The sequence below is a fragment of the Pinus tabuliformis genome, chromosome 8 (genome assembly GCF_031772625.1).
Source record: "Pinus tabuliformis cultivar Carrire ecotype Pingquan chromosome 8, CPIR1, whole genome shotgun sequence".
In the NCBI taxonomy this organism is placed as follows: Eukaryota; Viridiplantae; Streptophyta; class Pinopsida; order Pinales; family Pinaceae; genus Pinus; species Pinus tabuliformis.
Window position 1 is genome coordinate 1,865,672,137 of NC_142294.1, and position 72,089 is coordinate 1,865,744,225.

The following is a 72,089-nucleotide window of genomic DNA, read 5'->3' on the forward strand; positions in this document are numbered from 1 at the left end:
TATCACCCTTAGAGTGGGATAGGGTCATTCCGTATTGGATACTTTTCCCTACAACAAACTGGCGACTCCATTGGGGATCGTATCTTGTTGGTTTATTTGTGTTTTTGCTATTCATTTCATAAGCTCATAGAGTGCCGAATCGAACTGCATTTGTCTCTATCAAATGCAAAGTAGAGAGCAGCTACTCTTGTCCATGCACTGGGCTTGTTTATGATTTGAAAAGCTGATCCACAAGTGCTCTAATAGCTCTTAGTGATAGATCTTCATCCTCCTTTGAATCATCTTTTAGTTTATACCTGATTGATAGCTTTGATTTGGCCAAAAACTGTTGATTTTTAAGCAATTTGTGACCCAGAACCCAGGAGGGACGAGAGTTTCTCCTTCAGCGCAACTGTTGTGAAGGCAGTCTGCATTTCAACGCAGGTCCCATGAAGGCTACCTGTGCTGAATGTCAAACTCACAGTGTTGAGGTTGCGCTGAACCAGTTTGGCCTTGTGCAGCTGGGGTTCTCTGCTTCCTGTTGCCCTGTTTTGATCCCTGTTTTTGCAGCCTGTTATCAGTCAGTTTTCTTATCTGAAACCATCTTTCTTTGCCTAAATTCTGCCTCCGGTTGTATAAAGAAACTGTATTTGTTCTTTGTGTATTTCTTACATCACTTGCAGTTTCCCATTACGAAAGTAAACTAGTCTTACTGTGACCTTTAGATCTAGACCTGTCATAAGTGTCGTTTTGATCTTAGGAGTGAATTTATTTGCTATTCACAGTTGATTTAGCTTTTACTTCCGTCGTTTGGTTTGAATTTATGTATTTCTAGTGTCGAAACAAGTAAATCATAAGGTGTCTTTTGATTTTGGACTAAAAAACTTGTTTGTATGTTCACTTGAAATCGAATTCAAAGTTATACAACAGCTTTCTTTATATAAACATCAATATTAAGAAAGAGAAAAGAAATACCTGCATTGTGCATTTGCATTTTGACAGCTTGCATGTTGATTTAGGAAAAAGTGCATTAGTGTGTGCTTTATGCTCTGTGTGAAAAGATGATGTCTTTCTTTTCCCTCAGTAGTTAGGATTTTCATATGTTGAAAAGATAGAAAAGCTTGCTTATCATCTTTAGACTGCATTTAGGAGTTGTACCATACATCTCGTGGTGATCCATAAAGGCAAACTTCTAAACAAGATCAACCTAAAATAAATTGAATGAACATAAAAACGCTTTGAAACATAACGCAAACACATAGAGGTCCAGGCTAGAGACGTGTTCCGGCGTCGTTAAACGTGATATCTTACCGTTGAGTGGTTGGGTGATTCCTCCATGGTGAAGCGATAAGTATCAATACGGACTTGTGCTCCCACGTACCATCGTGTATATATTGGGAGACCCCTATAGGAATAAAGCCTTTATCCATAGGAATCCGTGTCGGCCGCCCTACTGATCGCAATGCAGTGAACACAGCATTCACGAAGATCGACCGCCCGTACCTTAAAACGTATTCTGCGGCTTTGCGAAAAGTTTGGCACACCCTCTGCCTAGAACTCCAGAGCAGTTTCTTTTGGCCTTTTTCAGACTCTATAACAGAAAAAGTCCATCCGAGCATTTGTCACTTCGGGCTCGTTAAAACATCGAAGGAGACTAGAGTCATCTTTAGCTTTTTCTCGACTCTTTAAAAGTGAAAAAGCAAGTTGTGTCTAAAAGCGTCTAAAAAATTCATTCAATTCAGAAACACATTTTCCCCTTCTGTATTTTGGTTGGTCGAGTAATCCGCAATCGTGGAAGAAAGTCAATTGAAACCCCGTCGTTCGCGGAGACTTACGAGTCAACCGTCTTTGTCTCCGGAATCGAAAGTAGTACGGACAAAGCGAACTCGTTTAACCGGTTCGAAATCTCCTATCAAAGTTGGAACGAGCGTTCCGACAACATCTGAGATTCCGGTTACTCCAAGCATTTCTGGAAACCCTGCCTCTATTGAAGAAGTTCAACAGTTACAGAGGAACAGTGACACTGATCCTAGTCTGAGAGCAAATACTTGCGTTACTGAACCAATTCCATCTGCGATCGGTTCAGAGAGTCTTTCTCCTCAAACAACTGTCGCTATCGAGTCACCCCCTTCTTCGGCACCAGAAATATTTTACGGACCTGACGGTCTTCCTCTTCCACCTGGTCTGATTGCGATAGAGGAAATTGTAGAAGATCCGCAAGCAAGTACTCCAATCCATTTTGGAGTGGGGGTCACTCTATTTCCTTCGACATCAGAAGTTAGTCTATCACCAGTGGAAGTTCCTGTAGAATCGCTAGGCAATCTATTGGATAGACTCAAAATGTCTGAACAACCGTTGACATCTAGGACTGTGTCGAATGATACAGCGATAGCAGAACTTACTGCCATCACTCCGACAATGTTCGCCGGCATACCATCTGTCCCAACTAGCTCTCAACAGCTGGAAGGAGCTCCTTCAGGGGCCATGACGACAGTATGGTCCGTTCTTGTTTGTTCTTCCGGGATAATACCCGGCAACTCTTATGTTGGAACTCAACAAATTGATCCATTTGGAGGTCAATTTGGGCAATCCAGTTCTCAAGGGTTAACAATCCCTTTCAGTATAGGATCGCCACTGTATGGGGGGCAATATGCCCTTTCATTACCCCCTCCGGGAGGTTACCCATACGGGAGTTCACAACAGTATTCAGGTTATACTGGAGTTACGACAAGTGGTTGGGTACCTATGTTACCCCAGCAACCAAGAGTTGTGTATTCTATGCAACAATGTGTACCTATGTCGAACATCCCTACAACGCCAGCTATTGTAACAGTGTCACAAGTTCAAACGATGCCTGTTGTATGTCAACCTCAGATTTCTCAGGTTGTAATGCAACAGCCCCTTGACCCTGTGACGCAACCACAATCGCCAACTGGTGGGGCGACACAGGTCCAAACGGGTACAATTACCCCACATCTTGGTCCGCCGGTTAGTATAGCACAACAGAACATGGCTTCACAACCGTGGCTGGTGCAATACCAACAACCACAATTCCAGCAAGTGTACCAAGGTTCTGAGCAGCAGATCTTTGCGAATAGTGGACAACCGTATATTCAAAACGGTCAAAATCAACCACTTTATAGTGGTCAAGTCCACCAACCGTATCAGTCATACCAACATCAATTACATTATGCTGGTATGCAAAGGCCAACTGCTCAGGCGATTCCATCGTACCCTGGGTATGCTTCACCTAACTTGAGTCAACAGTTACCATTCGTGGCAACTTTAGAGTTACCCGATTTACACCGGTTGACAAACGATCCGATCGCTTATGCACCTTGGTGGCCAGCGATTCCTCACAAACTCCCATCGGACATTCCTAAATTTAATGGAAATCCAGGTGAAGACCCGTCGAATCATGTGATGACATTTCATCTGTGGTGTTCATCAAACACCCTAAACGACGATTCGATACGGCTTCGCCTTTTTCAGAGGAAGTTAACGGGTCTAGCGGCAAAATGGTATATTGAATTACCTAGAGCCTCTTTCGACAATTTCAGCTCCTTAGCCACGACTTCCTTAACCCATTTTCAATTGCCAATAAGGTATGAAACGGGAACCGAAATATTAACCAACTTCAAACAGACAACAGCCACTCACATATCTGATCATATACATGAGTGGCGTCATCGTCGTAGGATGATGAAAACGTACGTTCCTGATCAGCTATTAGCTGAATGGTTTATAAAGTCTTTACTTTCGGCCATAACGGAAGATGTGGCCAAGGGGGGGGTCGTAACAGAGGAGCAAGTCATCGCTCGTGCTCAATATCTAGACTTAGTATATACTCAGTCTGGCACGCTCTACGACAAGATACCTGACGCCCCTAGACCGGAATTTTCAATTCCTCCTCCTAAATCAACTAATGACTCTCATGCCGACGATGGTGTGATTGGAACGGCAAGCGTGAAATCGACAAAGGCTTCGCCTAAGAAAGCCCGTAAGAATTCGAATCAAAATGTGAAAGAAGAGATTCTTGCTTCGGAAGTAAATGCCATATCAGCAGATAAAGGCAAAGAAACCAATCAAACAGGAAGAAAGAAGAAGCAAAACAAAGGGAAGAAGAAGAAACAGGGTGAGTCATCCCCTGAGAAAACTTCTTCAAACCCTCCTAAGAAAGGGAAACCACCCCCCACAGGGTGTCAGATATGTGATGAGGATCATTGGACGAGAGATTGTCCATACAAAGCTGAGCTTAAAAAGTTCTTTAAAAGTTCTAAAACCTCGGCTGTGTTAACTGATCCGTTTCCCAATCCAGGTCAAAATTTGGTTGATAGTGGAAATGCTTCCCCGTCGCAAGTGCTAATGTTGTCGATATCCAAGCAGCAGAATGATGCTTTGATTTCGACAAGGAACAAAGATTACGGGAATCCGCAACCGTCGAACGACAAAGGTAAAGATCAACCAAGTAGTTCGATGACAACTTCGACAGAAGTTGGACCACCAATAACTCATGAATTAACAATAAAACCGCCCAAGGGAGTAGTACACAAGTCGACATTTAATCCTCGCGCCAGAGCGGTGCAGCATTATAACATAGTGGAAGATTTGGCCCAATCGCCATCCGCTATGTCGACTCTTGAAGTACTGCAAAATTGTCCATCCCAAAGGCAGGCTTTGTTATCAGCTATTGGTGGGGTTGATCCTAAGGATTCCAATCTGGTATCCTTTGACCACAAAGGATACGATCCTCAGTTACCAGCTCAACTAGCTTTCCTTATTCAAGTGAAAGCCCTCAACAAAACTGTTCACCGAACAATTATTGATGAGGGGGCATCGACATGTATCATGTCGATGAGTTGCTGGAAAACCTTAGGATCGCCAACCTTGTCGCGATCTTCGACAACACTCAAAGCATTCGACGGAAGGACGTACACCCCGTACGGTATCCTAAATAACTTGAAGGTTGAACTAGGGGAAAAACAGTAGAAATAGATGTTGAAGTCATCGATGGAAATCTTGACTATAACATCCTACTGGGAAGACCATGGATATATGCCATGGTAGCTGTAGTGTCGACTTACTTTAGGAAGATCGCATTCCCTTTTCAAGGAGGGATTACGGTCGTCGACCAACAGAACTTCCTCCTTAATGGTTCACAAGTTACGGGAAGCATTCCCATGATCCATGAAAGCAACCATTCGCTTCAAGATATCGGAGTAGGCCTACAAAAAGACCCCACATTGATGGGAACTTTCGCGCTTCCACCTCCTATCTATATAGGAAATATAGCGTTAGTAGCAACCTGCAACATGATATCTTCCACGAAGGTCGCAAAAGATAATATCGACATGGATCATACAATGGTTCTGCCCCCAAGCCCAATAGAAATATTGTAGCAATCAATGTTTCGGGCATGGGAAGCGAACCCAAATCAACACTCATCAAGCATTTGGGTAGATAGGTACGGAGAATATGGTACCCCATTAGATCCTTGGTCGAAAGTACATGGGACTGACGAAGGAATCCTACAATCAATGTTGATTGAGGGGACACCATGGAATGATAGCCACCATCGTTCCCTTCTTCCAGAATGTGAAGAAGATACTCAAGGGGACCTTTACCACCCTTCAGTCTTTGAATTCCTATCAAATACTGTAAACACGGTGGATTCAGAGCGAAACCTATCCAATATTGAAGAGACTATAGCCATAAATATCTCGACTAAAACAAATGTTGTTTATTTCTAACTAAGTTTGATGCAGCAATTGAGGATGCAGTACTATCCTTGAAAAGAGAAAAAGCTAGTTATGGTAAAAATCGAAATTTGACCATGTATATACGAGCAGTTTTAACACATAGTTCATGCTCGTTAAAAAATAAACATAAGATTGTGAGCAAGCTTTCCCCTAGAGTTCAAGCTCATCCAGAAAAAATGAACAGGTAAATAACCATTTTGATCGTAAATTCATCAGCCATAAAAGCCTTGGTCGTGTTTGCACCGTCACCTCCACTTTTCATTTGGTCGATCGTTCACCTCCATTTGATTGTTTACCTATTTTGAGGAACAGCTACGAAGAGTGATTTCACCTAGCCATCCTTGTGACACTGCCGTGATTGGAAAATTCCAACCTGTACCTGGAATCTGCTGCTATCCCTATTTATCACTCATTCCTCAAAATACGAGTCTTCTTTGAGCTCTTTTCACTGACTCGTAAAATATGAAAAGTTTGCCGAGTTTTGGCCTTCCAGCTCGTTAAAGCGACCGGAAGAGCTATCCCTCCTCTAGATTTTAATCTTTTTGGACCTGAGGGATTATTGCACAAAAAGATCGAGCGCTTGTTTAGTTCGGCTCGTTAAAACTATCGAAAATTCATCCCTTCTGTATTGTTTTATACTTTTTCGGACTTAAGGGATTAGATGACGAAAAAGGAACTTTGGAGTCGACTTTACGTACCTTTTCAGACTCTCTAAAAATGAAAAGGGCCGAGTTATCCTTGTCGTTAGACTCGTTAAAATCATTAAATAGCGACAAACTTGTCTTTAGACGAGAACGAGTTTCCCTATTGCTAGGCTCGTTAAAACATAGCGATGGGCTTGCCCGAGGGGCAGGTTATAGAACAAGCATATGTTATCCTCCTCAAGCTTGACAAAAATAAAGAGGTACTGGTCAGCAATGACTGGGGAAAAATTGGGAGAAACTCAAGGAAAGATTTGATGGTAGCAAGTCGCTCTTGAACATGACACTTTTCCTCCGTACCACAATCGGGTTGGGTTGTTTCATTCACCGGTCACATCACCATGGTCTCGCCATACCATCCATAATTGGGGTAATGCTACCGATCCATCGCATCAGTGTCGCCATATGTTCAAGAGAAGTCGTTCAGAAAGAGTCAACCGTGTCCCATCCACTGCCATACATTATCCTTCATCCTTTCATGACCGCCACCCTGAATCATACATCACAGATCGTTTTCACCTCCATCAAAATCATTAGCTCCGTTCCGTGTCACTGATGTGGGATTCATTAAGGCCCTCCTTTGACGGATCGCTTCTTGTCGACATCAGCTCATTATCCAAGAAGTTGATCTAGGAACACCCCCCTCAGTACTTTGAAGCTTGCATGCCTCAATGGCAAGTTTCTCACTTCCGGCGACAGGTATACATCAATGACCTTCGACCAGGAGATTTTGCGTGGTGTTCGACGCCAAGTCCTTTATTCACACCACGTGAATTGTACTGCAGTACCTTGAGGGTCATTGTCATTATTGGTGATTCCTCTCGCGCTTGTTAACAGTTTTCATCATTGACCGGTAATCAAGCGATGTCTTTCCATGTTCGGCTTTAGAGCAATTCTCACATGGATCGACTTGTACTTAGAGTGAAGATCGAACGAGTTTGAAGACCCCGGATCTAGTTTCATCCATCCGGGCTGCGATATATATTCAGGAAAAATGAAGACATTTTGACATGTACATCATTGCAGCAGATGATCATCCTACTCAAAGGATGATAATTTCACCAAAATTATCAGTCTACCATCAGACGATCGTCTGTTCTATGTACAAAAAAATGAATTTATAAAGCTGAGCATGGGAATGCCCGCCTCAGCTAGATCATGAAAGCAGTATGAATCATAATGTATTGTATTGTATCTTATTACAGGTCTCCTCCCAGCGATTGGATGAACTTCGGATCCTCCTAGTAAAGCATTTCACCCGATAAACGACCTCATACTTTAGGGGGCAATTGTTATAGACATTTTTGTGCCTTACAGCATTGAGCATGAAATGTCCATAATCTAAGGGATCCAAAGTCCCTAAACATGTTGTTCCTACCCCTAGAGGAACAAGGCCAACTAACCACAGCAATTCACAGAAGTTCTCCACCTGAAACTGCTCAAAAACAAGCCAATTCTGGATCATGTCAACTGCTCCACTGAGCATCTGCGCTGAATGTCAACTGCTCCACTATCTACCTGCGTTGAATGTCAACTGCAACAAAGGCTACCTGCGCTGAGCATAACTGGACAAGTGGCAGGCTCATCCTTCAAGGTGTCAATGCCCAGGAAGCTTCCAAAATGACACTTGCATCAAGGAATTCGACTGGTGATGAGTAAGAGGTTCCAAATCTCCAAGTGGAAGCAAGAACCTCCAAGTGGACTCAAGAACTGAAAGTGGGAGAGGACACTAGTCACACCTCAAGCTGACTCATCCTCTCTCCAAAAATCTATATATGGATCTCTCCTCCATGAGATCCAGGAGGCTGGAATTTGGTATTTGCAAAGAATTGCTGTTGGTTTGAGATTAGAGCTATTGGGTGATTTTCTTTCAAGGAGGTGAAGAGGAGATTCCTTTCTGCTGGGAAGGTGATGCTGGATTGGGCCTCATATGGTTGTATCACTTCCTGAACTTTACTTCTTCATCAATAAAGCCAATTGAGTTTCTTCTATATGCATGTATCTCAATGATGTTTTGTTTTACTTGCATATTTAGTTTATTCTAATCCTTAAACTAGTTATGAATGTATGCTTCTTGTAGTTTCCCCCTCTTGCCATTTTGCAGGAACTTGGTGTAGCTGGGCCAGTGAAGGAGCGAGCAGCGGGGAGCAAGCAGAAGGAGTGAGATTGGATCAACGAACTAGCGGAAGACATTGGTTGGTTACATCCTTCTCCTCTATTTACATTTCATAAGGAAGAATACTTAGATAGTTTTGTCTTCTTTGTTGCTGAGGTACTATCACCCTTAGAGTGCGATAGGGTCATTCCGTATTGGATACTTTTCCCTACAACACATAGCAGCAGACTAACCAGTTCATGGCGATAGTCCTCCAACTTTTCAGTATGATCATACGCACCTTGTCTCGCCATCCTTAGTTTTTCGACGAGAAATTATTCCTTTATTTCGTTTTCTAGCCTCTTGACCTCTACGTCCATTAAAACACTTTTCTCCCTTAGCTGTACCTGGTATTTTTAAGGTTTGCGATGTCTAAAGTTTCCCCATTGAATTTCTTCCTCAAGTTTTATATGTTCTGTTTCATGTAGTTGTGTGATTTCTTCATTTCGGTTTGTGTGGATCGTCGTATCTACAGGTTTTGTTATGCGTGGACTCGGCTTCGCCTGCTCCACAGGGATTTTAGCCCTTGTTTCTTACTTCAGCTTCGGAAGTGCTTGCGCGGTCAGAGTTTTGCACATGGTCCTAGAAGCCCATACAACCGCTGGTATGCACAGGTCCCCGTCGGTACGTCTCCCATGGTGGACCTTGTTCAATACTTCGCACACCATTTCAAAGGCTTCCCCTTATATGGTTTTTGGCATGCTAGGTTTTATCATACTTTGTTGTTCATGCACTTGCCTTGCATGCTTCTGCTTGTTGTTCCTATTCTCTATCATGAGAGTGGTGTGCATTGATGCGGGATGTGTACCATACACCTATACCCATCTAGAAAGGTGGGCAAGCAGGCTGTTTCGTCCATCATGCCAAGCTTCCATCCTCATCTGAGGCTTCCCAAATTGTAGGTGCATCATCTTGCTGCATTCGAAACTCTGCTAGTGTGTACCCCGCCACTTTGTGGGCGTAGCATGTAGTTCTCATTTCAGAGCGTCAAAACGCTATTGTTCTGGCACTTTGCCCTCAAATTTGTTTAGGAATTCACCACCGTTGTCAACCCATCGTACATAGGAAGATCCCTCACCTTTGTTGTCACGTAGGGAAGTGATCTTATCATCATGTTGCAATTGAGCGTGGTTACCTTGTGTAATTGGTTCTGCCACCATTCTATTTCTTCGTCTAAATCCAAAGTCCAAGAGCTTTCATGCTCCCATGAAATTCTTCCATCTACTGTTGGATTCACCCAATCTCGCTCTTGAGCGGTTATCTTGTAGATACAGTTGAGATCTTCATCACTATCATCGTCGCGCACTTGTTTTGTGTAGCACACTCCTTCTGCAGGGTCTAGAGGTACCACTATGCGTAGTGACGTTTTCTCAAAAATAATTTTGCGCTTCTCTAGATTTATCACTCCGTTCATATCAGTGGCCCAATCTATTCCCAGTAGTGCAGGATAGGGATTGATGTCATCGAAAATCTCTATCACTTCAAAATCTACAAGCACGCTTGCACCCTTGATGTCTACTTTTATTCCCTGCAATCTACCCATCGGTAGGGTCTTTGCTGGTTCGCCATTCTCAATTGAATAGGGGACCATTGCAACACAGGCCTGCCCATGCATTCCCATGTCTACTTTGGCAGTATGTTCACATCTGATCCTAGATCCAGAATCACTAGATCCATTTCATATTCCCCGATTTGCGCAGTCAATCTCATTTCCCTTCCTATTCACAATGTGTGCTTTCCAAGCTTCTGGACTACGCACGATTCTCCTAACCCAGCGCACCTAGTGATGAGTTCCTGCAGTCCCTTCACAGCCTTGCTGTTGCACAGCAACTTCATGCATGTCTCTAGAAAGGTAGTGATAATTAAAGGATCCATCCCCAATTCTAGTTGATCCTTACTACCTGAAGTGGAGGCCTCTATGAAGCTCTTCTTATCTTCCATGAATGTTTGCTTTGCATGCTCCAAATCAAATTTAGGTTCCTTTGTAGGAGCCTTGTGAACCCACGCAATTTCTTTAGGCTACTTACCTTTGTCATCTCCTGTCATGATACCACTTTGAAGAACGATGTTTATATTCGGGCCTTCTTCGCTCGGCTCAGACCTCATCATTTGTAGGTTCTGAGTCGGGGGAGGCTTGAGTACTCCCTTATCATGCATCCTCACTATCAGTGTAGGGCAGTCCTTCATCTCATGATCAAATTGGGTGCAATATAAAAATGATGCTCTCGTCGGATTTGTACATTTGTGGGCATAATTCCTTGGCCCTATGCCATTGTAAAAAATCATTTGTCCACGACCCCTTCCTAGTCCCATTCCACCTCGACCTCGTCTGCGCCCCTGAAATCCAGCGTGCGCCATCCCTGCATTTGGATCGAGGGCTCGCATTTTGGTCTGTACTCTATAGGTATGAGTTTGATCCATCATCAGCTCATAATTTCTATAGGTGCGCTCATCATGGCCTACCAACCTGTAGAAATTATAGAACAATTGCTGGTATGTTTGTGTATACTTCTCTAATAGGTGACAGTTATTTGTAGTGTGTTTTCCTCCTATCTGACAAATCACGCACCATAATGTAGTTGTTGTGCTCGGTCCTTCTTCTACCTCTAGTCTTAATGGCATCATCCCTCCTCCCGCCAAGTAGTTCGCGAAGACTAGATAGTGGTCCTTGTCATTCCCCTCGCCTTTTCATTTTATGCACCATACCTCCTCCCTCGCCTCTAGCCGAGTTGTCCTATCTTGTTTCAAACTCTACATTTCCAGAGACAAATTTTGCAGTTGCACATGGATTTGTTGGACTTCCAGGCCGGGATATTGTATTGGGGTCTCATGTAGTCTCATTGCAATCTCCAAAGCTTCAGCCTAGGTGGATAACTTCTGCTGTGACATCGCCATCCTTAAATGCGGCGTTAGTGATGCTATAAACAATGCGCGGTGCTATCCATCTGTCAAGGTCATGTTGGCTTTGCGAATCATACTCTTCAGTCTCTGATCTAGATCCCATGGGGTCTCGCCTGGAAGCATCATGATTTCCTTCAACCTGATAATCAATTGTGTCTCTGATTTTGGCCTGCTAAATTCCCTATTCAGCATGGCTTGGATATCTGCGATCCCCGCGTTTGGATGGTCATTAGAATGCTTGATGTACCATGTTAGTGCACAATCCTGCAATGTGCTTACCAATGTTGCCTTATTTTTATTGTCATCCATGACTCCTTATGCTTCACATACAGCCTTTACTATGAACAAAAATTGGTCCGGATCTTTGTTCCCTACTCCTTTGAACACTGGCAATTTTATCAGACTCTCCATATTGAACTACGGTGGTGGCGGAGGTGATGTGGGCAGTGATGGGGGTGACAATAGTGAAACCGGTGGCAGTGTAGGTGGGGGTGGTATGCGTGGAATTAGCTACCTTATTAGACTGATCGCGCTTCTCGGAGAAACTTTCACGCGCTCTTCCTCAATTTCCCGTCAAGGTGAAATGAAGGGGCTATTTTCTATCTCTGCGCTACCTTCATTTCTATAGATCTTCCCACTTCACGTAGCCCCAAACATCAATTTATTCAAATCACCTACTTTTCACACAATAGCATTTTAATCCAAGTGTTCAACGATTTAATGTACTTACCTCGTGGTCCTTTAAGGAAACGTCGTTCCGCCTCGCTATAGCTGATGGTTGTGTCTACCGCGAACTTGGTGATAAACCCTCCTATAATTTGATCAAGCCAATGGTCTACAATGTGGAGGATCTTATCCTCCGATGCTTCTAGTCTATGCACCACTTCTGGAGTCCACAAAATCGTTTTGTCGAGCCTACACCTTCCCTGACTGTTTGCTAGCTTCGCAATCCACTCATAAAACTCAAGGGGAAATGCAAAGAAAATTTTGTGGATTTCCATATATAAGTAGCGCTCCAACCACTGTTCCTTTGATACTCACGGATTCTTGTTTTCTTGCACTGCGAACTCATGAATATTTTTTTCCAACCACCCTTCAATTTCTTTCTTTGTTGGATTCCAGTGACATGACATCAGACATCCCTTATGCAGATCCTGGTCCCGGAAATAGAACCATTTGTTGGCTTTTTGGGACTTGACTCAGGTTCAGAGGTGATTTAGCTAAACAAATCCTGGTACTACTGGCCCTTTCGGCAACAGCCCGCAGAGCGTGGATTGAGGTCTCAACTGAAGTAGTATGAGAAGGTGTTAGAACTAGGTTTCTGCACCTTGGAGATGTCTGATGGTTTCAAGTGGTCTGTGGTTGTGCATGTAGCTATGCACACTTTCTTGTATCTCGCAGCCTGAGATGTTGCCTTCTCGCAACCCTACTTGGGAGTCGAACAGTGTTATTATCCAAGTCCTTACTAGTAGCCCGATATTAGTTGATTAACTTAGTTTGTTTGTATTCTTTAACAATATTTACAATTCATACACGCATGTAGTAAATAAATAATATAATTGCAAATGATATCAACCATGTAATAACTCAGAACAGATGCATAAAATTGGTAACAAAACCTTTATTTATTAATCTCTTCTCTGGTTATAGACTCAACTCTATCCTGCGCACTTAGCTACGGGGATCCACGCACTCAGCTGTGGACTCTACTAGACCTCTGCACACTCAGCTGTAGAGCCTCTTCCTACTACTAAGACCCAAGAAACCCCTAGTATCTTCTTTTATTCTTCGCTATCTCATTCTATCCATTATATTCTATCTTCATCTGGTCCCTTTACAACTTACAACCTTGCTCTATTTATACAATCCAATGGTATGCGGACAATGGGTAGGCCAACATTACATTCAAACATAGGGCAGACAACCCTATGACTCTAGAATACATTTTACGCTCACAATTCATGGAGCTTTGCAATAATATCACTCAAAACTTGGGTTTTGAGCCCCAAAACATGTTGTGGGGGTATTCCATGCCCAACAATATAGGTCTCCAAAAAGGTAGTAAGCATCAATGGGTCCATTTCTTCAGACTACTTATCTTGACTTTTGTTGGGCATGGAATCCCCCCACAGCATGTTTTGGGGCTCAAAGCCCAAGTTTTGTTCAAGTGTATTGTAAAGGCTTCGTGAATCGCAGGCGCGGAGCACAAAGTATAGGATGAGTCATAGGGTTGTCTATCCTAAAGTATTGTAATGTAATGTAAATTCATGTCAGCCTACCCATGGTCCACGGATCATGGGATTGTATAAATAGAGCAAGGCTCTAAGTTATAAAGAGAGCAAAGAAGGAGGAGAGAAGAATATGAATGGTTTGAGCATAGAGTCAGAGTCTAAGTGTATTGCATAGTAGTAGTAGGAAGAGGCTCTGAATATGAGTGCGCAGAGGCCTAGTAGAGTCCGAAGCTGAGTGCGTAGACCCCTACAGCTGAGTGCGTAGGGCGGTGTCGAGTCTGTAATCTTGATCGAAGAAAAATAAAGAGAAGTTGATTCCTATTTCTGTGTATCTGCTTGTGGATCGCCTTCTTTACATTTATACTATTTTATTTATCACGCGCACTAATATGATTGTTGAATATGATTTAATATTAATTAGCCTTACACAAATAAGTTAAGTAATTGGGTAATAATAGATTTAATAGCAAGGAATGTGGGTATTATACGAGTTGTGCCCTGAGTAGGGCTGTGTGGAAGTAGCAATGCAGGTTGAAAAGGAATAAAAAGTGCACGTAGCGATGTGCACGCAATGTCAAACCGTGAACCTCTAGAAGCTCATGAGACATCTCCAGGGTGTTGAAACCTGGTTCTAGCACCCTCCCATACTACTTAGGGTGAGACCTCAGTCCGCGCTCTGCGGACTATTTCCGAAAGGGCTAGTAGTACCGGGATTTTCTCGGCTAAATCACCTCTGAACCTGGGTCAGGCCTATAAAAGCCAACAAATGGTTCCATTTCTGAGACTGGGATTTGCATAAGGGATGTCTGATGTCGTGCCACTGGAATCAAACAAAGAAAGAAATTGAAGAGTGGTTGGACAAGAAGACTCATGAGTTCGCAACACAGGAAAACAGAACTCCATGAGTATCTAAGGAACAGTGGTTGGAGTGCTACTTGTATATGGAAATCCACAAAATTTTCATTGCGTCCTTTCCTTCTGAGCTATATGAGTGGATCGTGAAGTTAACAGACTGTTAGCCTCCTATACCAATAGGTTTTCATTTCTCATGATTGACAGTGGAAGTGCCAAAAATGTTCACCTTCCATGCTACTAAGGTTCTATTTTTGTGAAAGAAGCAGACAGTTAAAAAATGTAAAGAGGGTATCCCTTTAAAGAAAAATCAAAGGGCAAGAAAATGAATTGGTCAAAGAAAAAATAAAAGAAATGAACCCCAAATAAAGACCATGAAAGTGGCTAGTCCAAATTGCCACTACTACTTTGATGGGTGGTCCAACAACTCAAGCTGGGCCTCACCATGTTTTAAATTGCATGTTGTAGACTAGAGAGGAAGTACCTGTTCAAACAGTTCAAGCTTGACAGATGACTAGGTGGATAGAGAAAGAAAGGAGCCCAACTGCTTAATCTGGGCCCTTGGAAGTCATAAGGGTAGACTTAGATAGGAGGGCAGCAAAAAGAAAAGAGAATTATCAGGGTTTGCAAGGCTAAGTGCACCCATCCAAAGGAAGAAAAAATGTTAGGCATATTAGGCAGGGTAGGCAGTTGAAGGTTGCAGAAAGCAAGATCTAAGCATATGACATGGGAAAAATCACAATGATGTCACCAGCATGAGAAAGGCAAGAACAATGGCCTATTTGGCAAAGTACTAGACCATCACTAACTTCCCTCATCCCCTTCAAAAGTTTCTTACTAACCTCCCCATGAGCACTGCAGGATCTGCCTGATCAGTCCTCCTTACACTCCTCATTTGTAAAAATTTCATGTCAGAAGTGACTTCTCTCTTTGAAAAGGAGCCACATTTCCTCTGTAAAAATTCTTTTCATTTTGATCTACTCCCTAACTAAGTTTGTTTACTAAAAACTTAGTATCTATCACTTCCCATTCACATTCCCCTACAATACTAACTACTAACTCTATCTACACTTAATCCCCTATGTTCCCCTTTCCCTATTACTATAACACCATGGTGTATAAAACCCCATAAAGTGTATAAATATCCCCCCTTTAGCATTATAGCTAAATAGCACTCCTATGGGAGACATTAGTCCACCAGGGACTATAGTCAACCCTTGCTTTGGGATTACTCTAACCTCTGGTTAGATTAATAACCTACTCTAAACGCTCTCCTACCCTCTTTCCCTAAAAATACCTATGAAAACCCCTTCCCCCCTCTCAAACCTAGCATTCAAAGGTTTTTCTAAACCCAACAGATTAGCCCACATATGTTAAAACCCATTTAAAAAACACCCTAACCCAAAGTTCTAAACCCGAAATATTTAAATAAATATTTTATTAGCCGGCGGGTCCCCCCCAAACTTGCACGATGGGTCGGGGCACCCGCCAGCCCTTGATTTCCCGCTGCCCCCAATCCAACGGTGGGCGGTCTTTTTTAGAATTGAACCCGCCGCACTTTAGCATCCGGGGAGCGGGTGGTTTTGCTCCCATACTCTGGATGCGTGGCAGCCGGCGGAGGTGTTCGGAGCCCCCCTCCCCCATACCGCCTTCTCCCAAAAGTGGTGCGGGGAGACCACTTACCACCCTCCCTCAACCCGCCTCCCCTGTCACGTCACCCCCGCATCATCGTGACGTCATACCACCGGCCCCCGCCACCGCGCCTCGTGACCCTCCACATCATCTCGCGGCCCCCACATCCCGCCACCGTGTCCTGCCATGCTGGCCTCCAGCTCAGCATCCACGTCACCATCCGTACCCGGGCCCGCCATGACGTCATGCTGACGTCATCGGCGGAAAAGCGCCAATAACCCACATTTTCCAAAATTGTCGTTAAAAACGCGCAAAAGAGCCGTTTTATGTCATTTTCATTCGAAAAGGACAGAGTCGTTGTTTTTCGTTCGCTCCAAAAATTGCCTCTACGCTGCAAATTCAAAGCTCCGGACGCCATCATTCACCAATTCAACTGTGTTCTGCACCCACTGTTCAACCCGGAGGCTCTCGGCATCATTTATCCAGGTATTCACCGCAATTCACCTATTTTGCCCATGTTCATGCCATTTCTCTGCAAATTCTCCACTAAATACCTGATAACTCCCAAAGTAAAGATTGTCACTTAGTTAATGCTGGACCAAAACAACCTACATTGCCCCCTGCTCCAGAATTCACTGTTGAGAAATCATTTGCAGCCTTAATTCACAATTTATCCTCCAAACTGCCCGACATTGTTCCCTTTTGCCGAGTACTTACTTGAACAACTGCATTTCACCAATTTTTAGTCCTGCCCGCCCTCTGCAATTCATCCTCATTGTTCACAATCCCTGTGAATATAGCAGAGCAGAACAGAAGCAAGCCTGCTCAATCCACCTACTCCCCTTTGAAGAACATATCTATCATTTGCATTCAGTCTGCCACCTGACCTTTGAGAAGCCTTACAAGCTATTGCATTCACCTTGATTGCATTCAGAGACTGCATTTTAAAGACAACACCCAAAATCTACACAATGGCTGCTCCTGCACCCACAGCTCTCAGTGTTGCCCCTATGAATCCACCAAATAAAGAGCTTGAGTCCCTACCTCTTGCTGACAGGGATTACCTCATCCAAGACTTTATGGGTGACAGGAACCATTTGCAGACCTTCCGGGAATTAAGGGATAACTATTTGAACAACAATGATACATATGGGATATGGGAATCTAATCTGCCTTATTACTTCCTCCCATCTGTCAACATTTTTCCAGAAATTATCCGCCTATGTGCTGAGAATTATGATCCATATCACAGAGCTGTCAAGTCTCCATCTGCGAGCATTCCTCTTCCACATTAATGCTGAGTCCATTAACCAGATGCTTAACTTCAAACAAACTCAGCTACTGTATCCCTTCTCCATGAACTATTTGCTGGATACAGGTGCCAAGCTTTCCACTGCTGACATTCAGAAGATCACCAAGACATTTATGAGAGCTGACCGCCAGCCCACAGGGCCACCTCCCTTCTTGTATGTCCATTTTACTGATGTAGGCAAACTACTACTTGACATGATTGCTTATGTGTTGGGCTATAAGACCAGTGAGTATGTTGATGAGACTGTGCTGGTGTTATTAGCTGCTTATAGCCCAGGCCAACCTCCTGCCTACAAATATAACTTTGCTAAATTCATAGCCAACAAGATACATGACCATATTTTCAAAGTAGACAAGGAGGGAATATTCAAATATTCATCTTACATATACCACTTGTTCATGTATTACCAGTCTGAGGCTTTTCAATGCCATATTAAGAAGCTGGATTCTAGAGGAGAAAGAAGATCTGTTATCTTCTGGACATCTGTTTTTCACCAAGTCCAAGATTCACCATACTCATACTGTGAATTTATTGACCAATTTGTATACCCAGTCTCTTGCTTATTGATGAGGTCCCCTCCTCCTAGAGTCTCATTTGAAATCCAGAAAACTCTGCAGCTGTCCAAAAATTATAAAATAGGTGATTGGTACCTATACCAAGATCATACAGTCATCAGAATTTATGGCTGTGAGCTCTGTCCATACAGGCTCCCAAAATATGTACCAATGAGACTGTTTGCCTTCGAGTACTATAGGCAGCTCATTCACTTTGACCTCACCCACTTTCATAGTGCTAAAAAGAAAGCCCATCTCAAGTTTAAGCACCACCTCGTTCCCTTCATCATGAACAAAAAAGAGGGATGGCAAGATGCTGAGCAAATCCTCAAAGACAAGTACAAGCTATCAAAAAGCTTCCGGTGGGTCCCTTATGACCCTGAAGGCTTTATCTGTGCTAGGAGGGTCAAGTACAGGCTGCTAGGCTATGAGCATTGTAAATATCCACATATTGAGCAGTATGCCGATCAGTAAGAATGGTTGCAAGATACATTAATTGAGAAACTAACTAAAGAAGAAATAATGCAAAAGAATGTCAAGGATTTGGAAAAAACTCTTGACTTAGATTCTGTGCAGCAGGTAATCTTCAAGCAACCACATCCAGTGGGAGAAGGGACTTCAGCTACAACAACCACACCAGCCACCTAGGCACCATCTACAACAGCATCAGGCACAGATAAGGGTAAAGGAATAATGGGTGCTGAAGAAGAAACAGTAAAAGAACAGCCTGCCTCCTCAATTGGGCAGCAACAAGAGCAGACCCCTCCACCGCAAACAGAACCACCAACAACACCTATATTGCAGACTCCTGCACATGAGGAGAGGGGCAAGAAAAGAGACAGAGAAGAGTCCACTCCTGCTAGTGGATCCTCCCAGCAACCTGAGGCCAAGAGGCAAAAGGTTGACTCCCCAGTTATAGAAGAAATAAGTGAAGAAGTCCTGGACAGTCCAAGGAAAGAAGGGGGAGACAGTCAGCAAACGGGCACAAGCTCTTTCCAACAAGAGCAAGGATTGCAGCTTGGCTTGGAGGTGTCCTCCTCCACCCAGCAGAGCAAGAAGCCTTCAAGCACCAAGGCTTCCTTCAAACAGATAAAAGCACAGAATGATTTGCTGAGAATAGAAGTATATAAACAATTCCTCAAAGCAACACCAGCCAAGCAAGAGAGATTGATGTCAGTGTATGACATTCAAGAGGAGAAAATGATCCTCAGCCACTTCAAACCCAAGGTGCCGCAGCCTCAATCAGCTGCAGATTTTGTGAGAACAAGGGTGGAAGTCATGGCAAAGGACATTCACCCCATGGACCAGATTGAACTGCACAAACAAACGGGGGAAATGGTCTATGCCACCTTGGTAGACAAGGCCACAATGGCCCATGAATTGAAAGAGTCGCTGAAGAATACCAACATTCAGTTGGATTTTGAGAGAATGTCCTCCATGGCCAAGGACAACAAGATTAAATCACTAGAGGACATCATCATAGACCTAGGACATGATCCTAAGGACCCAAAGGGCGTGAGGGCCCTCATGAAGAAGAAGGAATATGATCTTACTGCATTAAAGAAAAGGCTGAAACTGCTTCCCACTGAGCACCCCCAAACAGCAGAATTGCAGAAGGAAAAGGAGGTTGATGAGCAACTTGATCTAATAATGCAGCTCAATCAAAAGGTCATTTATTTGGAAAAGGAACTAGAAGGGGCACTGCAAGACAAACAGGGAGAATCCACATCCCAAGCTCCTCCAACTACCTCAACCACAGCCACAACTACAGAGGCAGCAGTAGCCCCTGTGACAACTACAGCAACAACAGAAGCAACAGCAACAACAACAGCTCCTGAGTCCAGCTTGAACATGGAAGATTTGACAAAGGCTATCAAAGAGTTGGAGCTCCAAGCTACTGAGATCAAACAGGCCAAGGAAAAATTGGCAGAACTAGAGGCCAAATATGATAAGTCAAATATGACTGTAGCAGAGAAGTCTAGAGAAATTAAGGCCCTCAAAGACAAAATAAAGGCCTTAGAAAAGGAGCTCAAACTAGAAAATGCTCTGGCAGAAATAAAGAGAATTTTGTGGGCCCGGATTGACCAATCCATTACTAGACAATGGAAGTCAATCAAGACTGTGCATGAACAAATGGAATTGATTGGCCAAGCACAAATTGAGATTCAAAAGGCCAGAACAGTACTGGGGAACAGGCCTGAGCAGGCCAATAGAATGATAAATTTTCTGAACAATCAGACTAAGGAGGAACTAGCAGCCATCAACATTGTTAACAGAACAGATGTTGTCCTTACAGCTAAAAAGGTGCTGACTCTCAGGAATTTTGTGCAGACTGTAGAGAGAAAATGCCATGAAATACAGGCTGAGGTAGATGAATACAAGCTCAAAATGGGAGCACTGCAAGGAAAGGGATTGCCCAGCCTATTAACTGGCACAGGAAGACTGCTCCCTCGTGAGCAATATGCCACCAGAATGTCAACTTTTATTGAAAATCAAATCACTGCATCTGCCAGCACTTCTGAGGAAATGGGGCCACCAACAGGGCAGAGCCTATATGATAAACTTGAAAATCTATTTTTCATTGAACATGAGATCAATCACCTTTTTGAGGTTCCTCCAAATTTTTATAGATATACAGAGGCAGATGAAACCTTGGTGAAAATTCGAAGGCACCAGCTGCCCAAAGAGGATTGGTGGCAGGCAATGCTACAACTTTTGCCTCAATAATCTCAGTTGCTTGGTCCTAGTCAGCTTCAACTCGGCCAAAAGCAAAAAGCAGAATATGGACAACATTTTAGGCAGCCGAAAGGGTGACTCAGCATATAGACAGTGACAACAAGCCAAAAGATAAGAAATGCGCAAATTTTGGGCAGCACATCTTCAGCCGACTCCAACGGTCACAAAGTCAACATTCTCTGACCATTTTGGACAGCTAATACACTTAGGAGTTACTACAGCATTTACTTTCTCAGCTACAATGCTCCAGGAGTTGGCACGATATTAATGAACCATTTACTCATTAGCTAGATATTTTCTTATGTAAATTATGTATATATACCTCCCCTGGCAACGTATGAGGGGTTGGTGATTTTCACTCTAAGGCAAATGTATTGTATACTTTCAGATAATCTAATGCAAGAGGCTGGAAAAGCTCAGTGATTTCTTGGATGTTTTTATGTCTTGATGATGCTCTGCGTGCTGTTGCAGAATTCCTGTGTTGTCTAATGGAACAATAAGTTTTCTCAATCTATGTTTTGTCTTCTTATGTTTGTTTGAATCATACACATGCTTCACCAATCTAACAGTAGAGAAAAGGAATAGTACAGGAAATGTTTGATTACACCTTGTGCTCAATCTCTATTGCTGAAAATGTTTTCTTCAGAATTGATCATGAACATGAATTCTTAATTGCTCATGTTTACATTAATTCTATAAATATGAATGTTATATAGGAATTCTTCAGTGCTCCTAAATAATATTCCCACTGTTCTCCATATCAGATTACTGAAAGATCCTTAATTGCCTTTCATGCCCTGATTACATCACACCCAATCACAGATTTAAAGAATTGTTTCTTAGACACTTATCTGGCTCTGCAGCATCACTGTTGTATCAACACAGACATATCAAGCAAATTAAGCATCACTGACTCCATGCCCAATGGCCTAGAGCACCCTGATAAACATATATCTATCTTGACTGAAGTCATCATCCAGCAAAATTCAAAACAAAACCTTGAGCATCATAACTAGCCTAAAATATTATACAAACAAAGTTAAATCATAAAGAGAGAGCCCTCTCTGGTCATAGGTAGGCTAGAACCTGTGACCCAAAGATTGGTTAGTGGTTACCTCGGCCGTATTCCCTTGGGAGTCAAAGGGAACAACCTGAGTGATAACATAATTGGCGACTCCGCTGGGGACAGAGCGTATTTTTCAGTTGCTATCTGTTTTAGACAGTGGTTCCAAAAGCTTGAACAGTCCCTTAAAACAGTTCTAAAAATATCCTCAAAAATACCAAAAACAAGTTCAGAACTGGCTCCGAAAAGGAGAACTAGGCACACCAGGTCAAACCCTGACCCAAATCCCCCACCTATTTTCGAAAATCCAAATTTGATCCATAAAACTCTTAGGAATCAGAAGGAACCCGAATAATCTCCTGAATCTAGCCCTGAGGCAGTTCAGCAAAGTTTTATTCCAACCCCTTCTAAGCCATCAGTTCACCTTCATACAACTCATTCTTCCCCCTCTTCATCATCCACTTCACAAAACATATTGTCTACAACCAACACACAAACTGTTGTTGTTGTCCCTGTTGTCCCAGTTGTTCCCTTTCTACCAGTTGTCCCACTTATTCCCCCAAATATGGCTAATCGTTATGCACCCCTTCAGTTACCTGGCAATCCTGGGGCCATGCCTCAGGACTACCAAAGCAAGATTACTTATTTTGATGGAACCAGTACATACACTACCTTACAGCATACTAAGAAAATGCAAGACTACTTTGAGAACTATGAGATAGATGATGATGATGTAAGGATGAAAATCTTTGTCCAAAGTTTAACAGGTGAAGTAAGAACCTGGTTCAGGGCACTGGCTGCAAATTCTATAGCTGATTCGGGTGCCCTTTATCAGTCCTTCCTAAACAGATGGGAAAAGAAAAAGGACCCTCTACACATTTTATCTGAATATGACACCATAAGAAGAGGCCCACAAGAAACTGTCTTGGACTATTGCACTAGATTCAACACTATTTATAATGCCATTCCTCAAAATCTTAGACCTCCACCTGATTTAGCATTGATTAAATTCCCGGATGGGTTTGATGCTGATATGGCATATCAACTAAGAGAAAGAGCCCCTGCAACTCTAGCAGACATGCAAAACATAGCTGTAAGTGTAGAGGCAAATCTAATTGCCAAGAGAAACCGGGCGAGAACTGAAAGGAGAACTACTTTCAAAGAAGAACCCTCATCATTTGAGCAAAAGCTAGATGCAATCATCAAAGGGATGGATAGACTTGGAGACAGGGTGGAAACCATAGAAAGAAAATCATCATGGGAAGGTCAAACAAGCAATATTAGAAACCCAAACTTCAGAAAGAATCAAAATCCTAATGTTGGAAGGACTGATCCTGACCAGCATGTCAGACCTCCTTTCCAGGAAAACTATGCTGAGGCTTCAACATCTAGTGAACCTAGTGAGGACCCTCACATCAACCTAATGGGTTTGGACAGTGAAAATCAAGTCTTTTTGACACAAGAAGACCAAGAGGTTTACAATGACAATCAATTCCACACTAAGTCAGGAGAATCATTCGATTTTAAAGAAGGGTATGATGCAGCTGTGTATGAGGTGCACAAACAGTACAAACTAAGGAGTAGAACAATAGATGTACCCAAACCTCTGATAAAAGATAATAGGCATCCAAAAAAGGTCAATGATAAGAGTACTCCCCCACAATCAACTGGCAATTCAAACCCAAACACCACAGAAGTTACTGTGGAGGATATCTCAGAGCAACAGTCCTCTGAAAACCAGCCAGTTCCACCCCACCCATTAAAGGCAAAGGCTGATAATCCCCCAGGAAACAAACATGGCACCAGTTTTACTCAAAATGGACCCAACTATGAGCAAAATATCATTGATAACTCAGCTGAAAAGGAAAAATCTGTTGCACTAAATGCCAAAATTCAAAAGGAAAAACCTTTTAACTTGGAAACATAAATAAGTAAGCTAAATATATTAGTTCCTCTTTCGGAATTGGCCAAACATGACATATACAGACAGCAAATCAATAAATCACTCCAAGTATCAGACAACAAAGATGCTGTGAATGTCCTAGATGACCAACCAGAGTTGCTATTCGGACCTGAGGTTAATGGAAAAACAGAAAATGGAGGGGTACCACCCTTTTATGTCAGTCTAAACATTCATGATAAGGTCCTACATAATGCAATGTTCGATTCTGGGGCCTCACATAATTTAATGCCCAAATCGGTAATGGAAAAACTTGACTTAGACATCACAAGACCTTACAAGGATCTATTCTCATTTGATTCAAGCCAAGTCAGGTGTTTAGGCCTGATTAAAGACTTATGTGTCTCCCTGGTTCAATACCCAACCAAAACTATCTTGATGGATGTAGTGGTAGCTGACATACCCCCTAAGTATGGCATGCTCTTGTCCAGATCCTGGGGGGCCAAACTTCAAGGATCTCTGCATTTAGATATGTCCTATGAAACTCTCTCAGTCTTTGGGCAGCCAAAGAGATTGTACCGGGAAACTTTGATGAAATATGTGGTAAGCAGTCAAGAGAAGCCCCAAAACTTTCCAATCTATTCAATACACTTTGACATGGATTCATTTATTCTCTACAATGCTGACATCTGTCACAAAGCTTATTCTGAACTATTAATGACAGTAGAGACCGAGGAGTTAGATGAACAATGTGCTTTCAAAGACCAAGGGACTGTGGGTATAGCTGATAAGAAGACAAAGGAACAAGATGCACCAAGTAACTTGCAAGAAACAAATCTGCCCATGATCCAACTCACTAAAAATTTCAATCCAAATCTTGATCATGAAACTTTATGGTATTTAGAATTTGATGGCTCTGTAAACAAGCTAGGAGCTGGGGCAGGAGTCTGGATCCACAATATGCACAATGACCAAGCTGAGGGCCATGCATACAGACTAAACTTTCGATGCACAAACAACATGGCTGAATATGAAGCCCTCCTGTTAGGTCTGAAACTCATAAAAAATCTAGGTGCAACCAAAATCTCAATCTTAGGAGATTCAGATCTGGTCATACAACAGATGAAGGGAAATTTTACCACAAATGATCTGAGGTTGAGAGCATACAAGGGGGCAGCTATTCAAGTACTTGAGAGCTTCTCACAATCACAGTTGACTAAAATTTCCAGAGAACTCAATCTACATGCTCACAGCTTGGCAACTTTTGCCAGCACTTGTAAGTTGCCTTTCAAAACCAATCATACGTTTACTGCTGAAATCAAACACAGACCTTCAGTTCCGGATAACATCAAGAATTGGCAAGTCTTCGAGAATAATACACAGATAAATAACTTTCTCACTTTAAAGGAAGAATTTTCGGGCATGAACATTGACACTAGCACTAGAGATGATCAACCACAGATATGCACAATTACACAGAAAATATCAGCTGAAACAGCTGATCTAGTTTTGCATCCTACCACCTTTGACAAGGAAACTATACGGGAGTTGAAACAATCAGATGAAGAGGAAATGGCTGAAACAGAAGATGAGGTAATTGAGCTAAAGGATAATTTTCTGCCCATAGGTCTAACCCCTTTGGAGGATCTGTTTGATTCAAATGACATCTCAAGAAAACCAAAAATGCAACCATTGAATGCTGAAATAGAAGATTGTAACATTGGGACCCCTGAAAATCCCAAAATGGTTAAGCTATCCAAAGCATTACCACCTGAGCAGAAACTAAAATACATTGAGTTATTCAAAGAGTTTCAAGATGTCTTTGCCTGGAGCTATGAGGACCTTAAATCTTATGATACATCAGTTATCCAGCACACTATACCTTTAAAAGAAAACCAAAAGCCTTTCAAACAGAAGCTTAGGAGAGTCAATCCTGTGCTCCTCCCCCTTATTGAAAAAGAGGTTAAACATATGTATGAAGCTGGGATCATTGCCCCAATTAGATTCTCTGAGTGGATTTCAAACCTAGTGCCTACTAGGAAAAAGACAGGGGAAATCCGACTGTGTGTTGACCTAAGAAATTTGAACAAAGTATCTCTCAAAGACCATTACCCCTTACCAAAAATGGACCATATCTTGCAAAGAGTAGTGGGAGCTGCTAGGATCTCTTTACTAGATGGTTTCTCAGGATTCAATCAGATTCTAGTACACCCGGATGATCAAGACAAAACCTCCTTCACAACACCTTGGGGAACATTCAAATATGTTAAAATGCCTTTTGGGCTTAAAAATGCAGGGGCCACATTCCAAAGAGCAATGGATATTGCCTTTGCCAAGGAAATTCATGATTTCCTAGTTGTCTATCTTGATGACCTCACTGCCTTTTCAAAATTTGATCAAGAACACTTAGAACACTTGAGGCAGGTTTTCATAATTTGTAGAAAGTATGGCATATCTTTGAACCCAAAGAAGTCACTGTTTGGGCTAGAAGAAGGTAAACTTCTGGGGCATATAATCTCAAAAGATGGAATTAGGATTGACCCGGACAGAATTCAAGCTATCCTACAAGTACCACATCCAAGAAACATCAAAGAACTACAAAGCTTTCTAGGAAAGATCAACTTCTTGAGGAGATTCATTCCCAATCTGGCTGAACTCATTAGACTATTAAATAATATGCTGAAAAAGGATTCCAAGGTCAAATGGACCATGGAAGCTAGACAAGCCTTTGAGGATATCAAAAGAGCATTGACAAACACACCAGTCCTAACAAGCCCTAGATTTGATCAAGATTTCATTATTTTTTCTTTTGCTTCCGAGCATACAATTGCTGTTGTTCTGCTACAAAAATATGACCAAGGCTGTGAAAAACCCATTGCATTTTTTAGCAGAGCCCTTAGAGATGCTCCTTTGAAATATCAGATCATGGAAAAACAAGCCTATGCATTGGTAAAAGCCATCAAGGAATTCAGAATCTATATCCTGTACTCTCATATAATTTCCTATGTTCCTAATGCAGTGGTCAAAGATATTCTAACACAAGAAGGAATTGAAGGCAAGAGGAGCAAATGGATTGCCAATATCTTAGAATATGACATTGAGATTAAACCTACCAAACTGATAAAAGGACAAGGCCTAGCCAAACTAATGACTGAAACCAATTTTCAAGCCCTTGACATTAATGAACTGGACGACGAACAGGAGATGGTGACTCCACAGATCAACCAAGCCTTTATGCAATCTCCATGGTATGCTGATATATGTTTTGTACTATTAAACCTGCAAGCTCCTCCAGGGTTGTCCAGAACCAAGAAAAGATTCTTGAAAATGAAAGCATCAAAGTTTTGTATTATTGACAATGTTTTGTTTTGGAGAAATCATGAAGGGATCTTACTCAATTGCTTAACAATAGAAGAAACTGACAATGTCCTCAAAGAAGTTCATGCAGGTGACTGTGGAGGACACTTATACTGGAAGTCCACAGCTAATAAAATCCTAAGGGCTGGATTTTATTGGCCCTCCTTGTTTGCTGATGTAAAGAAATTTGTAATGTCTTGTCACAAATGCCAAATTTTTGAGGGCAAGAGGAAGCTGCTACCTTTACCACTCAAACCAGTTTCAACTGAGAGACCATTCCAGCAATGGGGTTTAGACTTCATTGGTGAAATTCACCCTCCATCCTCTGGCCAGCATAGGTGGATTCTCACTGCCACAGACTATTTTACCAAATGGATAGAAGCTATCCCTTGTAGGCAAGCCAATGACTCCATTATTATACAATTCCTAGAAACCAACATCTTGTCCAGGTTTGGCTGTCCAGACAAAATTATTACAGACAATGCTGCTGCTTTCAAGTCCAAGAAAATGATCAACTTTTGTCACAAGTATCACATGACCCTAGGTCATTCCACTGCCTATTATCCTCAAGGTAATGGCCTAGCTGAGTCTTCCAATAAAAGTCTCATCAATATCATTAAGAAAGTTTTGGAAGAAAACAAAAAGAATTGGCATAAGAAGTTGGTAAATGCACTGTGGGCAGATAGACTGACCACCAAGAGATCAATTGGCATGAGTCCATATGAACTGGTCTATGGGCTAGAAGCAAAGTTTCCTACATCTCTAGGAATTCCTGTGATCAAGTTGCTGCAAGAAATACAAGCTGAGCCAAATGACATTCAAAGAAGAATTAATCAAACAATTCATTTACAGCAAACAAGAGAAGAAGTCTATCAAAGAACCCAAGTTCTACAAGAAAATCTCAAAAGAATATTTAACAAAAGAACCAAAGCTGAAGATTTCTTTATAGGAAACAAAGTGTTAAGATGGGATTCCAGAAGGGAGGACAAAGGCAAACATGGTAAGTTTGATTTTCTATGGAAGGGACCTTATGTCATCTATGCTATACAAGGTAACAACACCTATTTTCTAAGAAGTTTGGATGGCTCAAACACGGAGGAAGGCCCAGTTAATGGGAGAATGCTCAAGCATTATTTTGACTCCCTTTGATCAAACACTGAACAGGCATATATTGTACATAAATATTTGTATTTCCAGTATTTTCAGTTATAGCAGATAAATAAAGCACCAAGTGGAGCATATTTTGAGAAGACCAGGATGCTACACTATGTTCTTTTTGGAAAATGTTGATCCTGGCATTTGGAAAGCAAAGAAAAACACAGGGTAACTATCAAGTGATGAGGAGAAATTCTGAGAAACAGGTAAAAACAGATCTGCAAATTCACAGCAAATCAGCTCACTGGGTGCTGCCTGCAACTATCTAGGATCCTAGCCAATGGTCTCCAACAACAGAGAAATTCAGCCTGCAGCAAGAAAGCAGAACTCAGGCAATCTGACCTGCTGTTCTTGGCTTTTCACCTGGAAAAGCCATCCCCAAGTGGAGCCACTGTTAGCCTCCTATACCAATAGGTTTTCATTTCTCATGATTGACAGTGGAAGTGCCAAAAATGTTCACCTTCCATGCTACTAAGGTTCTATTTTTGTGAAAGAAGCAGACAGTTAAAAAATGTAAAGAGGGTATGCCTTTAAAGAAAAATCAAAGGGAAAGAAAATGAATTGGTCAAAGAAAAAATAAAAGAAATGAACCCCAAATAAAGACCATGAAAGTGGCTAGTCCAAATTGCCACTACTACTTTGATGGGTGGTCCAACAGCTCAAGCTGGGCCTCACCATGTTTTAAATTGCATGTTGTAGACTAGAGAGGAAGTACCTGTTCAAACAGTTCCAGCTTGACAGATGACTAGGTGGATAGAGAAAGAAAGGAGCCCAACTGCTTAATTTGGGCCATTGGAAGTCATAAGGTTAGACTTAGATAGGAGGGCAGCAAAAAGAAAAGAGAATTATCAGGGTTTGCAAGGCTAAGTGCACCCATCCAAAGGAAGAAAAAATGTTAGGCATATTAGGTAGGGTAGGCAGTTGAAGCTTGCAGAAAGCAAGATCTAAGCATATGACATGGGAAAAATCACAATGATGTCACCAGCATGAGAAAGGCAAGAACAATGGCCTATTTGGCAAAGTACTAAACCATCACTAACTTCCCTCATCCCCTTCAAAAGTTTCTTACTAACCTCCCCATGAGCACTACAGGATCTGCTTGATCAGCCCTCCTTACACTCCTCATTTGTAAAAATTTCATGTCAGAAGTGACTTCTCTCTTTAAAAAGGATCCACATTTCCTCTATAAAAATTCTTTTCATTTTGATCTACTCCCTAACTAAGTTTGTTTCCTAAAAACTTAGTATCTATCACTTCCCATTCACATTCCCCTACAATACTAACTACTAACTCTATCTAAACTTAATCCCCTATGTTCCCCTTTCCCTATTACTATAACACCATGGTGTATAAAACCCCATAAAGTGTATAAATATCCCCCCTTTAGCATTATAGCTAAATAGCACTCCTATGGGAGACATTAGTCCACCAGGGACTATAGTCAACCCTTGCTTTGGGATTACTCTAACCTCTGGTTAGATTAATAACCTACTCTAAACCCTCTCCTACCCTCTTTCCCTAAAAATACCTATGAAAACCCCTTCCCCCCTCTCAAACCTAGCATTCAAAGGTTTTTCTAAACCCAATAGATTAACCCACATATGTTAAAACCCATTTAAAAAACCCCCCTAACCCAAAGTTCTAAACCCGAAATATTTAAATAAATATTTTATTAGCCGGCGGGTCCCCCCCAAACTTGCACGATGGGTCGGGGCGCCCGCCAGCCCTTGATTTCCCGCTGCCCCCAATCCAACGGTGGGCGGTCTTTTTTAGATTTGAACCCGCCGCGCTTTAGCGTCCGGGGAGCCGTGCAAAAAAGACCCAAAAAAGACCCAAATGTAAACCTGATGCTTAGGAACGGTATGATCACTAGCGATGATAAAGGGAAGCACCTAGAAGAAAGTGCGTGGGTTCGCAAGGATCCTACAAAGGAACCCGAATTTGATTTAGAATGCGTGAAGGAGACATTCATGGAAGCTAAGAAGAGCTTCACGGAGGCCTCCACTTCAGGTAGTCAGATTCAACTATAATCAGGGATGGATCCTTCAATGCACTACCTTTCTGGAGACATGCATGAAACTGTTGCGCGACAGTAAGGAAGTCAAAGGACTATAGGAACTTATCACTAGGTGTGTGGGGTCAGGAGAACCACGCGTGGTCTAGAAACTTGGATAGCATGCATTGCGCACAGGAAGGGAAATGAGGTTGACTGCACAAATCGGCAAGTATGAAATGGATTAGGTAATCTTGGGTCTAGGTTCAGACATGAATGTACTACCAAAGAAAACATGGGAATGCATGGGCAGACCCGCGTTACAATGGTCCCCTATTCAATTGTGAATGACGAACCAACATAAGGTTTTTCCCATGGGCAGATTGCAAGGGGTAACAATCGATATTGAAGGTGCGAGTGAGCAGGAAGATTTTGAAGTGATAGAGATTTTTAATGATAGTAATCCCTATCCCGTGCTACTAGGAATAGATCGGGAAACCGATATGAACAGAGTCATAAATATGAAGAAGTGCAGAATGATCTTTAAGAAAAAGTCACTACAGGTAGTAGTACTGTTAGATCCAGTCAAAGGAGTGCGATACATTGAACCGGTGCGTGACGATGATAGTGATGATGATCTTGATTGTATTTATAAGATAAGTATGTGAAAACATGATTGGGTGAATACGACTGTAGATGGAGGAATTTCATGGGAGCGCGAAAGCTCCTGTACTTCAGATTCATATGAAGAAGTAGAATGATGGCAAAATCAGCTACACAAAGTAACAACACTTAATTAAAACATGTTGATTAGATCACTACATTGCATGAAAACAGAGGCAAGGGAGCTGCTGACATATGATGGATTGACAATGGTGGAGGAATTTCTGAGAAAATTTGAAAGCGGAGTACCAAAACAACAGCGATTCGATGCTCTAAAATGGGTGTTGCGTGCAACACCTGCACAATGGTGGGGTACGCATGAAGGAAATTTTGAGGACTGGCCCGGATGTGGAAGAATGATGCACCTATGATTTAGGAAACCGAAAATATGGCCAGTAGACAAATATGATAGATGAGATGATCCATGCACACACCTCGCGAAATGGACCAAGGTCTACGGGAAAGAGCCACAGCCTGAATGGGTACATTTATTCTATAATACCTTGGATTTCATACCCATGAATTGGTATACTGAGACCGAGCTTCGCCACGGAACAAGAGAATGGGATGTCTTGCATGAGGGATTTTTGTTAACCTTCACGTTTGGAGATCGTTGGTTAGATACTGTTCACAATGCGCTACATGCAATAAAAACAACTATCTTCAAAATACCCCAGGAGCTAATGGAAGTACTTTAGCTAGAGTGGGCGACACAGTTGAGCTGCACAGTAGAGTGTTATAACTTAAATGTTGAAGAGGATGATGATGACCCATGAAACATTAACATTTCATAAATGGAATTTTGTCATGAGATTCACAGACCATCACTCTAAGACCCCGACATCACCACGCCGCTAAAGAGAAAGTAGGTCAACATTGGAACGGAGGCAGAGCCGAGGTATGCAAAACTTGGGGACTATTGGGTCAATGCCATGGTGGATAAGGTTGCTGAGTTACTCCGCGAATACCAAGACTTGTTCCCGACAAAAATTACAGACTTGAAAGGGATCGTTGGCGAGTTATGGATGATGAAGATCACCCTGAAACTCGACGTGAAGCCTGTCAAGCAGCTGCCTTACCGCTTGAATCCAAAGTATAAAGAAAAGGTCCATGATGAATTAGAAACAATGCTCGCATCTAGAATTATTGAACCACTGGAAGGATCCAACTGGGTGATTCCTATGGTAGTACAGGAGAAAAAACAGAAGGGTGAAATAAGAATATGTGTAGACCTCAGGAAGCTGAACGATGCCTGTGAACATGATCCATTCCCAACACCATTCATAGATGAGGTACTGGAGAATGTTGGCATTCAATAAGCATACTCATTCATGGATGGGTTCTCAGGGTAGAACCAGATCAAGATCGTGTCGGAAGATAGGAGAAAAATGACCTTCGCAACAAAATGGGGCTGCTTTCAATACACTGTTATGCCATTTGGACTGATTAATGCGCCAGCTATATTTTCACGCATCGTTGTGGCCGTGTTCAAAGAATACATTCACAAGTTCTTGGAGGTCTATCTAGATGATTGGACTGTATTTGGATTAGTTAAGCACCATGTAGCGAGCTTACGCTTGATGTTGGATACTTGCCACCGACACCAGATTGCGCTGAACCTTAAGAAGTGCACATTCCTCGTTCCCTTTGGAAACCCACTGGGACATGTGGTTTGCAAACAATATATGATGGTGGACCTATGAAGCTTGTCGTTATCCTAAATTTGGAAGCACCGCAAAGTGTTAAATAACTGCACGCTACCTTGGGACACACTGGATACTATAGGAAGTTCATCAAAAGTTATGCCCAAATAACCACACCGATGGAAAAGCTATTGAAAAAAGATGTTACATATTGCTAGAATGATGATTGCATGAAGAGTTTGGATGTCCTGAAGGGGAAACTGGCTTCCGCTCCAATCCTAGTCTTCCCAAAATGGGATGTGGAATTTCATGTACATGTTGATGCTTCATGTATCATGTTGAGAGTCGTACTCACACAGGAGGGCGCCGAGGGTGTGGATCACCCGATCGCATTTGAAAGTCAAAGATTGTCCAGATCAGAAAAGAAATACTCTACCACTGAGCGCGAGGGGTTGGCAATGGTATACACACTCCAAAAATACCGACGCTATTTACTCGGGGGACATTTCCAGATGTATATTGACCATTCCGCATTGAAATACCTTGTGAATAAGCCTATGTTGGGGGGGCACATATGCAGATGGCACTTACTATTTTAAGAATATGATTTTGAGGTCATAGTCAAGCAAGGATGCCTAAATGCAGGGTCGAATCACTTGTCATGAATTGAGACGGGTGAGGAACCCACGAATTTGTAGGAGGGACTACCTGATGCACAACTCTTTATAGTGCGCATCGTGGATGAACAATTCGAAGATATAATCCATTTCCTAACAACAGGGATTATGCTGAAGGAATACTTAGTCCAAAATAAGAAGGAATTGGTGCTGCACACGGTGGACTTTTCTATCATCACGGGGAACCTCTACAAGATGGAAACGATGAGATATTGTGAAGATACGTACCTGAATTTGAACGAGTTCAGATCCTCATGGAAGCACATGGGGGTGTTGTAGGAGGACACATTGCAAGATGCGCAACCATAGAGAAGATTCTTCGTGCAGGTTTATGGTGGCCGACCCTGCACCAGGATTCTAAAGCACACTATAAGGCCTACGATATATGTCAAAGGACTGGAAAACCATCACGAAGGGATGAGATGCCACTAAATCCCCAAATGACACTACAGTCATTTGAAAAATGGGAAATAGGCTTTGTGGGCCTGATCAAATCTTAGGGAAAGATGGGTGCACGCTACATCATAAGCGCGACGGAGTACTTGAAACGATGGGCGGAAGTACAGCTGGTCAAGGACTGCATGGCTGCTACGGCTGCGAAGTTTTTGTTAGAACAGGTGTTGACACGATTTGGCTGTCTAAAAATCTTAATGAGTGATTGCAGAACACATTTCCTAAATGAAACCATCAGCACACTCACATAAGAGTTCGAGGTGTATCATCAGAAAATTACACCGTACCACCCACAGACCAAAGGGACAGTAGAGGAATTCAAGAAAATACTAGAGACTGTGCTGATGGAAGTATGTAACGTGCAGCGAAATGATTGGGACCTACACGTATCTATCGTCTTATGGGCATTCAGGACAACATGCAAGAAATTGATGGGACAGACACCTTTCTGGTTAGTCTATGGCACGGAAGCTATCATGCTGATGGAATACATTGTACCTATTCTACAAATAATAGCGCTCACAGGCATGATGCATCGCGAAGCTCTAGAAGAAAGGCTTGCACAATTAGAAGAACTCGAGGAATAATAATTTCTAGTTGGATTTCATCAGCAGGTACAAAAGTAGTGTGAAAAGGCTTGGCACGACCACCATATCAAGTTGCACACCTTCAAGGTAAACGACTTAGTACTGTTGTATGATAGTAAGTTTGAAAAATTTCTAGGAAAATTCAGAATGCACTGGCTAGGACCATATGTGGTAAAGGTGTTCACTGACGAAGGTGCAGTCTAGCTAGTCAAACTAAATGGAGAACCCTTCCCAGGCAAAGTAAACGACAGTCGCTTGAAACCCTACACGGGTGGGCCAGCTCTCTGACTAACTGGCCGAAGCACAGTCTTCGTGACCCGAGGAGTCGGACAAGGGTACGGGACTATAAACACATCCACTAGATATCGGTACCAAGGTAAGGACACGATTCACATGCAGATGATTCAGAAGCAAGAATGCAGCATGTCCATCAAATCGCATAACAGTACGTCGCAGACCTCCGAGCAGTACCGGACCAGTTGGAGGGGCTCTGTGCCAATATCACCACACCAATAGAGTGACTCGGGACGAGTCACGATGATTATGTTGGGGGCCTGTTGGGCATGGAATCCCCCCACAACATGTTTTGGGGCTCAAAGCCCAAGTTTTGGTCAAGTGTATTGTAAAGGCTCCGTGAATTGTGGGTGCAGAGCGCGAAGTATAGGATGAGTCACAGGGTTGCCCGCATTAAAGTAATGTAATGGTTCAAGGATAGAGTAAGATTCTAAGTGTATTGGGTCGTAGTAGTAGGAAAAGGCTCTGCAGCTGAGTGCGCAGAGGCCTAGTAGAGTTCGTAGCTGAGTGCGCGGATCCCTGCAACTGAGTGCGTTGGGAGGTGTCAAGTCTGTAACCTTGATCGAAGAATAATAAAGAGAAGTTGATTTCTATTTCTGTGTATCTGTTTTTGCATTGCCTTCCTTACATTTATATTGTTTTATTTATCACGCGCACTGATATGATTGTTGAATATGCTGTAATAATCATTAGTCTTACACAAATAAGTTAAGTAATCGGGTAATAATAGATTGAATAGCAAGGAAATTGGGTATTATACGGGTTGCACCTTGAGTAGGGTTGCGTGGAAGCAACATTGCAGGTTGTGAAGGAATAAAAAGTATGCATAGTGATGTGGATGCAGGGTCAAACCATAGAACTCCAGAAGCTCATCAGACATCCCCAGGGTGCGAAACCTGGTTCTAGCACCCTCCCATACTACATCAGGTGAGACCTCAATCTACGCTCTATGGAATGTTGTTGAAAGGGCTAGTAGTATGGGATTTTCTTGGCTAAATCACCTCTGGACCTGGGTCATGCCCGTACAAACCAACAGCTTCCTGAGGTAGAAGCCTCGTCGAAGCTTTTCTTTGCTTCCATGAAGTTTTCTTTCGCACGCTCTATATCAGAGCCATCCTCCTTTTCTATAGCTTTGTGGCCCATTCACTTTCTCCAGGATTCTTTCCCTTATCTTCGCCTGTCGTCATTCCACTACAAAACACAATATTCACGTTAGGATCCTCTTTGTAGGGTTCAACCCTCATCATCTGCAACTTTTGGGTAGGCTGCTAAGGTTGCATCCCTTTTTCCCGCATCTTAGTTATTAATACAAGGAAGTCTTCTGTCATGTGGTAAAACTAAGTATAGTATTGGCATGAAAGGTGCGTCGGGTTCATACACTCCCATGCATAGTGTCCTAGCCCTCCACAATTGTAGCAAATAACTTGCCCTCGACATCGTGCAAGTCCTCCTCCGCCTCGGCCTCATCCACGCCCAAGAATATCCTCCTCACGCTCTCCCAGTGCCTTGATCCATAGGTCGAGTATCCATTTGCATCCACTATGTGGGCTTTCTTTTGATCATTAACTCATAACTAGGGCAATTGCACTCATCGTGACCCACTGATTTGCAAAAGTTACAGAAGAGATGTTGCAGTGTTTGTACAAATTTTTGCAGCAAGTGATAGTTATCTGTCACATGTTTTCCACCTACCTTACATATAGCACACCACAACGTGGGCCCCGTACTTGGCCCTTCTTGAGCTTCTAGCCTCAGAGGCATCGGCCCTCCTCTTGCAACGTAATTCGCAAAGATAGGGAAGTGATATTTATCATGCTCGTGGCTCTTACATTTCAGACACCAAACTTCTTCTCGCACCTCTAGCTGAGCCACTCTATCCTTCTTTAGAGTTTGAATTCTAAGAAAATATTCTGCAATTCCATGTGAATCTATTGAACTCCCAGAGAAACATCTTGAATCGGTGTCTCATGCAGTCTCATCGCAATCTCTAGGGCTTCAACTTGGGTCCCAATATTTTGTTGTGATAAAGCAACCCTTAAATGAGGCAAGAGTGAAACCATAAACCATTTGCAGTGCTGCCCATCTGTAAGAGTCACGTTAGCTTCACGGATCTTTCATTTCAATCTCTGATCCAATTCCCACGGTGTCTTGCTTGAATTCATCATGATTTCGTTGAATCCAATGATTGATTGCACTTCAGACCTAGGCCTACTAAATTCCTTATCCAGTGCAGTCTGATGTCTACCGGTGCAGCTGTCGGTTTATTGGTGCAGTACTTAATTTACCTGTTAGCGCGTGATCCTGTAAAATAGTAACCAATGTTTCTTTCTTCATCTGATCATTTGTAATATTCTAGGTTTTCCATATAGCCTTCGCAACAAAACAAAACTAGTCTAGTTCGTCATTCCCTAAGCCCTTGAAAACGGGCAACTTCACTACGTTCGCCATATTGAACAATGGCGGAGGTGGAGGTGGTGTGGGTGGATGGGGTATTCGTTGGAACCCTTGCCTTATTAACTAGAAAATGCTATATGGTGAAGCTTGTGCTTCTCCTTCGTCGTCACTCAGAGGAGGCTCAATCAGTGGGCTATATTTAGGACATATTCTCCTTCTATCCCTGAATAAATTTCCACTTTGTGTAGCTCCAAACATCAAGGTAATTACATAACCCACTTCTCACACAAGAGCATTTTAATCCAAGTATTCAAAGATCTCAAATACTTACCTCATGATCCCTTGAAGAAGCACTGCTCTACTTCATTGTAGCTAACTGAGGTATCGATCGTGAACTCCATCACAAACCCTTCGATAACACGATCAAGCCAGTGATCGACAATGCGCACATTCTTATCTTCAGAGGCTTCCAATTTCTGCACTAACTCTGGGGTCCACACTATTGGACTATCAAGCCTCCACCTTCCTTGGCCGTCTGCCAATTTAGCGATCCACTCGTATAGCTCGATTGGGAAGGAACATAAGAAAATATTGTGTATCTCTATGTACAGATATCTTTCCAACCATTATTATTTCATCAATCGTAGATTTCCGTTTACTTGCATTGAAAATTCGTGAATGTTTCTATCTAACCACTCCTCAATTTCTTTCTTTGTTGGATTCCATTGATGCGACATCACACCTCTTTATGCAGATCCCAGTCTTAGCAACAAAACCATTTTTTGGCTTAGTGGTTGTTGACCCAGGTTTAGAGTTAAGTTTGCTAAACAAATTTCTACAATACTAGCCATTTCGGCATCAACCCGCGGAGCGTGGACTAAAGTCTCACCCGAAGCAGTATGGGGGGATGCTGGAACCAAGTTTCTGCACCCAAAGATGAGCGTGATGTCATTTTATGCCCTAAACGTACCTTCGCACAGATCGATAAGCCCCGAGGGCTTATCGATATAACTTCTCTTAATCAGATTCTATACCTCTGCGAAGGTCTACGACTGTCTTTCGCAGACCCTAAACATGTGAATCAACCCTTTATGTGCCTCTATAACTACCCTTAAGTCTGTATTTGCCCAGATCAACTTAAGTGTTTGATAATATTAACATGCAATAAGATATTCTTCATGTAAACAATTATTATTACTTTCATTCATATGACAATGAAAACCATGTAAAATCACGCATAAATGCAATGTTAATTCATAAACCAATCATTCATCATATCATAAAAGTGCATTCAATCATAGCAGAAATAGATAGAAAAAACAAAAATATTTCCAGAATAGTCTCTTTATTGATACTTTTGTTCTTCTTACATACTCAAGATTTCCTTGCACACTCAGCCACAAACTCTACTCTAGGCCGTTGTGTACACAGTTGTAGAGCCTCTCTTCTACTCTAAGACTTGTTCACTCTTACTTCTAATGACCCGTTACATCTTCATTCTTCATTTCTATCTATGCCTTAGACTCTCTAAGACTCTCCTTTTTATACAATGCCATGGTCCACGGACGATGGGTAGGTCTGTACAAGTTGACACAACTTACATAATAAAGGGGTAAAACCCTTTATGACACTTTACCATCTATGCACTCCGTGACCACATTTTGCAGAGACTTTACATTCTTTACAACAAAACTTGGGCTTTTTGTCCCAAAACTTGGGATTTTGCCCCAAAATTGAACCTTGGGGACCCTGTCCCAACATCTTGACGATAAGCATGACCATATGTGTGCAAATTATCTCCTTCTTTATAATTGCTAGCTAGAATACCCATACTCAGAGTTACCAATTGTGACATCAAAGCCATGGGTTGAATGCTAAAACCTATCAAGTCCCTGAACTTTCTTACAATATTGGTTGCATCAGTTCACAAGGAAAATCCAATAGAACAAGCAAATTTTCATATGATACAACTCCAACAAGATCATACACCAGGGATAGAGTGATCCTTTGCCCCAGCAAGCTCATGTTCAATAGCAATACCACAATCAAGCGTGAAATAAATTCCCTCAATATCTTTGGAAGTGGTACTGTAACCAATGGAATCTTGTTGTCCAATAATCAGGGTTTTTTTCTCTGAGCTAAATCATCTAAGCTTCCCATATCTAGAGATAAACTCATGCATGTTTCCTGCAAAAACCATTTTCTTTGACTGGAATCAACAGGCCAGCCCTTCCATAAAGAAAATCAAGCTGGATATTTGAGAAGTTCAAATAACATAGATGGAGACTGTGTAAAAATAAATCTTTCAACATGAAGTCTTACCCCTGTGAAGCAATTATCAGCAATATTGGGAATGTGTTGATCTAGCTTTGTTGCATCTACTGGAATTGTAAGGTCAAACTTCTTGAAGTAAAGGGCATTCACAGAAGTATCAGGTAAAACAATACCACGATTTACCACAATGCCATCAACCACGAAAGAAGTAATTATTAAGCATGTTTCCTCTTGCAATTCTGCATATTGATCTGAGAGGCATGCCTGACCCTCCATTACCATCTAGAAGGCTTCCATTCCAAATGTATCTTTACCCTTGCCCCAAAAAAAAACAATAGTTGTCAAAAGTCTCATGTTCTACCTTTGTGCTTCATTTTATTTCATTTGTTCAATAGAGAAATGAGAGACCTTTTGAAAAACAACAAATAAAAATCCTCCTATATCTTGATCATGAATCCTCATACATTGTTCTAAAGGGAGATTGGATACCTTTGCCTCTGATTCAACCACTTCATTTTCTACAACATTTCCCTTTAATGGTACTTTTGACAATTCTAAAACAATGTTTCCATCACTGCTATGTTTCCATGTGTAGCCACAAGCCCCTAACCCATTAAAAGTATTTCTGACTATATTTTTTGTCCACATATTTAGATCTGCTATATTCTTTTCCTTTCACTTATTTAAGGTCTTCATGATTTCCTGCACTGCCATCACTCTTATTTTTGTTGGAATCAGATGATAATTGGAGTGTCAGTGCTCCAATCTAATTTATTACTTATGTGAGATTCCTATTATAGTCTTCAAAACTTTGCAAGAATTCATGTTCACATTTTTCATTGTGGCATTCACTTTTTCCACTGTGAGCTAATTCCCATGACAGTTGATTGGAACCCCCCAGGCTCGCAAGATACTGTAATAGGCTAGGGAAATTGTGCACTAGGGTTTTTTTAAAACAACTGATAAAATTGTGTAACATGATACTGGATGTGGGCGCTTCCCCAATTGAACATCTTTGCCAACTTCCTTTGGGTATATCATATTGTATGCTTGTTTGAGGTGCCTTGATATGTGATTGATGGTTACACCTTTTTTTAATATCTCCTTTGGTTATTTTGGTCTGTAATTCTGAAAATAGTTGGAACTTCTATTCATAAGATCATTCATTATAGAAAATATGTTGCAAATTTGTACTGGGTGCTTTTCAATTAAAAAGAGAATGCCTTCCACCATATGGTAATTAATAGTAGCAGATTGTCTAATAAAGTTTTGTGGGTTGCTTACTTCTTTAAATTTCGAGGGAAATCCATTGTAAAGAGCAAGGGTTAACTTGATGCTTATCAGTTGGCAGTCAAGTTTTGAACTATGGCTTGGGACGTTTTCACTGCTTATGCATTTTCCTACTTTGCAGTTTACATGTTCTTGATTTATTTTGTAGTGGAACTTGTGTCCTTGACTCTATTTTCTCTAAAGAGAGGTCTTTCCATACCCAATCATACTGCCTGTAGAGGTCTTGCCATACCCAATCAGGTTTCCAATCATACTGCCTGTAGAATGCACCTCTTGATGCAATATACTAGCATTAAGCAACTTGAAATGGAAAACATGGAGTAAATATTGCAAAGGTTTTGGATGCAAAAAATTCCAAATGCCCTTATTGTATGTAAGATGTTATTAGGAAAATCTTGTTACTATTTTCCTTGTAGGCATGTAAAGGACAAACCTAGTATTTCATGTCAAAATTCATACCTCTGTTCTATTAAGGTTTGAAGCTATTTGGTGCAGACCATACCTTCTTAAATGAAAGGTTACTTCTTAACAAAAAATTGCAGAGAAAAATTGTGTAGAAACTGCTGAACTTTCAATAAGATTGAAAATCAAAGAACACTTTTACAGAAAGAAAAATTCAAGGAGGAGCACTCTCACACAATTAAGCAGCCAAAAGAGTAGACAAATTCAGAAAGAGGTGGGGTGGTATTTATGTAGTGGAAATTTTATTGAGTACCTTGAAATAAATAGTTATTTGAGGAAACATTTTGCATGCAATGATCTGTATTGGTGAGGGTATGTTTTTGTCACTTGCGCAATAAGTAATGTGTGGAGCTAATTTGGAGGATTTTGTGGGTCACTAGAACTAGGAAAATAAGACCCATGTTGCCTTCATGCCAGTGTATATGCTTACAACCATGCTATAGCTTGTCTTTTGATGTCGAGATGATGTAATTTTGTCCTTATTAGGGACTGATATGCTCTCACCATGGCTTTGCAGATCTGTACTAGCCACTTAAAATTTTTTGAACATCTTCATTTACTTGTATCCTGATTTTGTTTTGAGTGGCCAATTTTTTTTATTTTTTTTTCTAGGACACAATTGGGGATATAAATTGGGCACCTAACAAATATGGTGTATATGATTTTGAAATCTAGACCGTCGGGCTATATGGTTGCAGTGGCAATCTTGATTATATTAGTCCATAAGATTTTAATACCTAGAAACCAAAACACATAAGGCATACAAAATTTGTAAACGGATAAACAAGAAGAGGTATTTTTCAACTTTTTCTCCCTAAGTGCGGGGTTTATGCTTAAAGGATGTTAAGTATTTTTAATAGAAACACATGAACTACGAGTTTCATAGATTTCAATTATCTTGCCTAATACATGAGTGCTTGAACGGTGTCTTGTTGCATAAACATTGGATGCATGAATGTTAAGCCAATAAGCATGAGTAAGGCATCTTGTTGGGTGCAGGAATTGCGATTAGGAAAAATCCTTCAACACATAATTTTCAACCTCTAGGTTATGTAAACTTAGAGATGAAGCACGAGAAATGCCAAAAATGATATGAACTTTTCCTAACTCTACTCCAACCTCCTTAATTGTAATCTTGCAGAATCAAAAAGAAAAGATCACCTGACAATTTACACCAAAGAGATTCTAGTGCTGGAATGTGAGAGAAAGTACTTATGTAGAAAACATAAATGAAAGGAACTCTCAAACTTCTTGTAAGAAATCTTGAGTAATGGAAATTTAAATATATGTTTATCTTCAGTATAGTTGTGTGTCAGGTTAATGATTTTACCGTTGAAGATATTTGACTTCCTTATAGATATTTCTCCCCACACTAAGTTGTTGTTCTTGTACTCCTACAATGTGCTTGCACTAGTACTGGAACAAAGTTTAGGTGCTGGAAGGATATTTTACACATGTACTAAAGATTTATTTCCTCATGCATGGGTTATAAGCCTTAGGACTAGAGTACTCTTTTCCTGTATCAGGATATCGATTCCTGTACTGAAACAAAGATTCCTGCACCAAGTTTTCCAATTCCTCTTGTAAGAAAATAATGAATTTGTTAACTTAGAGAAATATTTTGAAAAGGTGAACAAAACTTCAAAATAACTTCCTCAAATAGAAATATGCTTCAACCAATCTTAAAATTTAAATAAGAATTAATTTCCAAAGTCAAAACACACTTTTCTTCTATCAAGGAACTCCTTCATGCAATCTAAAGGAATAATCTAATTGTGACAATGGGCTTCAATCCTGTAATATTTATTCACACAAATCAGATCTGCATTCTTAACATTCTTAACTTAGAAATATTCTCTTTGAAAATAATTAAACATGAAGTATGATCTTTCCCTAAACAATATGAAGTACATGTACAGATTAATGTGTCACAACGAAGTTCATTATCAAATTACCAAAGCATATTTAGTTCAAGATATCAAGAACACTTCAGAATGATAATCACACACTGCAGAAACTCATTAAGGCTCATATATCATATAAGAATAAAAGATTATTACTGTGATGAACCAAAGGAATCAATCTGCGAAACTGTAAATGCACTAGTGCAAGAATGTATGCTTGCACAATCCAGGTAGAAACGATGTTAAGCTTTGAAGAAAAGAAATCATAAAGGATAAAACCAAACTCAGTTGAGCATGCACACCATGGATCCGTCACATAGTGATGAAATCAAATCTAGACTTTGCAGAAGAATAAAAGTGTCTATTTAATTCACACTTTGCATTAAACAAAATCAACACACCTTTAACAAAAAAGAATAATACGAGGGAGAACGAGATGGGTTGGCTGGGCCCTAGCCAACCAACTCGTTTCCCTGTTTAGGAAACGTGAAGATTCAGCTCTTAATGATGCATCAACACATAATTACAACACAAGATTGAAATAACATGGCATAGTCCCTTTCTATTAATAATCAACAAATGTACATCATGAGTTTGAATCCAGCCCAGAATGAGGGCGATACTAGCAAAATTATAGAAGAACAAAATTACACTATCCTTGTTATAGCTATCGATCACTCCCATTTTATATCTGAATTCTATATTTTATACATCCTTTTAGGCCTATGACTGTAACCAAATTACATCCAGCGTTCCAATCTGAGCCTTTCGGCTATAACAAAATAACAACAATAGTTCGTACCAAGCCTTTCGGCTATAAAAAACGCTAATCTTAAGCATTCGGCCAATGACCTAATCTCTGTCATATCCCTAAATTATCTCCACTCCAAGCTCGACTCGAGTTGACCATTCTGGAACAAGGTGTCTGCATTAGGTAGTGAGATGTCACGATAGTTTAGGATTCGCCATCGGTGCAAGAATCCTACCCGCATATGACCATGCTAACAGAATGATCAATAAATTTCTTATAAAATACTTTAGGAAAGGAAATATTAGTTGCAAATAATATTAAAGGAACAAAATCTATGAAACCAATTAATTAAGCATATTCGTAACCCTTAAATATGAAATATAAAGCTAGTGCAGGAAAATACATGTTTCTTGGACTAGTGTAAGAATAAGGAGGTTCCAAGGTTAGAACAAAGGTCTAAGGTTATGGTTTTTAAATGGAAAAGGAGTTAAAAATGAAGCAATTTAACCTACCAACATCCTTCCCTCCTAAGGCTATTGTGGGTCCTCACACAACCTTTACCTGCTGCCAAAAAAACAAAACAAAAGAGCCTCCCTTCAATTTTAAACTTGTATGTCGATCCCTACTTTCACTGTCTTTGCCTTCCTTCTTCGAGCCTTTTTGAGTTTCTTGGTCACCTTTATAAGATGTTCACAACAATTTGAGGCCTGAAATTTCCATATCTTAACTTGTCTTTTATGTTCCTTCACCTCTCCTGCCAACTCTACATTTTCTCACTTTTGCATTGTATTCTTCTCTTTCATGGCCTGGTTTAATACCTCCAAGTTGTAAACATGATGCTTGAGATCTTCTATCCAACTGTTTAGGCAGAGGGTGGAGTTCTCTACTCCTAATTATTCTGGGATAGACTTCTTGGTAGTCGATTCTAGACATGTGCCGACATCATCAAGGTCGAGGTTATCCTGGCCATCTTTCAGTTCCTGCATTTCAATATCATCAAGGGTTTCAACACCCAGAGTCTCAATGTCACTAAGGGTCTCAGTGCCCTGCACATTTACTTTATCAGGGGTTTCAATACCCTTCTCATCCAATTTACCAGGGGTTTCAGTACCCTGCTCTTCAAAATCATTAAGGGCTTCAGTACCTTGCTCATCCATCTCACTAGGGGTTTCAATACCCTGCTCTTCAAAATCATTGAGGGTTTCAATACCCTACTCATCCATCTAACCAGGGGCCTCAGTACCCTATTCTTGAAAATCATTTAGGGTTTCAGTACCATGCTCATCTATCTTACCAAGGGTTTCAGTCCCCAGAAATTCAGAATCATTAAGGGCTTCAGTGTCCTATGCCCTATCGTCCACCTAACCCTCCACCAGGTCTTTTCTTGCACTCAACATCATTTTCTTTTATTCATCCTACCAAAGAGGACCGACAAGGGTGTGTCATCTTCCTTCTCCACATAGTCACTATCAACCACTATATGGGCTACCACCTCAACAAGGATCGAAAGATTATCGTTACTTGGTGAAGCTGGTGGTGAGTCATCCAATAGTATTGGGCAAGTCGATTGAACATGACCCACCCTCGAAGAGGTAGTCCTTCTCCTGGCCGACGTCCTGGTCCTGGTAGGGTGCATAATTAGCATTTCCAATTTCTCTTTCTTTCTTGCACCCTTCTTCTAGGTTGACTTCCCTGCACTTCACTGCTTAATCTCCTTTAAGAATTCCTCCCAAGTCACATTTTTAGCTTCCATCTCCTTAATTAAAATTGTGATCAACTTGTGGTGATACAATTTTTATGTGACTTGACTTGACTTCCCTTTCTGAACCTCTTTCGACATTTATCTAAGCTTCTGAGAAAATAATAAGGGAAATTGATGAGCTTACCAGACTCAAAGTGCAAGAGTAAGCATATGTGATAGAGGAAAATTGGTGAGTGGCGGCCCTTGTAGGTAAGAAACTTCTGCAACACATAAAGGAGATCCTTCCATTTTCCTATCATAGCATTCTGTTGGAGATCATTCTTCTAGTCCACCTTCTGCTTTGGGTTGACCACGAATCGACACCACAACTTCTTTTCTAACTTCTCCTTCTTAAACCATTGTTCCCCCACTACTAGTAAACCTGTAGCCTGAGATATGGACTCCTTTATGACCACAAATTCTAACGAACCAACCTTGGCTCGAATCCCACCAAAAGTCTAGGCATATGCTATTGCCACGGTTGAGTCGAATCCATCAAATTTTTCCAGAAACAGGAGGAACCTAGATTCCTGCAATATTACAAGACTATTTATGTACTCAGTTATCTGTTCCATCTCGTTTATGGACTGTAGCTCAATCCTTATAGGTGCCATGTCTATTTGAATTCACCCAATATCTTTCTCAAGTTTTGAAAGGATATTACAACATAAATAACTCAAATGATGGTCGTTCTATACATCCGCTGCTATATTAATCACTTCCTGAATGGTCATGCTTCATCATTAAAATTAAATGGATGTGAATATGAATTGGTTTGAGTACAAGCAGACGTTGATGATTAGAAAAGGTGATGATTTAGATAATGATTCCATGTAACAATCATGCAAGGTCAGATATGGAGCAAGGCCATTATTATCAGGTGATGAGTTTTTCAAGGAAAGGTAGGTATTGGATTTCGAGAGAATCATACCATTTTACATTTAATTCATGATCTCGCATAAGTTGTACTTAGTACTCATTAAAAACGTGAGATTTCATAACCTAAAATATCTTTGTACTTAAATGATTTCTTCCTAATTTAGTAAATGATAAAACCGAGTGTTAATCATAATATAAATTGAATGCCATGATCTATAGGTGGTACAATTATTCTGCCTATACAAAAGTTCATGAAACAAAATATACGTTTTCAATACGCATATTTTTAACAGGTGTTCCTGCACCAGAACATGTGTTTTCCTAATTGGGCGTGCTCAACACTGTGGATTCTTGTACTAAATGTGCCTACATTGAATGTGCTTCCACCAACCATCCCTGCATCGAGCATGCTTGCACTTAGACATGCCTACACTACCCATGCCTACGCCAAATATTCTTGCACTCGAACACACATTTCTGCCCCAGGGATATTTGTATCATTTCTGGAAAGATAAAGGGAACCAAAAGAAAACCCTGATAGGATATAATTCATAGGCTGGATTAGAAAATTTGCTTAATATACAAGGGAGGTTTTATTCACCATTATTTGGTGTTGACATATGGCTTTCAATCTGATTTGTGAGTTCACATCAGATCCTGCAATCGATCCATGAGGGGAAAAAAGGAAGTAGGAAAAAGGGTAAATTTTTGGAATGGGAAGGAAATTACGACAAGGAATTCAAAAGAGATACCACCAAGTGGGGAAAATTAAAAAAGGGATTTCAGGAAAAAAAATTCGAGGGAAAAATAGGGAAATATGAAATTGGAAAGGGAAAGTTTCTTTGAAGAAAGGGATGGTAAACTTCATGGGGTAACAATAAGAAAATAAGGGGATTTCTTGTACGAAAAAGGAAATAGAAGAAGGGAAGAATTTGACCTGACATCTGCCTGCATAGTGTTGATCCATAAAATAAATGCAGCGAAAATTGTGTTTTGCTTGGATAAAAATTTCCATGCCAGCTATCCCAGACTTGGATAAGGGCCTGGTTCCTGTACTTGAACCTGCTTCTTCTTGGTGACAGTTAATGTTGGCTTATTGGGGCCTGACCCAGGTTCGGAAGTGTTTTAGCCAAGCAAATCCTGCACTACCGGCCCTTTCGGCAACAATCCACAGAGTGCGGACTAAAGTCTCACCCAAGGTAGTATGGGAGGGTGTTGGAACCAAGTTTTCGCACCCTAGGTATATCTTGATGAAGTCTAGAGGGGTCGCAAACTGATCTACGCGCTTGCGCTACTCTGCACAGTTTTCTGGCCCTCGTGTAGCTCTGCGACGAGGCACTTCCTAGATTCCTTTTTATTATTACGTTTATTATAGATCTGATCTAATTCTTAAGGTATTTAATCAAGCATTCAACAGTTATAACTAGCGTGTGCAACCATAAATCTTAAAGTCATGCATAAAACCATAACATAAGAATAAACATATAGATTTGCGGCCAAATGCACAATAATTCAGAAAACTTATCTTTATTGATCTTCTGTTTACTACAATCCAATTCCAACCTATGCAGTCAGTTGCAGGGGTCCACGCACATAGCTGCAGACTCTACCAGGCCTCTGCACACACAACTGCAGATCCTACTCTTACTACTATCAAACCTAACTTGGACTTACAGACTCAGAGTGAACAACCCATTACCTTCAGATCTGATCACGAATTACCAAAAAAACTGAATTCTACCCTTAGAGCCTCGCTCTATTTATACATTCTCATGGTCTACAGACCATGGGCAGGCCGACTCACTTTCTATTATTTTACATTATTTTCGGGCAGACAACCCTTTGACTTGACCCATTACAATTCACGATTTGCGCACTTTGCATAACATTTACAATATGAATACCCAAAATTGTGGGCTTTCAACCCCAAAACCATTACACAGGGGATCCGCTACCCAGCAGGCTCCCAACAAAATCCTCATGACTCATCCTGAGTCACTGGGCTGGTGCATTGATCTTTGCGTGGAGGTCATCCAACAACTTCTACGCTTCGCTTACATCCGCAACACATTCTTTCGCCATATGTTGTACCCATTGTGCATGATCCTCCGATGCATCATTATTAGTTTCACTTTCTTGTCTGAGTTCGTATACTGCCTGCATGTGTGCTAGGTTTCCCTCGATGTTGGCAGTGATCACGAATACCTCATCAAGCCAAGGCTAGATGCATTCTTTAAGCACAACTTCTTTTTGTCGAGCGACGTTGACTTGTGCTTTAAGAGCCTGGGCCTCCCTCATCTTGGCCAATCGCTGAGTAATGGAAAATGTCTGTGTGGTCCCTCGAACATTATCATAGGCCTGCTACAACTCCCATGCTTCTGTCTCTAACTATTGTAATGTTGGGTCTTCCTGTAGTGAAGTGACTGTGATAAGTGACTGATCTAACAAGCCAATGCACTCCTCCATAGCATGTGCTATTACCTCCCGGCTGGATTGAATGACGTGTTGCCGATGCTCTCTGACCTCTGGTGGTGTAGAAGGTTGTGCCTTCCGTTTCATCTGCACGATCTGTAAGTTGAGGTCCGACTAGATCCTCATTGCTTCTTCCTTTGCTGCATGGAATCCACTAGCCAATTTGTGGATCCGTATACCCGCTGGTAATTCTAATGTAATCTCGAGTTCGGGACACGACGACATGCTTCCTCGAGGATCTGCTCTAACTGTTGATTCTGAGCTATCGCTTCGCCACGTTGGAGACTCAACTGCTCAATATTGATCCGCTGTACACTAAGCATATGTACTGTGCGTCCTTCCCTAGCGTAGAGTTCTGTCGTGGCTTAATCTTGCAGTGGGTATAATAGTTTGCACAGAAGGGCAGCCAAGTTTAGTCCAAGACCCTTGAGCCGGGCGACCGCAACTCTGTCTTCCATGTTATCCGCTGTCAGTGCCCCCTCTGGCAGCATGATGGTATTAGCCATTTTAGCTTGTAGCAACTGCTCGGTTGCTGATGTACTTGTGGTCCCGTGGGCGGCGACCATTCCCTGTTGTGGGGCCCGCACTTGAAGATCCTGGATTTGTGTCTTGAGTGCCCCCAGCACAGTCTGTTGCTTCGTCATTACCTCCTATAGCACCTCCCTGGTGGCTTTGTGAACTATATCATTGATGTCACGTAGGTCGCCCTCGGTCAATGTGATAGGCTCCTCATCCAACTTGGAGGCCTTGGTCTTCTTTCGTGACCTTGACCGTTCTATCACACGTGGCCGCTTTAAGGGTGTAGAGGTGGTGCTTGGGTCGGCTCCTTTCATCACATCATCTATTTCCGGCTCTGTGGTCACGTTAGGGCCTCTTTCATCCATCGTCGGAGCAGCCCCTCCTACTACCGCCTTGTCTGTGGCAGCCTTCGCTGCCTCCCGGGATGCCCATACTTCCATAGCTAATTGTTCATTCCACTTCTGTAGTGCTAGAAATTTAGCGACAGCCTTCTATTTTTGAATCTCGGTCTCACCGTGCCCCATCACATCCAGTCTACGCCATTCCAGTGGCCAGGTGTCGAGTGCTGTGAACACAATGTCATCAGTGGCGATGAAGGGGAGTGTGGTCCAGGTTTGCTCGGGATCCTTACGTGCCCGGATATACACATGGTGCATATTTGCTTTAGGCGTTGTTGATCCACATTCGTATATTCGCTTCCATCAATATCTAGAAAATCTTGACTTCTTGGATTAATGTGGCATCCTTCATTTCCCACAACGACGCATATTTTGCTGCCTTTGGCCACTCTTGGTCAATGGGAGGAAACTAACTATGCTCAAGAAATTCACCTGTAACCAATAGGATGGATAAGAGCAACCATGCATAGTGGAAGGCCTTATCCTGCTCTTGGGCCTCCCTATAGTTTGTTAGAAATTCGTCATGGAGGAACTGCACCCAGTTGAATAGTTCTCCTTCTGCGCATTGCTCGGCCAAGGTGATGACATTGCTGGTACCTCATTGCCTCGACATTTTTGCATCACCTTTCCTGCCAACAACTGGGTAGCAACGCAGATCCCTTTGTCTTGAATACTAGTAATAACATACCCTCGTTGCCTTTTCTCCAACTTATACTTCTTTTTCATGGCCTCCACAATTGTCAACTCTTCGCTGGTGCCAACTATTTCGACTAGGTCCCTTCCTACATAGGAAAGCCAAGAGATCCTATGAGTGAGTTCCGCCATGATGGGGATGGGCTCCTCCAGCCATAAGTATCCATCGTGCACCAGGTAGAGTAGTTTTTTGATGACAAATATCGTGATTGGGGCCCGATGAGAATGTAAAATTGATAGGAGGTGGAGTAGCTCGACCTCCTCCACCCCGTGCAGCTAGGTCTGTAGCTGCAATGTGGTAACGGACCCCTCCATGCATTGCTCCATTAGCTCATTGGTTGGAAAATGGGGAAACTTCTTGCTATCTGCCAGGTCCCAGTCTTCAAACTTCATAGAGGGAATGTGGCCGATAGTCGTTCCTTTGAATAGAATCCCCTTGGGGAGGGACGGGGTTATAACTGCGCTTCTAACGACATCCAAATCTTTCGGTACCTTCATCCTCCCTTTCCATGGAGGGACATACTTGGGCCCTTTTTCCAGAGCCCGTACAGGTTGGATGTCCTCTTCCATGTCTCCCTCTAGTTCCATTTCTTCAACAAAGGTTAGAGGATCCTCTTCCTCATCGTTGCTCTCAATATTAATTGTTTTTCCCTTCTCTTCCATCGATAGTTTACTAAATCACAGATTTCGTGGAGACATCTGGACTGGTCCTACTACCTATGGGTCCTTCTTGGTGCGTGGCGTGTGGGGTGATTTAGGGATCTCGGTTGTACCTCTTACCAGTGACATAGGATCCTCTGTGGTTTCCTTGGCTATTGACATCATTCTAATTAGGGACTCTTGTGTATCCTTCGGCAAGGCTTGAAACCTTGGACTTTCTCTTACGACTGCCTCATTCATCATGTTCAGGTCCACTTGATAACAGAACAACTTTATGCGCAAAGTGCCAAGGGGTGTTTGGTGACGGGCCACTTGTTCTTTATATGCCCCTTTGAATTCAAATTCAACCATTCCCCCCTTTCGTGGCTCATTAATGTGATTTTGGCGGTAGATTCGTTCAACCCTAGTTTTGACACTGTGTCTTAATTGCCCGTTGTTCACTCCTCGGTATTGTAAATGGGACATCTTGTCATGAACAATATCTACAACGGTCACCTTCCATCCTCCCCACGCGGGAGCGCAGTCCCTTGTACGCGGATGCGTTCTATGCTTCATACTGATTTTGTGAGCCACGTCCAAGCTATGCAATTCCCCTATAGACTCCTTATAGTCCCGCGCCCTCTTCCAACTGCTTGGAGCACTGAGACTGGGCCTCCTACAGATAGTCAGGTGGTCGCATCCCTGGTGTGGGATTTAAATTTTCCTGCTAGCCTAGGATACAGGCACCTTTTGAGTACCTTTGTATCCTATAGCCCATCACGCTCTGTTGTATATGGTATGCTCCCCCGTTGGTGTGGTCACAACCATGATAACAGGGTCGTAGCTCGTTCTAGTGAAGTAGTAGGGTCAGCAGGGTTTGGTTCCCTTATTCTTAGATTCATGCAGTCTGCTTGTGCTACTCCAATTTTCAGTTTTCTGATTTCTTTGTCTAACATCATGCTTCTCCTCCTCAGTCGTGCCCATTCTTCATCGAGTTCATGAAGTTTCATGCTCCCGTGCTGAATGGCTTCCTATAACCACTGAATTCCTTTACCCAAGTCCATGCATCCAGTCCGAGTTGCTGGGGCAGTGATCGGGGAAATTCTCTCTGTCTTCCTGGTTTCATCATGTCTGATCACTGATAGGGTCATCTTCACACACCCCATTTTGTTTATGGTCCTATAATCCCATCGAACCCCTGATATGTACAGATTCCAATTGGTTGGTTTTATCTAACGAACTCTGTTTAGGATCCTACATGTTTTTCCATAGGCTCTGTCAGGAACGCCAGGTGGAGGGCGTTGTTGTTCCTACTACCGTGTTGGGTTCTGATTTTTTATTCTTAGTGGGACAGTGGTTGCATAGCATAAGGTTGCATCCCTCGTCGCAGATGGGTGCCCCAACTGCTGCATCCTTGTTGCCCAGATCATGTTCATCGTTGCAGACCTCCAACCCATACAAGCAACCGCCTTCTACACTCGCAGCAGTTCCACTTAATCTTCTGAGGTGTACTCCACCCTTGTGTAGTTGTCGGGCACAACACCCCTTTTTGCACACAGTGCTACTTCTACTCCGTGATTGTAGTTCCACAGTGGTCTACGAATTCCTCCATTTGTTACGCCATCATCTGCTGGTAGCTTCCTTGCCTCGGTTGTCATGCATTGCAATGATCTAATCATCATATTACAATTTAGCATTGTTACTTCATGCCATCAGTTCTGCCATCGCTCTATCTCTTCATCTGCATCCAACATGTAGGAACAGTCGCACTCCCATGAGATTCTTCCATCCACTATTGAGTTCACCCGATCTTGGTCTTGCGCCATTATCTGGTAGATGCAATCCAGTTCATCATCACTATTCTCATCGTGCACAGGTTCAGTGTAGCGCACTCCTTCAGCTAGGTCTAGCGGAACTATTACACGGAGTGACTTTTTCTCGAATATCATTTTCCGTATTTTTAAGTGGATGAACCCATTCATGTCTATGGCCCAGTTTATTACTAGCAACATGGGGTACGAATTACTGCCATCAATAATTTCTATTACCTCAAAGTCTGTCTGTGTACTTACGCCCTTAATGTCCACTATCACCCCTTGCAACCTTCCCATGGGTAAGATATTTTGTTGGTTTTCCATCCGTAATTGAATAGGAGACCACTATAGCACGGGCCTGCCCATGCATTCCCATGTCTATTTTGGTAGCACATTCACATCTGAACCCAAATCCAAGATGACCTGATCCATCTCATACTCACCAATTTGCATTGTCAATTGCATTTCCCGCCCGGTGCGCAAAGCATGTTTTCCTAGTTTCTGGACCATGCGCGGTTCACCTGACCCTGCGCACCTAGTGATTAGCTCTTGTAATCCCTTAACTACCTTATTTTTGCATAGAAGTTTCATACATGTCTCCAAAAAGGTAGTAAGCATAGAAGGATCCATTCCCAGCTTAGGTTGATCCTTACTACTTGAAGTAGAGGCCTTCGTGAAGCTCTTAATAGCTTAAAAGTTTCGTTCCCATGTTCTAACTTAGACTCAGGTTCTTTTGTAGGAGCCTTGTGAACCCATGAATCTTCTTCGGGTTGCTTCCTCTTATCTTCCCCTGTAGTCGCATCGCTTCTGAGTACCATGTTTATGTTGGGGTCTTATTTGTGAGGTTCATCCCTCATCATTTGGATGTTCTGGGTTGAAGTAGGTGGTAGTACCCCTTTCTCGTGCATCTAAGCAATTAGCGTAGGACAATCTACCATCTTGTGATCAAACTGCTCACAGTACAGACAAGATATCCTCATCGGGTTCATACAGTGACATTTGTAGTGCCCAGTTACCCCACAATTGTAGCATATTAACTGTCCATGCCCTCGTCTAGGTCCCATTTCTCCTCGTCCTCATCCTCACCCTTGGAACCCACCGTGTGCTATGGCTGTGGCTGGATCTTGACCTCATGCCTCAGTCTGCATCCTGTAGGCAGGGGTTCGATCCATCAACAATTCATAACTCTGATAGCTTCGTTCATCATGGCCCACCGATCTACAAAAATTGCAAAATAGCTAATGAGGGGTCTATGTAAACTTCTGTAAGAGATGACGGTTGTCTATTGTCTACTTTCCTCCCACCTGGCAGATCGTGCACCAGAGAGCGGGCGCCACACTTGGTCCTGCCTGTGCCTCTGGTCTCATCGGCATTGCCCCCCCTGCGAAATAGTTCACGAATACTGGAAAATGATCCTTATCGTGGCCTTCGCTTCTACATTTTATGCACCACACTTCTTCTCACGCTTCTAGCCGGGCCGCCCTATCCTACTTTCAAACTATGCATCTCCAAGCATAGGTTTTGTAGTTGCATGTGGATTTGTTGAACTCCCAACCCAGGATCTTGTATTGGAGTTTCATGCAATCTCATCGCTATCTCTAATGCTTCAGCCTGGGTTGAGATCTTTTGTTATGACAACACCGTCCTTAGGTGCAGTTTCAGGGATTCCACAAACTGGGCATGGTGCCACGCATCTGAAAGCATCATATTAGCCTCATAGATTGTACTATTCAGGCGCTAATCCAGATCCCAGGGGGTCTCTCCTAGAAGCATTGCGATCTCCTTGAATCCGATGATTTGCTGTGTCTCTGATTTCGATTAGCTAAACTCTTTGTTCAATGCATCCTGGATCTCCATTATTCCAGCATTTGGGTGATCGCTAGAATGCTTGATATACCACATCAATGCACGATCCTGCAACACGCTTACCAATGTAGCCTTTTTAATGTTATCATCTGTAACTCCTTGGGCTTCCCATACTGCCTTTACCACGAACCAGAACTGATCTGGTTCCTCATTTCCTACCCCTCTAAATATGGGCAACTTGATCGCACTTGCCATCCTAGCCCTTGGGGTTGACGGAGGTGGGGTGGGTGAAGATGGGGTGGATGTAGGTGAAGTGGGTGATGGCTTGGATGGGGGTGGTAGCTGTGAAATGCGCCACTTTATCAACCATACTACACTTCTTGGGGAGAACCCAGCGAGCTCCTCCTCGCTCTCTCGCGAAAGTGAAATCAGGGGACTATTCTCTAATCCTTCAATCACTTGGTAGCTTCTTCTGCTCCGTGTTATCCCAGAAATCAATGTACTTGCATAATCCTTTTTTCACATAACAAAATTTTAATACAGGTATTCAGGGATTTGATGTACCTACCTCACGGTCCCTTGAGAAAACACCGCTCAGCTTCGCTGTAGCTCATGATTGTGTCTATTGTGAACTCAGTGATAAACCCTCCTATTATCCGATCCAGCCAATGATCTACTGCCTGTGTTATTTTATCTTTAGATGCCTCTAGCCTGTGTACCAACTTCGGAGTCCACACTATTGATCGATCAAGTTTACACCTTCCCTGACTCTCGGCTAGCCTCGTGATCCAATCATACAATTCTAACAAGAAGGACGTGAAGAAGATTTCATGGATTTCTGTGTATATGTAGTGATCCAGCCACCTCTTCTCAGATATCTGCGGAGTTTTGTTTTCTTGTACCATGAACTCGTGAAGCTTCTGATCCAACCAATCTTCAATCTCTTTCTTCATAGGGTTCCAGTATTCTGACATCAGACATCCCTTAGGCAAATCCCAGTCCCAGCAACAGAACCATTTGTTGGCTTATTGTGGCCTAATCTAGGTTCGGAATTGTTTTGGCCAAGAAAATCCTGCACTACCGGCCCTTTCGGCAACAATCCATGGAGCGCAGACTGAACTATCACTTGAGGTAATATGGGAGGGTGCTGGAACTAGGTTTTCGCACCCTAGGAATATCTTGATGAAGTCTGGAGGGGTCGCGAACTGATCTACGAGCTCTCGCTACTCTGCACAGTTGTCTGGCCCTCCCATAGCTCTGTGACGAGGCACTTCCTAAATTACTTATTATTATTGCGTTTATTATAGATCTAATCTAATTCTTAAGGTCTTTAATCAAGCATTCAATAGTTATAACCAACGCACGCAACCATAAATCTTAAAGTCATGGATAAAACCATAACATAAGAATAAACATATAGATCTGCGACCAGATGCACAATAATTCATAAAACTTATCTTTATTCATATTCTGTTCAATACAATCCAATTCCACCGCGTGCACTCAGCTATAGGGGTCCGCACACACAGCTGTGGACTCTACAAGGCCTCTGTGCACACAGCTGCAAAGCCTACTCTTACTACTATCAAACCTGACTCGGACTTATAGGCTTAGAGCAAACAACCCATTACCTTCATATCTGATCAAGAATTACCAAAAAAATTGACTTCTACCCTTAAAGCCTCACTATATTTAAACATTCTCATGGTTTGCGGACCATGGGCGGGCTAACTCACTTTCTATTATTTTATATTATTTTCGGGCAGACAACCCATTTACTTGATCCATTACAATTCACGCTCTGCACACGTCACAGAACTTTTACAATATCAGTACCCAAAATTGTTGGCTTTCAGCCCCAAAACCATTACGCGGGGGATCAACTGCCCAACAGTTAACACATCTAAAGATCAAGAAACATTCCAATTTTATTAGAACTGATCTTCCTACCAGCAAGCTGGTTTTCAGGTTGATCCTTTTGCAATCATGTCAGTAAAACTGATTTTCACAATCAGAGGAATTCTTTTTTAATTATTTTTATTTTAATTTGTTTCATTTTTTATTATTATATATATTTTTCTGGATTTTCTTTAAAATTTATTTCAAGAGAGAATAAATCAGATTACAATAGGCTAGCATAGACACCTACGAACTGAAGTTCAGACTACTGCTACACTTGCTGCATGAAGTCTTCCTTTGTGATGGGATGAAAATATGCTTTAGGCCTATGCCCATTCACAAGGAATACTAAATTTCACCCATCGATAGTTTTGATTTCTATGGCCCCATTGTTGAAAACTTGAATTACCTCATATGGTCCCATCCAACAAGTATGGAACTTCCCTTTAAAATGTTTAAATCTAGAGTCATAGAGAAGCACCCAATCACCTGGTTGGAACTGTTTGTTCCAGAGAAACTTGTCATGACACCTCTTGGGTTATTGCTACACCAAAATATTCTATTGAACAACATCCCTTAAAAATTCATCCAACTTGTTTAGCTGTAATAGACGCTACTTCTGTGCATCCTAGTGATCTACACCTAACCAAACTGCAACTATGAAAGTCTTTATCTGAAATTCAATCGGCAAAAGGACTTATTTTCCGTACACCAACTCATATGGTGTATGCCCTATGTTGTTCCTCCAAGTGGTTCGATAAGCCCATAAGGCTTCAGGCAATTGGCTAGCCCAATCCTTCTTGTGCATGTTTACTATTTTGGTGAGGATGGATTCAATCACCTTGTTTGTGGATTCCACCTAGCCATTTTCTTGCGGGTGGTATGGTGTAGATTTCTTGTGCCAAATCTTATACTGATTCATGACTTCCTGTACCAAGTTAGAAACAAACTGTGGTCCATTGTCAGAAACAATTTCTCTATGAACACCAAATCTCGTAAAAATTTCATTAAACAAAAAATCAACAACTTTTTCAGTGGAAAAAGAAATAGCTTTAGCCTCTACCCATTTACTAACAAAATCAATACAAACCAAGATATGTTTTTTTATTTAAAGATGTGGGGTTTATGGGTACTACAAAATCAATAGCCTACTTTTCGAAGGGCTAAATCATGACTTGAGAACATAAAGGCATTTCATTGTCTTGAACAGGTTGACCCATTCATTGACAACTATCACAACGCCTAACATATTGCTCAGCATACTTAAACAAATAATGCCAAAAATAGCCAACGCGTAAATTTTATATGCAGTTTGCTTGTCAGCGAAGTGGCCACCGCAAGGTTCATCATGGGAAGAATTTAAGATATCAAACATTTCTTCCTCTCTCACACATCTATGAATAACAAAATCTGGTCCAGTGTAAAAGAGGTCTCCTTGTATCCAAGAATATGAAGCACTTTTCTGAATAATAGTCCACTTTTCATGAGTGGATAAGTGAGGTGGTATTTTTCTAGTGACTAAATAGTTAGCTATGATAGCAAACCATGGAGATTTTGCTGACATAGAAAAAATATGCTCATCAGGGAAATCATCATCAACAGGAATTACTTCACCAAGATTGTTTAATCTGGAAAGATAAGCAGCTACAATATTAGACTTTCCTGCTCTATCAATAATTGTAACATTGAATTCCTATAATAGAAGCAACCACCTAGTCACTATACCGCTAGTCAAAGGTTTATTCAATAAATATCATATAGAAGAATGATTAGTATGAACATAAACTTCATATCCTGTAATGTAATGTCTGAATTTATTAAATGAAAAAATAACGGCTAAAAATTCTTTCTTAGTCACTGTATAGTTAAATTCAGTAGGTGACAAATTTTTACTAGTGTAGTAAATATCATAGGATTGTTTATTCTCCTCTTATTGTAAGGTTGCACCAATGGCAATGTTTTAAGCATCCGAAGAAATATGAAATGGTAGGGATTAGTTTGGTCCTCTCAAAGCTGGTGCCTGTACTAATTTTTCCTTCAATGCTTCAAACGACTGTTGGAAAGTTGTGGACTGTCAGGCCAGGGTAACTCCAAAATGGGCAGAAGAAAACTGGCTGATTATTTCATTAGATAACTATTGTTTATATACATAAAATGGACGAATCAGTTCATCTTCTTGATGACTGTTCACGTTCCTGTTTACCCAACCGTTGAAGATTAGGTGTGAACATTCCCCCCCTTAATCTGAAGGGATGTTGGTGAGTCCAAGCATCGTTCTAAATCTTTCAAGCTTTTCTCTTCCAAGCGCTTTGGTGAAGATGTCTGCAATTTGCTCATTTGTGGAACAATGATGGAGATGGATTGTTTTGGCCTCAACATGATGTCGGATCAGATGATATTTAGTATTGATGTGCTTAATACGATCATGGAACTTTGGGTTCTTGGCCAACTTTATTGCAGAGGTGTTATCAATCATGAGTGGAGTTGATTGTACTTGTTTTACCTGCAAATCTTCAAGAATTTTCCTGAGCCACACAATTTCTTTCGTTGCTTCAGCTGCTGCCACGTATTCTGCTTCTGTTGTGGAATCTGCTGGAACTGATTGTTTGCGTGATCTCCAGGAGACAGCTCCTGATCCAAGACTCATAGCATATCCTGAAGTAGATACCCCAGTTTCTTTGTCTCCATCGAAGTCTGAATCAGAGTATCCAATCAAGCTGAAGTCGTCCACCTGTGTATACTTGATTCCAAGGTCTTGAGTTCCCTTCAAGTACCTTAGAACTCTTTTTGCAGCAGACCAATGTCCCTCACAAGACTTTTGCATAAACCTGGAGAGGATTCCAACAGAAAATGAAATGTCTGGTCTGGTAGTAGTGAGGTAGATGAGACTTCCTACAAGCTGTCTATACTTTGTTGCATCCTCAAATTCCTTTCCTTCAATATATGTGAGCTTCAAGTTTTGTTCCATTGGAGTAGAAAGAGGATTGCACTCTGTCATGCCAAATCTGTTTAATAAATCTCCAATGTATTTCTTTTGAGAAAGAAATATGGATTTTGGATGTTGGGTTACTTCAATGCCAAGATAGTAATGAACATAGCCCAAATCAGTGATTTCAAAACTTTTTCCTAATTCTTTCTTTATGGATGCAATATAGCTTTCATTGTTCCCTGTCATTAAAAGATCATCTACATATACCACAAGATATACAACTGTTTTGCCAACTTTCTTGACAAATAAAGTTGCATCATCAAGATCAAAATGTTTGAAGTTGAGTTTCAGAAGATGCTCAGTTAGTTTTTCATACCAGGCTCGTGGTGCTTGTTTGAGGCCATACAAGGACTTCACAAGTTTGCATACTTTATGTTCATGTCCTTTCACAGCAAATCCTTCTAGCTGGGACATAAAAACATTCTCTTTTAGATCTCCATTCAAGAATACAGTTTTTACATCCATTTGATGGACTTTCCAACCGTTCTGAGCAGCTAGCGCAAAGAGTGTCCGGATGGTGGCCCATTTTGCTGTGGGGGCAAAAGTTTCCTCATAATCGACCCCTTCCTTCTGTGCAAAACCTTTTGCCACAAGCCTAGCTGTTGTGGGGAAAAGTATCCGATGCGGATGACACTAACCCTTTCTAAAGGTGACAGACTTTAGCAACAACTGAATGACAAAGTTTTCATGTTCATCTTTATGAAAGCACAGAGAGAATAGAAAGAGGATCAACCAACCTGGTGTCTTGCGCTTAGTCGATCCTTGTCCTTCTCGCTTTGTATCCCGTTCCCAGCTCTTTACTCTCCAAGCCGATCCAGCTACACACAGAATCTGCACAACAAAAGGGAGCAAACTACGAGATACAAGCAATCATAATTGAAGCATGGATTAGGTTGCATCAAATATACATGTAAACACAAAAGCATCTATGTAAAACAAGTATATAGAAGAACATGCAAACTTTATTGATAGAAAGTAACAGGGTTCCAGAGGAAGTTACAACCAATGATGTTGGCCCCAATCCAGCAGCACCTCCTCGGCAGCAAGAACTCTCTTCTTCACCTCTAGTAAAACAATCACCCAATAATCCTGGCAGTATACCAACAGCACCTCCTTGCTTATACCAAAATTCCAGCCTCTCTAGACCTCATAGAAGAGCTCTATATATAGGAGGGAAGAGGAAAGGATGAGTCAGCTGGAGGCTGGCATATAGCTGACTAGTGTCCTCTCCATCTTCAGTTAATCTTCAGTTCGTGTGTCCACTTGGAGATCCTTGCTTACACATGGTGATCAAGTACCTCTTACTCACCACAGGGCGAATCTCATGAACCAAGTGTCATTTTGGAAGCTTCCTGGGCAATTGACACCTTGCAGGATGACTGTGCCACTTGGCCAATCTCGCCCAGCGCAGGTAGCCTTCATTGTTTTTGACTTCCAGCGCAGGTACAGAGTGGGACAGTTGCAATACAGCGCAGATGCTCAGTTAAGCAGCTGACATGATCCAAAATAAGCCTGTTTTGAAGTGTTTTCAGGTGGAGAACTGATTGGAAGTGTTGTTGTTTGATGACCTTGTTCTTTTAGGGGTAAGAACAACATATTTAGGGACTGAGGATCCCTGTAATTATTGACATTCCATGCTCCTTGACGCGAGGCACAAAAATGTCTATAACAGTTGCCCCCTAAAGTATGAGGCCGTTTATCGGGTGAAATGCTTTAGCTAGAGGATCCGAAGTTCGTTCCAGTGCTGAGGAGAGTGCCCTGTAATACAATACAATACAATACATTATTTTTCATTCATCATTATTCTCATGATCTAGCTGAGGCGGGCATTCCCATGCTCAGCTTTCTATAAATACATTTTGGTACATATGACAGACGATCGTCTGAAGATAGACTGATAATTTTCTGCTGAAACTATCATCCTTTGAATAGGATGATCATCTACTGCAATGATGTACATGGAAAATGTTTTTATATTTCCTGAATATATATCACAGCCCGGATGGATGAAACTAGATCCGGGGTCTTCAAACTCGTTCGATCTTCACTCTAAGTACAAGTCGATCCATGTGAGAATTGCGCTGAAGTCGAACATGGAAAGACATCGCTTGATTACCGGTCAATAATGAAAACCGTTAACAAGCGCGAGAGGGATCACCAATAATGACGATGACCCTCAAGGTACTGCAGTACAATTCACGTGGCGTGAAAAAAGGACTTGGCGTCGAACGCCACGCAAAATCTTCTGGTCGAAGGTCATTGATGTATACCTGTCGCCGGAAGTGAGAAACTTGCCATTGAGGCATGCAAGCTTCAAAGTACTGATGGGGGTGTTCCTAGATCAACTTCTTGGATAATGAGTTGAAGTCGACAAGAAGCGATCCGTCAAAGGAGGGCCTTAATGAATCCCACATCAATGACACGGAACGGAGCTAATGACTTTAGTGGAGGTGAAAACAAACTGTGACATATGATTTAGGGTGGCGATCATGAATGGATGAAGGATAATGTATGGCAGTGGATGGGACACGGTTGACATTTTCAGAATGACCCCTCTTGAACATATAACGACACTGATGCGATGGATCGGTAGCATTACCCCAAACGTGGATGGTGTGGCGAGGACCATGGTGATGAGACCGGTGAATGAAACAACCCAACCCGATGTGATACGGAGGAAAAGTGTCATGTTCAAGAGTGACTCGCTACCATTAAACTTTGAATGTTCTCCCAATTTTTCCCCAGTCATTTCTGACCAGTACCTCTTTATTTTTGTCAAGCTTGAGGAGGATAACATATGCTTGTTCTATAACCTGCCCTTCGGGCAAGCCTATCGCTATGATTTAACGAGCCTAGCGATAGGGAAACTCGTTCTCGTCTAAAGACAAGTTTGTCGCTATTTAATCATTTTAACGAGTCTAACGACAAAGAAAACTCGGTCCTTTTCATTTTTAGAGAGTCTGAAAAGGTACAGAAAGTCGACTCCATGATTCCTTTTTCGTCAGCAAATCCCTTAAGTCCGAAAAAGTATAAAACAATACAGAAGGGATGGCTGTTCGGTACTTTTAACGAGCCGAACAAGACAAGCGCTCGATCCTTTTGTGTAATAATCCCTCAGGTCCAAAAAGATTAAAATCTAGAGGAGGGATAGCTTTCCGGTCGTTTTAACGAGCTGGAAGGCCAAAACTCGGCAAACTTTTCATATTTTATGAGTCAGTGAAAAGAGCTTAAAGAAGACTCGTCTTTTGAGGAACGAGTGATGAACAGGGATAGCAGCAGATTCCAGGTACAGGTTGGAATTTTCCAATCACGGCAGCGTCACAAGGATGGCTAGGTGAAATCACTCTTCGCAGATGTTCCTCAAAATGGGTAAACACACAAATGGAAGTGAATGATCGGCCAAATGAAAAGTGGAGGTGATGGTGCACAAACACGACCAAGGCTTTTATGGCTGATGAATTTACGATCTCAAAAGGTTATTTACCGGTACTGGGTTCATTTTTTAAAGAGCTTGAATGCGCCAAAACACTGCTCAAAAGCTTATGTTTATTTTTTAACGAGCATGAACTATGATGCTAAAACTGCTCGGATCTTTTGCATGCCCCCAGCATCATAATGACGCATGTCAAAGGAGGGTGCCCCCCAAGCTTCATTGCAATCAACTCGGTGATTGGAATGAAGGTTTACCTTTGAATTTTGAAAAAGGGGATTTGTTTCATTTTTTAATGAGGTTGACATAATAAAAGAACTATCCTCATGACTCCTTGTTTCATTTTTTAACGAGGTTGACACGAGATAAGAACCGTCCTCGGAGCCCACTGTATTTACAGTATTTCCATTAGGGCGATGATCCATGCTGACAAAATGTTCAGGAATCTTCCGAATCCATTAGATATAGAAGATTTCATATTGTAGGTTTCCACTGTGGCCACTTCCGCCAGATTTCTTGCAGGAGGTAGGGCAAAAGTACCCATTAAGGCAGGGTCTTTTAGGAGACCTACTCCAATATTTTGAAGCGAATGATCGCTTCCATGGATCATTGGAATGCTTCCCGTAACTTGTGAACTGTCGGGGAGGAAAGTTTGTTGGTCGACGACTGTAATCCCTCCTTGAAAGGGAAATGCAATCTTCCTGAAGTAGGTCGACACGACTGCGGCCATGGCATATATCCAGGGCCTTCCTAGTAGGATGTTGTAATCGAGGTTTCCATCAATTACTTCAACATCGACTTCTACTGTTTTGCCCCCCAGTTCAACTTGCAAGTTACTTATAATCCCGTAGGGAGTGTATGATCGTCCATCAAATGCTTTTAAGGTCGTTGACGATTTCGACAAGGGTGGTGAGCCTAAATTTTTCCAGCAACTCATCGACATAAGACATGTAGATGCCCCCTCATCAATAATTGTTCGATGAACAGTTTTGTTGAGGGCTTTCACTTTAATAAGGAAAGCTTGTTGAGCTGGTAGCTTAGGGTCATATCCTTTATGGTCAAAGGCCACAAGATTGGAATCCATTGGGCCAATCCCACCTATTGCTGATAATAAAGTTTGCTCTTGGGAGGGGCAATTTTGCGGTACCTCAAGTGTCGAGCTACCAGACACAAAGGAAGAGCTGAGCTAGACTAAGGCTAACTAGACCAGCGTAGGCACTAGTTCACCAGTTTGACTCTCAGCGCAGTTCCCGAAGGGAGCACCTGCGCTGTAATGCAGACTGCCTGTGGACAGCCTGCACTGACTTACGAGAGTTACGTCTGCTAAGAATTCCGGGTCATAAAAAGCTCAAAAATGTACTGTTTTGACTGAAATAAAATGCTATGGGTTAAGTACAGGCTAAGGGATGATCAAGAGGATAAAGATCTATCACAAAGAGTAAGGATTCATCTGTAGATTAGCTCTTTAAATCTTGAATTTGCTCAGCAAAGGAGCAAGAGTAGCAAAAACCCTCTACTTCGCTTTTGATAGAGTCAAAAGCTTTTCGATTCGGTACTCCTTTCTTCAAGAAATGAATAGCAAAATACTACAACAACAAGATACTAGGATCTCCCCAGCGGAGTCGCCAGTTTGTTGTGGGGAAAAGTATCCGATGCGGATGACACTAACCCTTTCTAAAGGTGACAGACTTTAGCAACAACTGAATGACAAAGTTTTCATGTTCATCTTTATGAAAGCACAGAGAGAATAGAAAGAGGATCAACCAACCTGGTGTCTTGCGCTTAGTCGATCCTTGTCCTTCTCGCTTTGTATCCCGTTCCCAGCTCTTTACTCTCCAAGCCGATCCAGCTACACACAGAATCTGCACAACAAAAGGGAGCAAACTACGAGATACAAGCAATCATAATTGAAGCATGGATTAGGTTGCATCAAATATACATGTAAACACAAAAGCATCTATGTAAAACAAGTATATAGAAGAACATGCAAACTTTATTGATAGAAAGTAACAGGGTTCCAGAGGAAGTTACAACCAATGATGTTGGCCCCAATCCAGCAGCACCTCCTCGGCAGCAAGAACTCTCTTCTTCACCTCTAGTAAAACAATCACCCAATAATCCTGGCAGTATACCAACAGCACCTCCTTGCTTATACCAAAATTCCAGCCTCTCTAGACCTCATAGAAGAGCTCTATATATAGGAGGGAAGAGGAAAGGATGAGTCAGCTGGAGGCTGGCATATAGCTGACTAGTGTCCTCTCCATCTTCAGTTAATCTTCAGTTCGTGTGTCCACTTGGAGATCCTTGCTTACACATGGTGATCAAGTACCTCTTACTCATCACAGGGCGAATCTCATGAACCAAGTGTCATTTTGGAAGCTTCCTGGGCAATTGACACCTTGCAGGATGACTGTGCCACTTGGCCAATCTCGCCCAGCGCAGGTAGCCTTCATTGTTTTTGACTTCCAGCGCAGGTACAGAGTGGGACAGTTGCAATACAGCGCAGATGCTCAGTTAAGCAGCTGACATGATCCAAAATAAGCCTGTTTTGAAGTGTTTTCAGGTGGAGAACTGATTGGAAGTGCTGTTGTTTGATGACCTTGTTCTTTTAGGGGTAAGAACAACATATTTAGGGACTGAGGATCCCTGTAATTATTGACATTCCATGCTCCTTGACGCGAGGCACAAAAATGTCTATAACACTAGCTTTGTGCTTGTCAAGTGAGCCATCAGCTTTGTACTTTTTCTTGTAGACCCACTTGCAGCCAATTGGTTTGGTTCCAAATGGAGGATCAACCAGCTTCCAAGTGCCATTCTTTATGAGGGCATCATATTCGTTCTGCATCGCTTCTTTCCATTCATCATGAGAAGCAACTTCTTTGAAGGAAGTTGGTTCAAAATCTGTAGACAAGTTCAATTCACAATCATAAGTAACATCCATATCAACAGGTGAATTAGAGTTATCTACATCACGTCCATCTTGTCGGTTTGTATTTCCGGTTCCTGTTTTTCCAATTTCATCAAGATGAACACTTTCAAGTGTCTTTGTCAGCCACTTTGGGGGACCTTTCTGAGATGGTCCAGGCTGCTCTGTTGATTGAGTTGGGACTGAATCAAGATTGAGTCTCCCAATTCTATCAATTACATCACTTAAAGGATCATCCGGTGTTGGAGTTTCATGCAAGGGAGATTGTTCATCAGAAGAAGATTCCACATGTTGATCTAGTATAGGAATCCCCCCTTCAAGATGTGGAATCTGATTATCAAACTCTTGAAATGATTTCGTTTTTGTGAATCTATCCAAGCGATCAAGTTGCTGCTCAACAATATTGTCAGATTTGGATGATTCAAGAAAAATGACATCTCTAGATACAACAAACTTTTTATTTACTTCATCATAGAGACGGTATGCTTTAGAGGTGTTTGAATACCCCAGGAAGATACACTTACGACTTCTAGCACCAAGTTTGTTTCTATGTACCTTTGGTATTAAAGCATAACAGGTGGAACAAAAAATCCTTAGATGTTTTACCGAAGGAACATGTCCATACCACAATTCATAAGGAGTCTTGTTTCTTATAGCACTAGATGGACATCTATTCTTTATATATGCAGCACATAGAACAGCATCAGCCCAAAACATTATCTTTACATTTTTGAAGAAAAGCATGGATCGTACCATATTCAAGATTGTTCTATTCATTCTTTCTGCTACACCATTTTGTTGGGGATTATAAGGTATAGTTGTTTGATGTTTGATCCCATGTTGGCGAAGATAGTTTTCAAATTCATTTGATGTATATTCTTTTCCATTATCAGTGCGAATAGACCCAATATGAGATTGTGCATCATTTTCAATCCACTTATTAAAATTCTTGAATGTTTGAAAAGCATCAGATTTGTTCTTCAATAAATATACCCAACACATTCTAGTGTAATCATCAATAAATGTCATGATATATTTATTTCCATTTGCAGAAGGAACAAGCATTGGACCACATAAATCTGAATGAATGAGTTCAAGCTTCCGATGTGCTCTTGAATGTGAATCATGAAAAGACTGTTTTCTATGCTTTCCTAGAATGCAAGCATCACATTGCTTATGTTTTCTAGGAATGGTAGGCAAACCAGCAACACCATTTTTCTTCAACAAGCGGAGACTATCATAGTTTAAATGTCCAAATCTAGCATGCCATAATAAACTTGACGGAAGTGTACCTTCTTCATGATGAGAAATATATGAGAAATGTTGTGCATGAGTAGAAGTTCCTTGCAGTTTAAGAAGTCTTTCTTCTTCTATACTCCTCATGACAAGTGAGTGGTCAAATGCCTTTCTTACCTCAAGCTTGCCATCAAACATATGAATGGAGTGACCTTGCTGGCGGATGTGGACTAGGGACAGAAAGTTTCTCTTGAGCTGTGGGAGATATAGAACATGATCCAGAAGAAAGTCTGGAAGACCAGGCAGTTTAAGCCTGATTGTGCCAAGCCCTGATGGCTTGATTTTTGACTGATCTGCAAAGTATACTGCTCCATCAACATTGTCAGTGAAATCTTCAAAAAAATCTTTCCTATGAGTCATATGACAGGTTGCTCCTGAATCAAGCAACCAATCATTTTTCGAAGAAGAAAGTGAAGCATTAAACAAATCTTCATTTACTCCAATGTTACATTGTGCCTCAATATAGTGAGCAGATTCAGGTGCTTTACCTTTGTCTGTGTCATCAGTTTTACCTTTCTGCTGATTTCTTCTCTGCTCAATTTTGTCCCATGGTAGCTTGCATGTAGAAGCATCATGTGATCCATTTCGTTTGCAGCGAATGCAATGCAGATATGCTTTTTCTGCTTGAGAATGTCTGCCCCCCCACCTCTGAAGTATCTTCCTCTTCCTCTTCGTCCACCTCTTCCTCTTGTAGAATCTTGAGCAAGGTGCTTTTCTTTATGAGCAAGGCAAATAGTCTCTTCAAAAGATTCAGGGACTGTCTTCTTTCCAAAGGCTTTCTCTCTTTCAACAAACTTTTTCACAAGAGAGTCAAAGGTTATATCTTTAAGATTTCCATTTGCTTGTAATGACACAAGATAATTGGAGTAGGTAGGATAGAGTGCTTTGAGAAAGGAAATAAGAGAGATATCTAGCTCAACCTTAGTGGATTTAATATCATGCATTATAGACTTTATTTCAGATGCAAGAGCAAGAGGATCATTATTTTTCAGTTCAAGAGTGAAGAGTTTAATCATGAGCTGAACAACTTCAAGTGCAGAATGTGAATCATAGAGTTCTTTCAGCTTTTGTAAAGCTTCAAAGGTAGTGGAATAGGATGAAATATGACGACTTACTTCTTCATTTACAGATGCTGCGATCAATGCATAGGCTTTGCTGTTCTTGTTTTCCCAAATGACAAGTTCTTTATCTGATGTAGGCTGCACAGGGTCTTTGTCTTCTTCTCCGACACACACTCCTTTCCACAACTCATTGTAGATGAGGGTGTGTTTTACCATCCGAGACCATTCAGAATAGTTCTCCTTGCCAGTGAGAACTATTCCGACCATAGAGATGATTGAATGCATTCTGTAAAAAATTACTTCTGCTAAAAAAATCCTTACGTTACAGCCTTTAAATCCCTCTAATATTTGCTAAAAGCATCAGCATTTCATTGTACATATCACTGCAATACTACTATGTTTTGAAAAATGCGCAATGGATCACTTCGATATATCACTTCATTCTATATCACTTCAATATATCAAAAATGCGCAAGGGATCACTTCACTTCATTGTATTAAAATATCACTTCAATAATCCCCGCAATCCCAAAGGCGACGCACAGATCACAAAAGATTTCAAAGGAGTAGCTATCCCTGTAATTCGAATCAACTTTTTAACACTCCAAAGACAAACAAAGCACAAAACATTTGAAAGGAGTACCTATCACTGTAATTCGAAGCCAACATCTAAAACCGAATACACGATGACATTACAGGGCAAGGCTTTAACGATCACTTCAACAATCCCCGCAGCTTCGTGTCCAAACAAATGCATGGTAAAAAAAACCGTCTTGATTATTTCCGCTTCAAGTATAGAGCCACATACAATATCTTATGCGGACCTCCCCAGCCTGAGGTGTTCACACCTTCAGAAATTAAGTTCTCTGTATAAACCTAATTTAAGCTGAATCTTATTTATGGCAGACTTTGGCAAAGTCTTTTGAAGTCACGGAACTTCCAGGTACGCACAGTAGAAGCATGTTCTATACATCATATTGGCATAGCAGAATATATGAGTTGTCTGTGAAGCACATATCTAATGCTAGTGCTTATTTGCAGTGCAGTCTGCCAAGTTCATAGCACGCAAACAATGGGTTGTAGCTGGTGCAGATGACATGATTATCCGTGTTTACAATTATAACACCATGGATAAGGAGCCGAGGCGCAGAGCGGACTTGCGAAAAGATTTGAATCGAAATGGCGCTTCAGGCCAGGATTAAGGTTCATGAACTCCGCAACAAGAAAAAATCAGAGTTGTTAAGCCGGCTCAAGGAGCTCAAGGCTGAGCTTGCCTTGCTCAGAGTTGCAAAGGTCACCAGAGGAGCGCCCAACAAACTCTCAGAAATCAAGGTCGTGAGGCTATCAATGGCTCTGATCTGAGGCTCGGGGGCGTGACGAGATATGTCAACAGAGACCCGGATGAAAGAGGGGCAGAAAAAAATCTATTATGTCACCGGTGAGAGCAAGAAGGTGGTAGATGCTAATGCTATTGATGATTATGCCATAGGGAAGCTCAAGGAGTACGATACCATACAATGGGGAAATGTACCTGAATGTTCCTGAGAACAACGAGCTGCAAGTCGGCATTTCCTTTGAAATCTCCTCAACGGAAGGATCTACAACGTTCTCAATGATCTGTTGCAGAGCCAGTGCATCTGGTGTGGAGAGGCAGCGAATCGCAGGACAATTTTTTTTTTTTTTAACTGATGCACAGAGAATTAATGACACTCAGGGCAGAGCAGCGCTCAGGAGAGAGCAGCGCTCAGGACTGAGCAGCGCTCAGGACTGAGCAGCGCTCAGGACAAAGATAAGGGAGTTATAAGGAATCTGGGACCTGTGCTCTGATACCATGTCACGCCAGGGTAACTCCAAAATGGGCAGAAGAAAACTGACTGATTATTTCATTAGATAACTATTGTTTATATACATAAAATGGACGGATCAGTTCATCTTCTTGATGACTGTTCACGTTCCTGTTTACCCAACCGTTGAAGATTAGGTGTGAACATGGACCAGGAGAATTTACTATCCTTAGCTAATAATCAAAAAGCGGGGTAGAAATATTGGAAAAAAATTCAACGAATTTCCGGTAATAACCAACATGCCCTAGGAAACCTCTCACTTCACTTTGGGTTTTGGGTGCAAACAGACAAATGATGACTTCAATTTTAGCTGGGTCCACCTAGATACCTTTGTCAGAAACCAAATGACCAAGAACCACTCATGTTTTGCACATTAATCTACATTTCGTATCACTCAAAGCAAGATGAGCCTCTTGGCAATGTAAAAGCACTTTTTCTAGATTTTTAAGAGCTTCATCAAATGAATTATGAAACACAGAAAAATCATCCATATAAATCTCAACACATTCAAGATCAACAAAAATAGATAGCATAGCCCTTTGAAAGGTAGTAGGTGCATTACACAACCCGAACGGAGGCACTCTATAAGAAAATGTACCCCAAGGGTATGTAAAGGTAGTTTTGTCTTGATTTGAGGGTGCGATTTGGATTTCGTTATACCCACTGAAGCCATCTAAAAATGAAAAGTACATTTTATCGGCAAGGGTATCTAGCACTAGATCAATGAAAGGAAGGGGAAAGTAATCCCTGAGAGTGACTTTGTTTAATTCTCAATATTCAATGCAAATACGCCATCTCCCATCTTTCTTAGGGACTATCACTAATGGAGAGACCCACTGACTCTGAGAAATGGGGTAGATGAAATTAGCATCTAAGAGTTTTTATAATTCCTCCTTAACAATATCTCTTAGTGTGGGATTCATTCATCTCTATGGCTATTGGACACGTAGGGCTCCCTCCTGGATATAGATATAATGAGTACATGTCTCATGAGGAATGCCTTCCATGTCTTCAGAACTCCAAGCGAATGCATCCAAGTGATATCGCAACAAGGTAACAAGCTTCTCTTGTTGAGATGAATCCAGGTCTAAGCTAATGTATAAATATTTTCCTTGAATAATTTCAACAAGAGTGGTTTTGGGCTCAAGAGTACAGGAAGATGATGCCATGGTATGGGATAAAGAAGTTTGGGAATCAAAATTCTCCTGGAAATCCAGACTATGTGTATGAAAACTAGGCATAGTGTCTATATTATTCAAGAAATATCGTAATTGACCATACTAGGTGGACTCAGTATAATGCTGATTGAAAAAATAGGTCGGGTGTCCACATCAATACTTTCATAATCTAACCATAAAGTATCCTTGAGTTCCCGAATAGATCTAGCAGGTGGGTATAAGGTGACCTTTTTCCTAGAGTCTCCATGTGAAATGTACATATCATTAGAGCGACATCCAATATAAGCATCGGTCGTGGCAAGCCATGGTCATCCCAGAATCAAAGGATGTCCTCCCACTAGATTCTTTGGTTGAAGCACAATGAAATCCGTAGGGTATTCCTAGGAATCTATAGAGACAACCATGTTGTCGAATACTCCATCGGGTTTAATTTTAGATCTATCTGCAAGTTCAAGCACGGTTGGTGTAGGACGAATATGGCCCAACCCAATTTGTTCCATGGTTTTCCTAGTCATAAAATTATGGCAACCCTTAGGCCTATTAATACATTAGAGACAAGGATATCACCTATATGGATAGAAACAACCAGGTTTCCAGGATCTATGTATTTCTCCATTGATATGCATCATGTCATCAACTCAGCTGCTCTACCAACAAACTGAATGGTCTGAGGTTCTACTCTCTTCCTCTCTATCTTTTTAAGACGTAATTCCCGAATGATCTTTGTACATATGGAAATTTCTCAGATAGCCTGAAATAAAGGGACCTTTATACAAAGATTCCTTCATTCAGAAGCCAGAGTTGATTCGAGATCACTCTTCTCCATGACCACC